The sequence below is a fragment of the Theobroma cacao genome, chromosome 7 (genome assembly GCF_053813885.1).
Source record: "Theobroma cacao isolate CCN51 chromosome 7, ASM5381388v1, whole genome shotgun sequence".
NCBI classification, from domain to species: Eukaryota; Viridiplantae; Streptophyta; class Magnoliopsida; order Malvales; family Malvaceae; genus Theobroma; species Theobroma cacao.
Genome location: NC_142645.1, coordinates 10,252,664 through 10,324,752, shown reverse-complemented (window position 1 = coordinate 10,324,752; position 72,089 = coordinate 10,252,664). Strand labels below are relative to the sequence as shown.

General features: G+C 34.1%; 1 protein-coding gene and 3 pseudogenes across 3 annotated transcripts; 1 reads left to right on the top strand and 3 right to left on the bottom strand.

Moving 5' to 3' along the window:
• Positions 1–19,494: 19,494 nt before the first annotated feature.
• On the bottom strand, positions 19,495–34,130 carry LOC18594498 (rust resistance kinase Lr10-like). The gene is made up of 4 exons (XM_018124855.2): positions 33,314–34,130; positions 32,970–33,073; positions 32,842–32,871; positions 19,495–20,735 (listed from the first exon to the last, which is right to left on the bottom strand). The coding sequence occupies exons 1-4, from the start codon at positions 34,108–34,110 to the stop codon at positions 19,612–19,614; spliced, it is 2,055 nt and encodes a 684-aa protein (XP_017980344.2). The 5' UTR covers positions 34,111–34,130; the 3' UTR covers positions 19,495–19,611.
• Positions 34,131–38,542: 4,412 nt separating this feature from the next.
• On the top strand, positions 38,543–51,874 carry LOC148761654 (uncharacterized; annotated as a pseudogene).
• A 2,934-nt stretch (positions 51,875–54,808) lies between these two features.
• LOC18594493 (LEAF RUST 10 DISEASE-RESISTANCE LOCUS RECEPTOR-LIKE PROTEIN KINASE-like 2.5) lies at positions 54,809–59,793 on the bottom strand (annotated as a pseudogene). The gene is made up of 4 exons (XR_016027643.1): positions 58,983–59,793; positions 57,383–57,486; positions 57,235–57,264; positions 54,809–55,993 (listed from the first exon to the last, which is right to left on the bottom strand). The product of XR_016027643.1 is annotated as an LEAF RUST 10 DISEASE-RESISTANCE LOCUS RECEPTOR-LIKE PROTEIN KINASE-like 2.5 (transcript).
• Positions 59,794–62,935: 3,142 nt separating this feature from the next.
• LOC18594494 (uncharacterized) lies at positions 62,936–64,776 on the bottom strand (annotated as a pseudogene). Its single transcript, XR_016027362.1, has 2 exons — positions 63,405–64,776; positions 62,936–63,286 (listed from the first exon to the last, which is right to left on the bottom strand). The product of XR_016027362.1 is annotated as an uncharacterized LOC18594494 (transcript).
• Between the last annotated feature and the right edge of the window lie 7,313 nt (positions 64,777–72,089).

The window sequence follows — 72,089 nt, the reverse complement described above, 5'->3', positions numbered from 1 at the left end:
ATCTAACACAATTGCTCTTAATATATCTTCCAATATTTAGATCGTGTGTTCTAACTGACTGTCTGTCTAAGGGTGGTACGCTGTACTAAAGTTCAGTCGGGTTCCTAATTCATCTTGCAACCTCCTCCAAAATTGACTAGTAAACTGTTGTCCCCTATCGGACACAATGGTCACCAGTACGCCATGGAGTCTAACAATTTCATTAATATAAATTTGAGCGTATTGTGCCGTCCCAAACTTTGTCTTGATCGGGAGAAAATGTGCTGACTTAGTCAACCGATCTATAATTACCCATATGGAATCATATCCTCCTTTGACTCGAGGTAAGCCTGTTATGAAGTCCATGGCGGTATGTTCCCATTTCCATTCAAGTATCGGTAAAGGTTGTAATAATCCTGAAGGTCTTTGATGCTCTACCTTCACTTGTTGGCACACCAAACATCTCGAAACATATTCCCCTACATCTTTCTTCAATCCTTGCCACCAATATACGGATCTTAAATCGTGATACATCTTGGTGGCTCTTGGATGTATTGCATAAGCAGCAACATGTGCTTCCTCTAAAATTTCTTCTCTTCATCCATCTAAGTTTGGCACATAGATTCGAGATCCGTGTCTCAACAATCCATCAGACTCAAAATCAAACTCAAAAACTTGCTCACCTATACTCCCCAAAATCGTCATTACAAATGTGTCTCTAGCTTGGGCATCTTGAATTCGATCTATTAGTATTGGTCGGACCCTAAAATGTGCCAATAGTGCATCTAACCCACTGACCTCAAATTTAACTCCCTTTTGAGTTAACCTCGTTAGCAGAAAGGCTATCTTAGGGAAATCTTTCACAAATCCTTGATAATACCCAGCCAATCCTAGAAAACTCCTGATTTTCGTAACTATCGTGGGTCTAGCTTAATTCTCAATTGCCTCCACCTTATTAGGATCTACTTGTACTCCATCCTTAGATACAATATGTCCCAGAAAACTAACACTACTCAACCAAAATGCACACTTAGGAAATTTCACGTACAATCTATGCTCCCATAAGGTCTGTAGCACAATCCTTAAATGTTGTGCGTGTTTTTCCCAACTTCTCGAGTATACTAGAATGTCATCAATAAAGACGACCACAAATCTATCCAAGTATGCTCAAAACACCCTATTCATCAAGTCCATGAAAGTAGCAGGGGCATTCATCAATCCAAAAGACATCACCAAAAATTCATAATGTCCATACCTCGTACGGAATGCGATTTTGGGTATATCTTCTTTCCTGATCCTTAATTGATGATTTGTTTGATCAGCTGCAAGAGGCTAAATGCTTTTTGAAGATTGATTTAAGGTCTGGATATTAAACCCTCTAATTCCTCTTGTGACGACTCGCATCCTAGGTGGCATCTTGACACCTAAACAACAACAAACACACTTCAAATAACTATTAAAAATTATTAATAAAGGTGGCTTACTAAGATTAGGGAGTTCGTGTAGCCTTCTATCCATAATTCATGCTATAGTCATGAACCATGGATAAGACTCTACACTATCCCTGACACTCCACTGACAACACAAGAAATCTTAAGACTTTTCTAAACCTAGGGCTCTGATACCAATATTGTAACGACCCCCTCTTGGGTCGCTACTAGAGTCCGAGACTTCCAAGAAATTTTCGTTAAGTCCCGAACAAGCCTTATTTAAAACTTTCGCTAAATTCATTAAATACATATAATCACGTGCGTAAGCAAATATATAAAAATTAAATTATTAACTACTCCATTCAAAATAATAATAATTCACGTTTAAAAGTTAACAACATTTTTCAACATCTAGCAAATTTCGTTCTAACACAACCCTAAATAGCGGAGCGACTCAAAGTGAGGTTAGGAGATGCCTTTACCTACTCTGCGGTGATCCGTATGCAACGATGGTTACACGTTAGACTGATCCCTATCGGCAAAAAGGGAAAATAAGAGGGGTGTGAGTCTCATAGACTCAGTGATCATCATCGACCCCGTGAGCAGGTGAGGAGGGGAAACAAACATAAAGGTTGAATGTTTATAAATTCAGGAGTAAGCGTAGAAAATACATTCCATAAAACTGATATTTTGTTTTTATACCTTGCAGTTCTTAAGAATAATAATTCACAAATAAACATATGTGAGAATAGTTGTATTTAGGGTATTAGAAAATTTTTCAACCCCGACATCCAATCATCATTAAATTCAATGACAAGTGAAAAATAAAAATTTTCAAATATAAAAAGGCGAATTAATTGATCACTAATGAATAGGTACATTTCACTTGCCATTAAATAAAAATTTTCAAGTATTAATGCCATGCATAGTGAAGTAAAAATCTACCAGTAAGCATCATCTTGGGGTAGGTTTAGTATAGCCCTTAGGCTTACTATCTCAACATCATGACCTACTTGTGGGAACTGTTCACGCCACCATATGAATTGGGGCTTCAGGTCCCCCTTTACCTTATCGTGGGAATTACCCACGTCACCAAATATAAATCGAGGCTTGGGGTCCCCCTTTACTTGCTCGTGGGAACTACCCACGTCACTAATATAAATCGAGGCTTCAGGTCCTCTTTTGCCTACTCGTGGGAACTACCGACGTCACCAAATATAAATCGGGGCTTCAGGTCTCCCTTTTTACAATCAAATATCGATAATCAACAATTCTTACTTTGTGCACAAAGACCACAATTGACCTGGTGTGGTAACAGTCCTACCCAGAGTATCTTAATTACGTTAAAATAAAATCATTGCAATTTAATTCATTTGCATAACATGACAGATTAAAAGCCATATAATCATAAAATAAATGTTGTGCATAATTTATTTCAAAGCATGGCATATTTACCAAATCGACATGCTAAATGAAATAAATAACTTATCATCAACTTCTATGAATCAAAACAAAGGTCATTGGCCTAAACATCACACAAACTTGCAAGGTATGATTTTGAAGTGAAAGCTAGTTAAAGTTTTGTTTCCTCGTATTTAAAAGCATGTAGATATATATATATATATATATATATATATATATATATATTTTATATTATGAAGAAAAATGAATTTAAAATCTTTGTCACAAACACAAACAACCTAAGGCTTTCTACCAACTCATGCTGTCCACAATTTTGTCAACTATCAAATATGATATATATATTATATTATAGGGACATAGTTTTGAAATTTAGCACTCACTCACCTCGCAATAGCGGGACGCTACTTCGCTATTATTTCGTACGTGTATTTAGCTATTTTTTTTCCTTCATATTTATTTTCTCCCCTTGCTGCCAGTTTTCCTTCTAGTCGGTGCTTTTTTTTCTCTTTTTCTTTCTCTTCTTCCTTCTTCTTTTCTCTTTTTCCTCTTTATCCTCTAGCACCGTCCCTGCTTCCTCTCTCTTTCTTCTTCTTTTTCTTTTTTCTCCCCTATCGCTGCTCTTTCTCTCCTTATTCTCCTCTGTCACTCCTCATTCTCTCCTTTTTCTTTTTCTTTCTTTTCTTTTTTCCCTCTCATTCTTCTCCTCGTCGCCGTGTTCCCTCTCTCTTTCTTCTTCTCTTTCTCCTTCTTTTTCTTCTCCTTGATATGCTACTCCCCTTCTCTCTTTTTTCTTTTTTTTTTCCCTCTCTCCTCTCTCTCCTTCGGGCCCCTCACTTTCTTCCTTCTCTTTCCTCTTTTCTTTCTTCTTCTCTTTCTTTCTTGTCTTTTCTCCCTTTTTGGCAGCTTAACTTTCCTTTTTTTCTCTCTTTTGTCCTTTTTTGTCCCTTTTCTCTTCTCTTGTCGGCCCCCACTTACTTATTCTTCTTCTTCTTTTTTATGAGTGAGGCTTCACACTCACCTTGACACTTCCAGCCAACTTGCAAGTCTTGGGTATTGATCATTTTATCACATGGATGATTGCGTATTGGGTATTGATCATTTTACCACATGGATGATTGCAAGCATTAATTTATATTTTCCATCTTGAGGTGCATAATGCTTGATTCCCATAATGTGTAAGGTACGATAGAACAAAAGTTCTTAATAGGCTTATAACATGAATATGTTGAAGTAATATAATTACGGGGTACTTTTAATGGGGACTGCCTATGTGAGCGAAAGTGTGGCTGCTTCTAAAAGCTAAAAGCTTGATTCTGACATCACTCATGAATGGATGAAAAACACAAGGTCATTAAAACATGTTGGCAAAACAAGATACAAAGTGAACAAGGAAACTTGTGCATGTTCAGTGGCTTGACTAGTCAAATGAAGAATCGATGGGTCAATGCTTAGTCAACCACTCAATTCAGACTAGAACCAACCATACTCACTAAGTGAAGGTTCAAATCTATGGGATACCTTCATTTATGCACAAGATTTCCAAAGTTTTTGGTATTTGAAATTTTTGAAAATGGTGGGGGACTGTTGGTGTATTTTCAAAATAAAAAGATATGTCACATAGTATGACTATTGGATTGTAGGGGGATTGTTGGTGTATTTTCAAAATAAAAGAATATGTCACATAGTGTGACTATTGGATTGTAGGTGAGTTTTTCATATGAATAGTTATATCTCTTGAAAAAGTGACATATTAGAAAAACACCTATAAATCGAAGGGTCATGAGACAATTGAAAAACACCATAGCTCAAGAGTTTGGATATGAAAGGTTTTCTTTTCATATTGTAGCTCAAAAGTTTTTTGGTAAAATACTAGCACCCCTATAAGTTTTAACCAAAATTACACATGGGTCCATTATTATGGACAATGGATAGTCCATCCAAAAAATTATCTTTCCCTAGACACATAAGTCCAACTGTTAGGGTTCCATTGATATTTTCGTTAATTTGCTGATGTGGTAATTTTTTGGGACAAGTTTACCATTTATTAATTTCAAAAATTACACTATATATATTATAATTTTTATTTTAAAATTTTTTCCTATTCAACAAATCTTTTCTCCTTTATTTTTTTCTTTTTAACAGCCGGCTGGCAACATTCCCATCTCTGGTTGGCTACCTCTCGATTGGATCTAGTCATGCATGGCCAGATCCGACCAAATCTTTGGCCACGTTCCTCTGGCCTGAGGAGCACTTGGCACTACTCCCAAGCTAGGGAAGTACTCGATGGTGCTCTCTTGGGGAGCCAAGAAGCACTCAACGGTGCTTCCTTGGTGAGACATCGAGGGAGCATGATTTAATGCTCCTTTGGAAGATCCAACCAATTCTGACATTTCACGGTCAGATCCAACGGTGGAGTGGTCGGTTGGTGTCCACTAATCGACTTGAGAGAAAAGGAAAGAGTGAAAAAAGAAAAAAGACATTTTAGGCATTTCACATTTAAGAATTAACGTCGTTTAAACATTTGGGATGAAATGTCTATTTTGAAAATTAATGGATTTGCATGTAATTATGGTTAAAGTTAGAGGTGTCTTAGTATTTTACCCAAAGTTTTTTTTTTTAAAAAAAGAAATTTCATTGTTATAAATAGGGAAAAAGCATCCTTTAAGAAACAATTCAAAAGTTATGTCTTATGGAATGAATGGTTGTCCTTTCATAAGGTGATCATTAAAATAATACCATTATCTAGGGATTGTATCTTACAAAATGTAAAGGTATTTTTAAGATAAAAAGGTGCCTTGATGAAAGGGTTGTGCCCTTGATAAAAGACAATCGTAAGCTTATATAAAGGATTTTCTACCAACCATTTTGACACATCCAAAACAAATAAGACAAGAGCAGAAAAATCAAGAGAGATAGAAGTGTTATGTTCTGAAAATAAACATAAACACTTGAGTTCCGATCATCCATTAAAAGAATTCAAATTATGTATAATTTACTTGCTGCATAAAGTAGGCTCTAAAGCTGAACAAATTTACAAATGCTTGACTGTATCTAGTGATTTACTCTTGTAAAGTGCAAAGATGAAGTTAGATATTAGCTTCATCGTATCCCTAAGGTTATTAGCATAATTCCCTTTTTGCATACTGAATGGTGGGGGCGAAATAAGTCTTAGAGATAGCATTTATTGAAAAGCTCACCTTGAAGTCAATTTTGCCACTTCCTTGAATTCTATCTAAACCCTATTTGCACCAACAAAATTTTTTTTCATTTACCTTCTTGATAAATTTCAACAATCTATTTTTTTAATACTTGATTCAAGCATTTTATCGTATGTTTTTCTTTTTCTTTTCTTTATTAAAAAAATTATGTACTGACAAAGAGATATATGATGTGAAAGTTTAATAAAAATTTGCTTGTAAAACTGATAAGTTTTTATTTGCAAACAAACAAGAGACAAATAATTATCAGCTCCAAAAGTGATTTGTTTGTCCAGATAAATCAGCAAAAAATTTCAAATTGTACTAAATGATGAAAAGCAATAGGAATTTGAGATAATTAAGCACAATTTTATTCATTTATACTTGGAACACAACAAATTTGCTGTTTAATTACACACATGCAAATGCTACATATTTTTTTCTCAGTCAAAGAAAAGATAATATATTAATAAACATTGGGCTTTTAAATCCGCTCAAAGCATACAACTTAAGAATCTTGACTAAAATAAAAAAGGGAATTTTCTTTTTTAGCCCTTGAAAACAAAGTGTTTTTAGAAATAACCTTTTAGATAAATTTAACTATTTTTAGCCAACAGAAGAGATTTTGGAACAAAAATACTCTTAATGAGACATCTTCGGTGACGCGCACTCTTAAACAAGAAAAAAATGGAAAAATAAATATGCGAAGAATTTGCTAACATCTAATTTTGTGCAAAACATCCATTTTTTTCCCCAGAAGCTTGTGCAAAACAAAATAATGTTGCATGAGATGATTTTTCAGATATTTCGGACATGGCATTCAGATAATACGAGAAGGGTGATATTAAACTGAATCAGAAACCGAGCATGATGAATCGAAAGCTTCGAGAATGATGTGAAATTAGAAATCTCTGATGCAGTGCTGAATCGAAAAGAGAAAAATGTGAATTTAAAGCAGGAAATGGTCATGCTACAGCAGGCCATATGTGACACGTCTGTGTGACAGCAGGGTTTAGAGTTTGTTAAATGGCATGGTGATAATATGTGACACGATAGGGTTTTAGAGTGTGTGACACGCCATAGAGGGAATATTTGACACGATAGGGTGAGAATATGTGAGACCACTCGGAGGGAATATGTGACACGCCATGGTGAGAATATGTGACACGCTAGTGTGAGAATATGGCACGCCATGGTGTGCATATGTGACACGGTTGTGGCACGGCAGGGTTGAGGGTGTGTGACATGCCATGGAGGGAATCTATGACACGCCATGTAGGGAATCTGTGACACAGATTGATAATGTGTTAGACAGCATAGTGAGAATATGTGACAGGGGTGTGACACGGCAGGGTTTAGAGTGTATGACACAGCAGGGTTATAATGTGTAAAACAACATGGTGATAATGCGTGACACGACAGGGTTTAGAGTGTGTGACATGCCATGGAGGGAATCTATGACACGGCAGGGTGATAATGTGTGAGACGGCACGATGATAATATATGACATGGGTGTGACACGACATGGTTTAGAGTGTGTGACAGGCCATGGTCAAAACGTGTGACACAGTATGGCTTGAACATGTGACACGCCATGGGTTGAATATGTGACACGCCATGGTTTGAAATAAGGTGTGCAAATAACAAGGAAACCGTTTGGACTTCCACTGAATGAATGGAATGAATATAAAAGGCCATTTGATTTTAATTAAAAATTTTTCTGAAATCACAAACATCTATGTGAAAGAAGTAAAAGAGTTTCATTCATTCCTCATTTCGAAAGGTAGCAGAGAGTTCGACTTCATTCTTTGCAAGCTTAACTACATCACAGCAACAATGTCGATTATCAGTGAAGAGGTCAATCAGTCTGAAATTAAAACTTTCTTCTGTTCATTGATTTTTTTTTTGGGTTGGTTTGATATGTTGGTGTTTTTTGCAATTGTTATGCTTTGCTTAAACTATTTTCTTCTTGGTTTTATGGTCGTACCAAAGTGTTAAGGGGGCTTGCGTCTGCATATGGCGTGTTGTGGGTTAACTAGTTTTTTGAGTTTTTAATGTGTCACGGCTGTTTGTGGCATGTTGTAGGTTAATTGGTTTTTTGGGTTTGTAGCATGTCACAACTGATCGTGGCGTGTTGTGGGTTCACTGGTTTTTTGATTTTTTTGCGTATCACTGCTGTTCATGGCATGTTGTGGGTTCACTGGTTTTTTGGGTTATTAGTGTGTCACGGCTATTTGTGGCGTGTTTTGGGTTCATTGGTTTTTGGGTTTTTAGCGTGTCACGACTGTTCGTGTAACGAGTCAATAATTACAGTGATTGGCATGTCAACAGATGTCATGGTTGGCGTGTCACAACATTGATATGCATGGCGTGTTACGACATTTGACTTGATATGCATGGCGTGTAACAACATTTTAATTTATATGCATGGCGCGTAACAACATTTATTACTTTCTTCAGTATACCTTGTTGCACATTAAGGGTTAACTCACTCCTGCATGTGTGCCATGTTTTGCAAATGCAGTCCAGATAGTATGAAGATCTTGATAGTTTGCTTCTTGTGTCGAAAGATAAGTGGGCATTCAATGTCGCTATCAACACCCATTGTAAGTGGTCGCTACTGCATTACATCAACAAGACTCTCAAAGAGAAAAAAGGAGTATGATGCAGTCAAACGTACGTGTTTTAAAATGCTACTGGACATATATCCACAAGGCTACTTCTGTGCTAGTCTCCTGCATAACATCATGATTCGTCGAATCAATAAAAGAGAGTCAATGAAGCATGAGCTATGGTTTGCCATTAGCAAGAGCAAGCTGCAGATATCAAAGTAAGAGTTCTGCCTTATCACCGAACTGAAGTTTGGTCTATTGCCTAATGTGTGCACACAACCATACGAGGTTGTTGCGGATGAAATTCATGCGAGATACTGGAACGGGCAGCAGAGTGTTAAGCTACAGGAGTTGCTTGATACATTCCATGGAGGCAACTTTCAGCGAGTAGGTGACGCGACCAAGATGGCAGTTGTCTTGATCTCGAATAACATTTTATTTGGTCAAGACTATCGTAGACAGGTGTCGCTTTGGCTATTGTCATTGGTGGAGGATATTAACGCTTGGAATGCCTTCCCATGGGGTCACTATGTTTAGAGGCTGACCAAGGACTACTTTTTGAAGGGGTTTGAAGTGCCTGCCTTAAACTTGCAGAAGGCTACTTGTTTATGCTATAACATTTACGGATTCACGTGGGTGATACAGGTACTGTCACGTAACATTTATCAATTTCCTTTTGACATAAAAATTTATGGTTGCACTCGTTTATCATTTACGGTCTGATAATGTTACATTTGACTTGTAGTTCTAGGCAATGGAGGCAATTTCAACCTTCTGAAAAATAGTTACCCCTTTTGCTTCGAAGGATAACGTCTACCCACGTATATGCAAATGGCAATGCAATTAGAAGCCGAAAGACTTATACAAAGCAGTTGAGAAGTTGGAGTCATCTTAGCAGGTGAGTGAATAGCTACCAATTTCTACTATGCATTTGTATAATAATTTTCCCTAAAATTTAATTACAATCCCTATTTTGTAGTTGTGGGTAGTTGAGACCTTAGAGCTTACCCTGGATGAGATCAGCCTAGAGTAATTTGTGAACATTGATGTCTCATTATCTGAAAACCACCAATACGTGCCAATAGGGCACATGGAGGATCGGATAAACTAGGGCTTAGGTCCGAGGGAAAAGAGGAGCAACTTAAAGGAGAAAAGAGCCACTGGTGACATGAAATGGAGGCGTACCACTGCTACTTTAGTGGATGAGCTGTCAAACCCTGAGTTGATGGAGGAAAGGGATGAACATGGCAATGGTAGTGAACAGCCAATTAGGACGGTTCTAACAGTTTGTGTTCAACATTTCCATATGTGATTATCGAATAACATATCTGTGTTTACATTGGACCATGCGACCATAGCTCTTCAACCACCGAAAGGTCCTCCTCAGACGCACAGTGATAACGAGTTGTGATTAAGATTGGTTGTAACGGTTTGTGTTCAACATTTTTGCATATGTTTATCGAGTAACAAAATAATTTCTATCATTGCAGTTTAGGGAAGAGACGACAACTCCTCAACCACTAATCGGTCCTGCTCAAGTGCACAATGGTAACGAGCTGTCGGTAAGGATATTAAAGTTCTAACGGTTAATGTTCAATAATTCCATATATGATTATTGAATAACACAAAAATATATGTTATTGCAGTTGACCCATTCAACAAGAGTCAATGATAGAGTAGTCACAAAACGTCAGCTGCGACGGATCATGCACCAGCATAAAAAAGACATGTCGAAGCTGAAGGCTTCAATTCAGTCATTGACTCTGGCAATGTAGACGTTTGAGGATTGTGTCGTTGCTCGAATTCTAGAGGGCCTAAAATCACAAGTACACTATTCTGTCTTCACTCATATATTGGTCGTTTGCGTTTAGTAGGTGTAGTTCTATTTTTTGTTCTCGGTTTATGGTTTGTGGTATTTTATGAGCTAGCAAATTTTCCCATTTGTCTCGTTCTGTAGGGTGATCCTTCATCTCACGATGTTGGTGAGGACCACGATGATGCAAATGATAGGCAGCATGATGAACCTAATATTTTCATTCATGATGACGTTGTTGGTGCTAACAGAGATGATGGTATCGCAAGGGATGTGACCCTTCAATCAGATGCTTCTAAAGGACATCATGTTCCTGAGGCCGATGCATTAGTCGAGGTAGTAGTAGGAGGGGATGGGAACCTTGCATCACTTCAGGCTAAAGGGGACCATCTTCCTCATAGCACTCATGAAGCCAGCGAGTCACGATTGCCGTCTCCAAAGTCATCTGATGTCCATTATCATGCAGCATAAATTTTAGACCCAATTGAGCAAGCACGGGTCAAAATGGTAAGCAAATACATTGTAAGCCCTTACATCGACCCCTTATTGAGCCATTGGGATCTAAAGAGCTCAATGGTGGAAACGTACGAAACTTTCAAGAAAGACGAGTGTGCAAGGTAAGCTCATAAATAACATTGTAAATATTTTTTTAATGAAACATTAATCCACCAAGGCTTTTCAATAAACTCAGGAAAACCAGAGAGAGGAAAAGCCTTGAGAAGTCGATGAAGCAAGTAAGTGAATTATGAACTGAATTTTTCATTAACCAACTCAGTCATTACAAGGTTTATATACAGAACCTCTCAGCTAATAGAAAGATTGATTTCTCAACTAACTATTCAACTAACAACTAACTTGACAAAATTATTTACAGCAAAGTAAAGTTATTAGTAAACTGTAATTCCTAAAATTACAATATCTAACATAAATACTACACGTGTTATTTTCCTACTTCACCTCTACTAAACATAAGAACTCTGTCACAGCTAAATCTTCAATACTCATAACTTTATACTATCAATCTGGACTTGAATAACATCTTCATGTTTAATAATAATGAAAGTTAAAAACAATCCCAATCCTAAAAACATTCAATTTGAAGAGATTGGAGGTCTATTCCCAACTAGACTTCACAAAACCGAAGTTACAACTTGCCTCGGGTACATAAAAATCCAAGAAAGAGCCCATCAAATTATTATTTCAGTTAGACCCCACGGTTAGGTGTTTAAGACAATGAATATCCTAACCCAAACAATGCTAACAGAGAGCCTCATTTAATGTGAAACCAAGTCAATCTTTTACACAAACTCCTTTAAAGCTGTCCAAATGCTTTTATCCAGCATAACGTGTCCACCAAATGTGATAAAATTGTCTACTGCTGCCCAAAAGCCGTCCGAGGCACAATCTAAATGCGTGGAGCCTATTGACCAAACTAGGACAGTCAATATGTCCAAGCTTGGACATCAAAATCTGCTCTTAAATGCTGTCCGTGGGAAACTCCAACATTTGCTCTACAATGCAGTCCGTGGGAATCGATGATTTCCGTGTATTTTCTCACCCAAAAATTTGAATTCAAATGGTACATTTCTCTGAAGCTTGGGAGACCCTACTTTGGCTGAAGTGGAAGGAGGAATCCATGATTCTGTTAAGGAGTTCTGCTTTACGGGGGTGACAGAGGATTTTTGGTGCTAAGCTCCCCATTTTTATGTTTTGTATGGGGTGTCTTGGGAAAAAGGTTGAGATTTATTTGATGTTGGTTAAAATATTCATTAAATTTCTTTATTTACATATTTTATTTAATTTAATTTTTATATTCAAAATTAAAACAATTAAGCCAGTTAGTCAAACATTTGGCTAAGATTTTCATAACTTTCTTTAATTAGTCAAGCACCGCACATCTTAGCCCAGCATACACGTCGCGCTGAGTAGAGTCAATGGCTACAGGAAGCTACGTCTGGTCTTTTGGCAGTAGATGAAAGCAAGTCTTATCTTTGACAAATCAAAGTCTCTGTGGAAAATGCCATAATTGAATTTTTGTGGGCCCCATGTCCAGTGGATTGAAGACTCCAAATCAAGTTAAAATAATATTATTGATCACATCCATGTATTCGAATTAATTATTTCACTTAATTTAAATGCCGAATGCAATTATTATTTTAATTTTTATTTTATAAAAATTTACAAAAACTCCAACCTTTTTCTTTTTTTAATGAGAACGTTTCTTTGAGAAAGATAGATTTAAACTCGACTTTTTAAATTAAACTAAAATTACATGAAATTTTTCAATGGATAAAATATTAAAACTCCAACTTAGATCTTTATTTATTTATTTTACATGAGTGCTGGACTTGAAAATTTCCTAATAATAGTATGAGTGGCTGAGTTGGTACAAAACTAAAAAGGAGTGGAGGGAGTATTTATGGTTTTGATTTAGTAGTTGCCCATAAGTGATTTAATAGTGAATTGTCATAATTTTAATAATAAAAATAAGTTTGTGGATTATGATTTTGATCAATCTCTAATTACTTAACATTTAAAGTTTAAGGGCATGAGATATACGCAAGTAAAATAAGATAATTTCATAAAAACAATAAAATTAAATGAATATTTTATACTAAAATAATAGTTTCCTTTAAAAGATAATAAAATATAACCAATTAAAATTTAATCAATAAATTTTGAGATCATAAAAATAAAAAAGGAGAAAACAAGTTTTTTTTATATAAATCTTTTCATCAACCAATAATTGTTCACCTAAAAACATATTTAATAAATAATATAAGTTAAAATTTAATCATTCATCAAGATACAAAATCAAATAATTATATAAAAGTATAAAGTTTTTTTTATGAATATTCAAATTTTATTTGCTAATTGTCAATGACAAATCGACTTGAACTTTATGATTATATGAAAATAAAAATAAAATCATCTATAACATAAGTAAAAGGAAGCCCCTTTGGGGCATCCTCCTTTAGCCACGTGGAGGGTTAAGAAAAAAGAAAAAACAAAAAAGAAGAAGAGAAGTAGAAAGAGAAAAAAAAACAACTAGAAAGAGGCCCGTGTGCAATGCACGGGCCATAATCTAGTGAAAGTTAAAAACAATCCCAATCCTAAAAACATCCAATTTGAAGAGATTGGAGGTCTGTTCCCAACTAGACTTCACAACACTGAAGTTACAACTGGCCTCGGGTACATAAAAATCCAATAAACGGCCCATCAAATTATTATTTCAGTTAGACCCCACGGTTAGGTGTTTAAGACAATGAATATCCTAACCCAAACAATGCTACCAGAGAGCTTTATTTCATGTGAAACTGTAGACACCTAAAAAATAAATAAAAAATTAAATTATAATAAAATAAAATATAAAGTAAAATAAATAAATAAATAAATAAATGGAGAGGGAATGGCTGGGCGTACGCCCAGCCATCCTTTCTCCAACCACCACGCATGATGGGGTTCTGGCCACCAACTCCTTAGTGCCAGAACCCCATTGCCGGGTTGTCCAAATTTTTGGACAACCCAACTGTTAAAAAAAAACCTGCAAAACCAATTCAAGGGGGAACAAAAAAAAAAACCACAGATCAAAAAAATCCTAAATCTACCAAAAGCTACCTAGCCACAAGCAAAAAGAAATACCAAAAACAACGATCAAAAAACATAAGAAAAAAAAACAGATATACAAAAAAGAAGAAAGGGCAGGGGGCGAGGGTTTGGATTCGGTTTGGTTTAAGTGAGGGAGATTGGTGAGCTTTGAGGGGAGGTTAGATCTTTGGAGTACCGACCACCGATAGGGGAAAGAGTTAACCCGGTTGGGTCACCACCGACCGAGGCAGGGAGTGCCAGATCCGTCGATCGGAAAGGAAGAAGGCTTCGAGGGAGAAAGGGAGGAACGTCTGGACCGCCGGTTAGAGAGAAGAAAAAGGGAGTAGTACGCCGACACCGGCGGGGAGAGGGAAGGTTTTTTAAAGAGAAGGCAGAAAGTGGCCGGCTAGAGAGAGAAAATAAAATTTGAAAATGAGAAGAAAGGCCAAAAATGGGGTTTATATACCCAAGTTTAGGGTCTAAACGGCGCCGTTTCAGTGGAGTGAGGAATTAAAAGGATCAATGCCTAAACGATGTCGTTTGAGGGAGTCCCCGGAGCCCCAAAACGGTGCGTTTAGGGGAAAGCCAGATGGACCAAGGAAGCAGGCTTGGGACGCCTCCGTGTAGCCCAGACAACTTGGGCCATCATTCTAGCCCAAGCAAGGTGAGGCCTTACCCATTTATTGTGGATTTGGGCTTGTTATTTTGGGCTTATCCAGTTTATTTAATTATTTGCTTAGCTTAGATAAAAATTAAAAAAAAAACTATAGAATGTTTTTTTAAAATATATAATAGATTTAGTTTACCTCTTTTTAAAAAAAATATATAAAAAATAAAAATATATAAATAATAACAATAACAATAATAAGTGAATAAAAAAATATTTATATTATAAATATATTTAGAGGCTTGCAAATAATAAAATAATAATAATAATAATAATTCATGATACAAATATATATATTTTTTTAAAATATATATATATATATATATATATATATATATATATATATAATTGGAACAATTATTTGAGTATTACCTCCTAAAAGGGGCAAATAGTTGCCTCTTTCGGGTGGATGTTTTTCGGGTGCAAAGTTCGAGACGAATTTTCACCGAAGCGTCGGGATAAATCTGAACTCTAAACTTCAAAACCCGTTAAGTCAAATAGTCGTTGTTAAAAAATAATATATGTAAGAAAATTTGTTGCATTTGAATTAATGTAATTAGTTAATGAGCTTAAATAAATATTACTAAATAAAGTTAATTTAATCGTTTAAAAATTAATTATTTATTTATTTGATAAGCTTTGAAATCAAGTAAAAAAGTAATCAACAACGTTAAATAAAGGATATGTATTTAAATAGAAAACCAAAAAATATAAAAAATATAAAAAATAATAAATAATCCATAAAAAAATTAAATTATTATTAAATACATAATTGGGTGAATTATAAATCACCTAAATCAATAAACGCGTGCATGTAGATATCATCATTTTATCTTGTCATAGCATGCCGCATTTATCTTGCAAATGGTGCGGGAGCCCCGATGATGAGATTTCCCCGAGGAGCTTGTAGAGACGAGTTCTTCCGGGGATATCTCTAAAAGAGGAGAATTTCGAGACTTCACCAAAGCGTTGGGATGGTCTTCGAATAATTTTCCAATAAAAGATTACCGACTCCATCATTTAAAATAAACAAGTCATGACATCATTTTACGCTTGCATCATGTACATACGTAAAACCAAAAAAGGAACTCAGTCAGTCAATTTAATAAAAATTTAATTAATAAGTAGGGATTAAATTAAAAGTAGGCTATATTAAGATAACTTAAGATTATATGGTACCGTTCGTGGAACGGGCGCCACAGAGGTACTAACCCTTCTCCGTGCGTAACCGCACTTCCGAACCCATCTCTAAAAACGTGGACCAGTTCTCGTTCTTTCGACGGACCTAAATTAATTTAAGACTTCGTCGATTAGAATCGGGTTAATAGATGATCAATCACACCTAGATAAAAAAAGATTGATGGCGACTCCTAAACCGATTTAATTTTCGCCTGCATCTGACGGTCGAATCCCCGGACCCGTACGTTACGACAGAAACCAAGACAATCTTTTACACAAACTCCTTTAAAGCTGTCCAAATGCTTTTATCCAGCATAAGGTGTCCACCAAATGTGATAAAATTGTCTACTGCCGCCCAAAAGCTGTCCGAGGCATAATCTAAACGCGTGGAGCCTATTGACCAAACTAGGACAGTCAATATGTCCAAGCTTGGACATCAAAATCTGCTCTTAAATGCTGTCCGTGGGAAACTCCAACATTTGCTCTACAATGCAGTCCGTGGGAATTGATGATTTCCGTTTATTATCTCACCCAAAAATTTGAATTTCAAATGGTACATTTGTCTGGAGCTTGGGCGACCCTACTATGGCTGAAGTGGAAGGAGGACTTGATGCTTTGGCACTGCGGGAGGTCTAAAAGGAGGAAGCCATGATTCTGTTAAAGAGTTTTGCTTCACGGGGGTGATAGAGGATTTTTTTGTGCTAAGCTCCCCCTTCTTATGTTTTGTATGAGGTGTCTTGGGAAAAAGGTAGAGATTTATTTTATGTTGGTTAAAATACTCATTAAATATTTGCATTTACATATTTTATTTAATTTAATTTTTATATTCAAAATTAAAACAATTTAAGCAGTTAGTCAAACATTTGGATAAGATTTTCATAACTTCCTTTTTTCTGAAGACCAATAATTAGTCAAGCAAGGCACATCTCATCCCTGCATACACGTCGCGCTGACTAGAGTCAATGGCTACGGGAAGCTACGTCTGGCGCTTTAGCTTCGAGGCTGATCATGCTTGCACTATACGACTTGTTTACCCGTCGGATTTGAAGATCACAGCATGCAGATTTAGTTGGCTCATCAATTGGATTGTCACCACCATGATCCTCAATTGATGCTTCAAAAGAAAGTTGGAAAAGTCTGAGAGGCATTTCAAGGAGCCCAACATCAGTTCAAGCATCTCCAACACTTTGATCATTGAAGGACGAGCAGCAGGCTTCATTGGTATACACCAAAAAGTGTTGTTACTAACATCTTCCTCGGAATTATCTTCTTCTTCATCTACAATATCTCCCAACTCTATGTCCTCTCCTTAATCAAATCGGTCATATATCTATGATGGAAAGTATATCTGACTTGATTGTTCAATGAATGTATTAAAAATTTTTCACCTTCTTACCATTTCCATTAATAACTTCCCAAAACTATAAACAGCAACCTAGAATGAGATATCGTAAATGATTTTGTACCAACTCAAGAGCAATATATCTTTGTGTATCTCATACCGTAATGAGAGACACAATGTTATTCTCTATTGAATATAATTTTGCAAGATCAAAATCTGAAATTTACATGCCACTCCCTCAAAGTAAATATTTAATTGGTCGAGTCACTTCAAACGCAATATCAAGTATTTTTTGCCAATTTAAAGTGATCTTATTTCTCCTGCAAATAGGATTTAATCTAGAGATCGATTTGGCATGAAGTCATGTACAAGAGTTTATTTTAATTTCTCTGCACAAAATCTAATAATTTTTTGCGAAATTAATGTGATGAATCCTCTAAATTTTTACAACTTCATTAATGAAATCGTTCCCATTAACTTTTGAGTTGCCCAACAACTTTACTGCCACATATGGTTGCTACAGAATTTTCATAAACATTGAACCATAATCCCCTTCACTTAATTTATTTCTAAAGCCATTAGTTATTCTTTTTATTTCAAAATAAGAATACCTAGTAGGTACTAAGTTATTCTGACACAGAAGGAACTCTTCAATTGTATCATCTGCAGATAATTATCTCTTTCATAATCTGTATCTAACAAGTGCAATCAAGCAAGAGATACCCACCAAAGTTCCCGATATAACAAAACCTCCTTTCCAAGAAAATTATTGGAACATATATTAGCATATTTGAATGACCATGGTTTATAATGACAAATGATTATTGGATCCTCAAAAAGTAATATTCGTGTAACATTTTAATGCTCCCCTAGTTGTAAATAAGCGAGAACACTGATATTTCTCCATTCCCTGTATATAGAATTGCAAAGCTAAAATTACTTGTAATTCCAAGACGATAATATACGTTCCTGTAGAAAGATACCATGACAAACGAAATATGGTTTGTCAAGGCATACTTTTCACCGATGTCAATCTACAATATCCAACACATCAAGTAACTTATTTCCAAGGCAGATAATATACCATGCAAAAGCAAAGAACATTATGTTGGCACATCTAATATTATTTAAAAGTGAGAGATAATAAGGCTGAATTTAATTTGATATTAACTGTCGTTTGAATCAGCAAACTTACAATGACAAGAATTCAAAATTTTCATTATCTAAATTGGAGGAAAAAAAAGAAACTTTTCATTATAAAATAATTATTAGACTACAATTTTTCAAATTAGAATGTTAAGTCCCAACCTAAGAAAAGAGAATTGAAATGTTCGAAATGCTTACATCGTACGAAATATTGAAGGTTTGTCCTCCCAGAAACTCCAACCATGGTCTTCCCATGAGTAATCAAAGCCAATTAATTACTTTCGTACATATCCAAACTAGACAGGCCTGTGACATTCTGAATCATAACTGGAAGGTGCTCGGATATGAGAATGCAAAACTGATTGTAATCGCTTGGCGGTGTTTTTCGATCTACGAAGTAAATGTAGGAAGGTGGATGGAAAGAGAGGCATCAACGTGGAGAGAATAATGCGGTGGTCTTGTGCAATTGACAAGATACATTTTGCTATCAGGTAAATAAAATATTTCATTAGGATGGTTTGGATGTAAAAAAACACATGGCCTCACACGGAGAATCATAATCAAAAGCATTGAAGTACGAGGAAGAGAGCAATTATCAGCATCCAGACTACCATCAACCAATCGGATCGTTAAATTAGAATAAAGATTTCCTTGACATAGAATTTCCCATATTTCCTGACCCAAATGCTGCGATTATCATTCTCACGCTCCAATTCAACCCTATAATCTGTGTCATTGCACTTAGGTTGACGTTTTAATCGGAAAGGGTAAATGATGGCAAGGTTTCCACACAAAGAAGAGCCACTGAAGTCCTTTTTTTCACATCTAGCGAGGCAAGCATTAGGGAATAGAAATAAAGGAAAGGGTCATGAGGCTAAACAGCGGTAGTTCTGTTATTGACTTCGACATGCTAAAATTTGGATGAGAAAGAGCGAGAATCAGCTATAACAAGTTTTAACGATTAAGTCAAGGAAACAAAGAAGCATGGGATCGTTTTTATCTTCAATATTCCAACAACTATTTTGATGAAAGCAAGTACTTTAGAAATCGAAGTCCTTGATGCATTAGTCAAAAAGAAAGGAGAAAAAAAAGTCAACTGATGCCAAAGTGCGAGAAGAATTTAACGAATTAGCCAACTCACGGATAAGAATCTTTTAACTTTTCTTCCTTTTTCTGGCTACAAACAACATAGGTAACATATATAATAATAAAAACGTTCACTAGCTTACACTATATTTAAGCTATACTTAAATTTGCAACATGAAGTGATGCAGTAGATTCATCTATTGGATTCTCAGTAACATCACCTTCACTTGATGTGTCAAGAAGATATTGAAAAGGTTTGGGAGGCATTTCGAGTGACTCAATATCAGTTTCAAGCATCTCCAATACTCTACTCATTGAAGGACGATCGATAGGCTTCAATTGTATACACCAAAAGGCTGTTATCACCATCTTCTTTACTATTATCTTTTCATCATCTGTTACCTCTCTGAACTCTATATTATCTCTTTGATCAAATTGGTCATAAATCCACGATGGAAAGTAAATCTGACTTGATTGTTCAACAAATGTATCCAAATTCTTCCTCTTTCCTACTATTTCCAATAATAACATTCCAAAACTATAAACATCAGCTTTATATGAGATACCTCCGATGTTTTGGTAGACCAATTCAGGAGCCATATATCCTACTGTACCTCGAGCTGCAGTGAGAGATACAACACTATCAGCTACTGAATATAATTTTGCAAGACCAAAGTCTGAAACTTTTGGGATAAAGTTTTTATCCAGAAGAATATTGTGTGGTTTGATATCAAAATGTAGAATTTGCATGTCACATCCTTGATGCAAGTATTCAATCCCTCGAGCCACTCCAAGAGCAATATCAAACATTTTTTGCCAACTTAAAGTGATCTTATTGTCTTTTGCAAATATTATTCTATCAAGAGATCCATTTGGCATGAATTCGTATACAAGAGCTTGTTTCGATCCCTCCACGCAGAAGCCAATAAGTTTTGCCACATTAACATGATGAATTCTACCAATAGATGCAACTTCATTAATGAAGTCCTGCCCATTTGCCTTTGAACTCAATAATTTTATTGCCACAAAATGACCACTGCGAAGCTTTCCTTTGAAGACTGAGCCATAACCTCCCTCACCTAATTTATCTCTAAAGTCTCTTGTCATTCTTTTTATTTCACGGAAAGAGTACCTAATAGGCATAAAGTTATGTTGACTTTGAATGAACTCTTCAATAGTATCATCCATGGATAAATGTCTTCTTCGCAATTTGTACGTAACAAGTGCAACCAAGCAAGATATCCCCAGCAAAATTCTTGGTAAGATAATTCCTCCTTGTCAAGAAAAGTATTGAAACACATTAGTACTTTTGAATAAAGGCATTATTGCCCCTTAAAAAAAAGTGATTTAGATATTTTGGTGCAACACTATATGTTCTTATATTTCTTTGGAATTTCTAGTCCAAAGGAATTTATCTTCTCTATATCAAAAGTGAACTCCAAAAGTGATAGACCTAAATACTCATAATAAAATATTTTCACTTATTTTTATTTTCATTATCAATTTCAATTAAATTAAAATCTTCCCCAATTATTTTTATTATTTTTACTTTATCAATTAAATTAACTTTCTTTATTAGAGTCCCATGGACTTTAGTATCCCTTTTACTTTACCAATTAAAGTATCTTTCTTTGATTTTATATATGACACTGATTTCGTTGATTTGACAATGAATGCGACCATAAAAGGACAGATCACTTTATTTGGAAAGTATCCTGAGGGAATAGAGCTCCTAACCTGGTGCGTTAGAGTATTTTCCATTAGACTATATTCCCTTTCATCACAGCTAAAAGAAAGTGGAGCCCTATTTTTATCTACAATCAGACCAAATATAGAACTTTTTTGAATTTCAACCATTAAATTTTCTACCATTATTTGTATGTCATCTCATTTACAAGCTTATCACCAGTCAAACAAATTGTTAATAAATTGTTTTAGACGTAAGCTTCTGATCACCAGTCAAACAATCTTGAATGAGTTTTTATTTTATCCATTTATCTTACTCCCTACGCCATTTTGCCATTTATGTCTTCCAAGGTGAGGCGATTACATGCATGGTGGTAAGGTTGTGTTTTCCTCCGCAATAATTGGTTGCCTTGTTTTCATGTCTTTTCTACTGCAGTTTCAGATCTAGGCCATTTGTGTGCTTGATGTTGTGCTTTGTTGCTGGAATTTACGAATATCTTATTGGTGCCCCTCTTTGGGTTGTATGATTTTTTGTTATATTTGATCCGTTTAGGTGATATTCCCCTGTCATCAAAATACTTCTCATTATAATCCATGGTTCAATATTTTTGTAGGACCATGGAGTTGTGTTGTCTCTTTCTTTTAATGAAACTCTTGATGATTTAGCAAAAAAAAAAAAAAAACATGTAGTTTGTTTCTTTATTTGGTTGTTGTAAGAGCAATGCCATGTTTCATTTACGTTGGCGAAATCATTAAAATATAATCATAAGTCATTGAAGCAAGTTTGTTTATTTTTTGGCAACGTCACTCAAAGAAGGTTCCTATGCGTAAGGCAGCAAAAGAGAGAAAAATGCACCTGGTCGATTGGGGTACAATATGCAATTATAATGATTGTGGAGGACTATGCATGGTGGAGCTCAAGCTAAAAAACAGAGTATTTGCTGAGTTTGTGGGGAATGGTCATTTCTGAGAAAGGGATGGAATTTGAATGCAATGGTTTAGAAGAGGGATCTCAACTACATGGGCTAACATCGTAAGGTCCATTTGCCCCTCTAACAGCTTATTTCCTTAAGACACTCTGGTTTTGGGTTTGTTGTTAGGGATGGAAATAAAATCCTATTTTGGAACGATGAGTGGATCCAAGGGATAATCCTTAAATCTGTTTTCCTAAGATCTTTGCACTAGTCGTAAAGATACCAGGGATGATCGAAGATTTTGGAGATAGGGTGAATAACACATTGCAGTGGAATATAGAATTAAGATGTAGATTGTTTGATTAGGAGGTGAAACAATGGGAACCGATGTAAAAAATTCTCAAAGAGTGTTCCTACCAAAGGAATTACAAGACCACATGATATGGAAATAATCCCAAAGTGGTAAATATTTTGACAAATCATTTTGCAAGAACGTTCTACGGTCTAGGTAGAAATTGACCTAATGCTGACAGGTAGAAGCGAGTGTGGGAGGGATTGGCCCTTTCGAAAGTTGAGATATATGCGTGGAAAGTCTTGAGCGGCAAAATAGCAGGCTATGAAAGAGGAACTTGTAAAATGAGGATTGCTTGATAATAGTGTAGTATGCTTGCTTTGCAATGAAGTGAATGAATCCGTGGCCCATTTATTATTCACATGCCATGAAGCATGGAAGATATGGTCCATGCGGTGTAATAAATGGGGTTCAAGTTGGATGTTCCCATGTAAGGCTTCTCAGTTCCTTATGGCTTGGAATTCTATCGGCTCGAATCTAGATGGCACCTTGCTATGGCGAATGGCATTCTTTGGGATTATTTGATCCACAAGGCTATGTATGAACGACTTGTTATTTAATGGAAAAACATAAGACTTGATGCAATTATTCAAGGTGATTAAATTGAGAGTTGCACGGTGTTAGAAGTAAAGCGGACGAAGGATAAAAATTCAGCTTCAAATTTCTTCTTCTTTCCCAATGTCACAATGGTGATGAGAAAAACAAAATGTCGAAAGATTGATACTGTCTGGAAATGTCTTCTTAGTGGTTCTCTTATGTTTAATGTTTAATGTTGATGGTTCAGCGGGAGGTAATTCAGAAGAGGTTGGTATTGGGGGGTCTTGAGGGATGAGGTAGGGATGGTAATACTTTTATTCTTTAAAGCAATTGGCATTAGGGGCTTAAATTTGTAGAACTCATGGCCATCAAAGAAGCTTTTGTGGTCTTTGTCACATCCACATGGGCCGAGTCTCAAAATCTTATAATCAAGAGCAAATCCACAAACACGGTAAACTGGGTGAAGATCCCTAATCCTCATCGTGGAGAGTGAGAAATGTCAAATTGTCCATTGAAAGTATAAAAGCAAAGATGGATAGATGACAAATCTGACATATATCACAAGAGCAAATGATATGCAAGATAGGTTCACTAAGGTTGGTTTATATAGACAATGACATACGTTGGTGGTGATTAGCTATCATTGAAGTAGCTTAAAGTCAGTGATTAGATGTATGCAGGCTATGGTGAATAGTTTAAGATTGCTGTTATGAATCAACTACAAAGCAACATAACGCATAAGGAACTTGTTGTTGATAATGCACTTAAATCCTAAATGTCACTCATAGTAGACTTTAGTTGCATGCTTCAAGTAATTATAATGAACATGTTTTAACGCGCGTTGCCCTTAAATCTTCATTGTTGCTTGATGGTATGTGATGTTGTTTTGTGATTTGCTATTGATTGCTATAAGATTCCTTCAGCCAAGGGGTGCGGTTATGGTTGGAATATTGCAGCTATGTGTTGTTTATGATTTCTCTAGATATAGTGTTATGATAGTCTTGAATTGTAATTTGACTAGCATAGTTTAATTCTAGTTAAACTAATATACCTTGTTGAGCAAGTTTTTAATTCTAACTAGACTAAGATAACATATCCTAATTAGACTACTAAAAGATTATTGTACTTGACCCTATAAAATGATTTCAGCCCATGGCATGTTAAGATGTGCGCATTATTAGTGTAACAAAGACTATTAAAGGCATTAAAAGGAAAACACATTTTTCTCTCAAACCTATTTGATGGTGAGAAAGATAACTTTATGGAGAAAACACATAGTGCTATTCTCCTAGCTTTATCTAATGAAGTGCCAAGAGAAGTCACATATGACGAATCTATTGGTGTAGTGTAGCTTAAACTCAAGAATATTTATATGACCAAATTATTGAAGAAATGACTTTATATGAAGTAATGATTGTATACTCTCAAAATGTTTATAGATAAGTCCATTGACACCATCATTGATGAATTTAGCAAAGTAATTCGGCTATTGATGGGCACTAAACCTTTGGTGGTTTTTTTTACTTGTTTTCATGCTACACATCATTAATCACTTAAAAACACTAACATACCTAAAAATCAAACCAATCCAAGATCATTCTCTCTTCATACCCATTTTGACCAGCCATAAATTCACCATGAAAGCATGCTTTTCAACCATGAAAATTAAGGGAAAATGCATAGAAAAAATAGTTCATAAACTAAAATCAAGAAATTTCACTTTTTTTCACTTGATTCTCTTGAAAATCCACACTTTTCTCTTGAATTTCTTTTCACCTAGGGTTTGTTCTTCTTTTCCCCTTTAGTTTCTTGCCAAAGCCGACCCTTATGAGAGAGAAATGGTGGTGTGGGCTGATTTTTATAGTTAAATAATATAACAATTTAAACTTGCCACATGACATTCCATGATTGGTCCATTTTTTTAAATTCTTATCTTTTAGGCTTTAAATCTCCACCACACATTATTCAAGGGTCAAAATGATGATGGGTGAAGACTTTGTGCTAGAAAAATACTCTGGAGGTCCAAAATTACCATTTTGCCCCCGAGATGGTAAAATTACCATTTCCCCTTATACTCCAAATTATACCGAAATTAAAATTTTTCACTTTTAAACCTCAAATCATACTCAAATACTTAAATCATACTCCAACAAGTCAATGGGGCCAAAAAAATCTTTTCTAAAAATTTTCATTTTGTCCCCAAGTGGCAAATGACCATTTTGTCCCTAGATAGTGAAAATTCCGATTTGACTCCAAATTGATCCTCGAACTCTGAATTACCATTTTGAGTCATCCCTGGACTGTGAAACTCTTAATTTCACCTTAAAATTTCTATTTGAATTAGTTCGAGGCTTAATCGACTTAATGATACCATTAGGGGCAATATCGTCTTTTAATGATTTCTCGAACTTCCTAAATATGCAAACATTCTATTGAGTATGTAAATAATGTCGTGATTATTTTATAGAACAGGGTTTGACAACATTACCCCCCTTAAAATAAAATTTTGTCCTCAAAATTTCACTTATCGAACTTAAGGAGAATATGGAGGTATTATCTTCAATTATTTCCACATACTTCCTGTTTATCTCACATGTATGAAATATCAATCTTCTTAATCATATTAATCCATCTCGTACAGCTTAACCATGATATGATCATATTTCCTTGATATTATCTCCTCGACTATTTCCTAGAGTCTCTTATGTTCATATAGTTCAATTTATGATAAAATTTCTTATCATTGCATTACCTGCATCACTTATCATATATTAAGTTTGAATCTTAATTCACTAAAAATCATTCTTCGTTTTAGTTGATCACAATATCAACCCTACATATGTGTATATGCCTTATAATCCCATTTATGCTTCCAAGATCTACCTTGATTTGATCATTAAATACGATGCAGTATCACAATTCCTCAGAGTCATCCCTTTGTTCTCAATTATCTTTCATGCCTCTATATTGCTTTGTATCCTTCTTGTACTTCGACATTAATTTGTTACTTAAGATTTAAATTCATTTGAACTTTGTATACCTCAAGTATTTTTGAGTTCTATTTTCCATAATATAATAAGAAATTCTTACAGCAATATTCCATATGAACTCATTTACTATATTATTCTTGAAACCTTCATTTACTTTCTCCTTGTTTGATATTGACATCCCTTGTCACTATCTCACATCTTCATCTATAAGTATCTCCAAAACTCCTCATGTCCTATGTCCCACCTTAAGACATTCTTCTTATACTATGTCCATCTAAGGTTACAGTATTATAAGCTTCAACAAAACACTAAACATCTTTAGGATCATCATCATCCTGATCCTTTTTCGAGTCCGTTTCAAGTTTTTCCTTTTTCTTCTCTTGTCATTCCCTTACATTGCTCCCACAGCCTGGGGGAGAATGTCTAATGACCGATGCAGATGCTTTCCCACTATAATACTCTTCTTCTGTTATCCTCATTTTCTTCCTCCCTTTAGCATGTTCCTTAACTCTTTTTAAGATGAAATTTCTCATGCCTTGATTTACATCATTACTATCAACACTTTCATCAGTCTCATTATTACTAGGACTTTCCCCTATCTTAACCTTCGCTCCCAAATCTGATGGAGCCCAATTAGTAGAAACTCTAAATGGATCTCCATCAGATTTGGGAGTATGATTTGAGTATTGGAGTATGATTTAAGGTTTAGAAGTGAAAAATTTTAATTCTGGTATAATTTGGAGTATAGGGACGAAATGATAATTTTACCACTCTAAGGGTAAAATGGTAATTTTACACCCTCAAAGCATTTTTCCAGTACAAGGTCTTCACGTATCATCATTTTTGACCCTTGAATAATGTATGGTCGAGATTTAAAGCTTAAAAGATAAGAATTTTAAAAAATGGACCAATCATGGAATGCCATGTGGCAAGTTTAAATTATTATATTATTTAAATATAAAAATCAGCCCACACCACCATTTTTCTCTCATAAGGGTTGGCTTTGGCAAGAAAATAAAGGGGATAAGAAGAACAAACCCTAGGTGGAAAGAAATTCAAGAGAAAAGTGTGGATTTTCAAGAAAATCAAGTGAAAAAAGGTTAAATTTCTTGATTTTAGTTTATGAACTATTTTTTCTATGCATTTTCTCTTAATTTTCATGGTTGAAAAGCATACTTTCATGGTGAATTCATGGTTGGTCAAAATGGGTATGGAGAGAGAATGATCTTGGATTGATTTGATTTTTAGGTATATTAGTGTTTTTAGGTGATTAATGATGTGTAGCATGAAAACAAGTGAAGAAAACCATCAAAGATTTGGTGCCCATCAATAGCCGAATTCTCTAAGTGAATAATGAGGAAGAATGGGATGTTATTCTAGGTTATTTGATTAAGAAATAATAGTTTTTGGTTAATTGAGGAATTGGAAAAGAAATGGAGCAAGTTGGAGTGAAATTGGACGCATGGGCCAATTTATCGAATGAAAAAAATCGACTTAGGCCAATCCGGGTCTATATGGCTACTCGTACATTTTTCATTTCATATCACGCATATATATCGAGCCTGAAATAGCTTTTGACTGTTAGACACAATTTAATTGAAATATGTGTCATGGATTATGGCTAGGTGGTGAGCCATTGGATACAGGTAAAGGACTGTACCTTCGGACTGAAAATAGGAGTATTTCTACTCCTAATACTATGAGTGAACAATTTATCGTCTTAAATATTTAGAGTAATTATACTTGTTTGATGCTTTTATTGAATGGTGAGTTTAAATTATAAAATATTATGTTTTTCAATTAAAATATTTTTTAATAAAAATGAGATTTATACTGGTTTTGAAATCAAATATTGTTTTGAGAAAATTGAGTATATGGAGACTGTGTTGAATTTATGATTTTATATGTTAGTGAAATTATGGCTTATGACACTATGATAGCATGATGGCTAAATTTTTGGGATTGGCATGAAATATATGAACAGTTTTGGATTGGTCTCGGTAGACTGGATTAAATTTTATTCACCATATTATGCTACTGAAAATTTTATGGGTCTGGTGGTATATTAAACGGTCACTACAGTGGTGGGGGTTTTCGTGGACTGCCTATGAGAGGGACACGGTAACTCAATTATATACTTACCTCCAGGGGGAGATGTTGGATAAAGTATCTCCTGAGGTAAGATTTGAGTGCACCTCACGTTCGACACACCACGTGAGAGTGAGACTCAGCCAACGCCAAAGAATTGCTGTGTGTCAGATGCAAAAACATTTTTATGGGTATAGGGCATTTAATAGCCTTGGCGGTCTCAGTGGGATACCTTGACAAAGGTACCCGCGAGAATGATTCTAGCAAGGGCCAAGTTTAAGAAACTCATAAGCCGAGGAAATTTTGATGAAAAGAAATTGTTTGGTATAGATTGAAACAAATTTTGCGTTATGAACATTATTGAGATATAACGTTTTTATATTGTCTTCGTTTACTCGACTTTAGATGCTTTTGATGGTAATTGTTTACTCACTAGGATTATATAATCTCACTTCCTATCCATTTTTCAAGCTCAGACAGTTTGTTGATAGTTGATTAAAACGAGAATTAATCTCGGAGTTGCATCCTAGAACGTAAGTTGGGGGCCCACGTATCACTATAAACAAAATTTCATACTTTAGTTATCTTTATTACTATATGAATAAATTTATTTTACTCTTACGCTACAAAAGTTATTTTAGGAAGACTTTGAAAATATTGTGTTTTAAGAAAATAAAATATTTTATTTAATGTTTTTATTATATTCAAATAGCTATAATTTTACTTTAAACAAATATTTTAGACTTAAAAATTTAATTTAAATCATGAAATATGTGTTTCCACTTACATATTACATTTTTACAAATTCCAAAATTTTTGAAAAAGAAAAGAAAAAAATGACTAAGATACCCCTGTGAGACAGAAATAAATTGTCATTGTTTTTGGATGGAAAAATGGTCCATATCGTTTCAAAACACGATTTTAGTTACTGTCGATCACAGGGGAGGTAAGAAAACCGATACGAAAGCCTTGCAAGGTTTCAGACAGCATTCGGGGTAAAGAATGTCTGACGAGACTTCGCGACGATTGTCACGGGCTCGATAGGAGTTCCGGGTCGTGACATGATGGATATGTGGATCTTGGATTTGGGTTGTTACTTCCACATATGTCCTAAGTGTAGTTAGTTTACAATTTATTATTTTGTTGATATAAGCATTGTACAATAAAAGATGATTTCTTTCTCTTAATTTTTGGGATTGGCACCATTTAGATCAAGATGTTTGATAGTATGATAAGAACACTTAAGGTGAAACATGTCCTTAACATGAAAAAAGTGTGATATCCTTGAGTTTGTTGATAAGAAAGGCTATAAATATAATGGCCAAGATAGTGTCTTTAAGGTATCTAAAGGAGCTTTACCTATCATGAAAGGCAAGTTATGCAGTGGCCATTTATCATCTAGTGGGAAGCACGATTAGTGGAATTAATTCCATTGTCTCATCTAATGATCCTAACGATGATGTTACACATTTATGACATATGAGATTGAGTCATATGAGCAAGAAAGGAATAATAGAATTGAGTAAGTGTGGTTTATTGTGTAATCAAAAAATTGGGAAGCTAGATTTTTGTGAGCATTGTGTCTATAGCAAACAATGTCGAGTGAAATTTAGCATTACAATTCATCAACCGAAAGAGTTTAGTAGACTACTTCCATTCAAATTTGTGAGGTCTTTCTCCAATGGCATAAAAAGAGGGATAATTATACATGTGACTTTCATTGATGATTTCTCAGGGAAAGTTTGAACATATTTTCTAACGACAAAAATTGAAGTTTTTACCACCTTTTTCCAATGGAAGGCATTGATTAAGAAGTAGATTGGGAAAAAGCACAAGTGCTTTTGAATAGACGATGATTTGGCATTTTGCAAAAATGAGTTTGATCTGTACTATAAGAATTACAGAATCATTAGACATCGCACTATCATCAAAACACCATAACAAAATGGTGTTGTAGAGCGAATGAATGGAACACTTTTGGAAAAAGCATGAAGCATGCTCTTTAATATTGGTTTATCTAAAGTATTCTAGGAAAAAGCTACCAACATAGCTTGCTACTTGGTAAATTTGTCTCCATTAACTACAATTGAATCTAAAATTCCTAAGGAACTTGGGTTAGGTAAACGCATTAATTACTCTATATCAAGAGTGTTTGGTTATCTTGCTTATGCTTGTGCAAATGATGGTAAGCTTGACTCGAGGGAAAAAAGTACATATTCCTATGTTATGCATTTAGGGTGAAGGGATATTGATTGTGGTGTATTAATCTGACGTCTCCCAAGTTTATGGTGAGTTGAGTTGTTACTTTTAATGAGTTTGCATTACCTCATAGGATAAAGTCTTGAATGAAAATCATATAAGACCAAGAAGTTGGTGACCATGTGGAGCTTTAAACTAATGCTCTTGGGATAGTGCAAGGTAGTAGTGAAATCTAGATTGAATCACAAGAGGTAAATGAATCGGTATCTCATATACAACAACAAAGCATTTCTATACACAAACCAAGAATATAAAGAATTCAAGAACACTTCCAAAGTATGATGATTTCATTACTTGTGTCATTGGTGATTTTGATTTTTATGTTTTATTTATGGTTGAAGAAGTAGAGACTAATGAGCCTTACTTTCATTGTGAAGCAATTACATGTACCAAGTCTTCTTGGTGGCTTATTGCCATGAATGAGGAGATTGAGTCTCTACACCAGAATCAAACATGGGAGCTTGTTTAACCACCTAAAGGCATTATAGATTTTCATTTAGTGTATGAAGGAGATTCAAACACTAGTTATAATGTGGTTGGCTTCTCCAATTCAGATTTTGCTGGTGATCTAAATAGTAGAAGGTCTCAAACGAGATATGTGTTCACTCTCTTAAGATTTACGATTGGTTGGAAAGTAGTTCTTCAAGCTACAGTTGCTTTGTCTACAACTAAAGTTCAATATATGGCAGTGATCGAGACAATGAAGGAGGCTTTATGGCTTTAAGGCTTAGTTAGTGATCTTGGTTTTGATCAAACACATACAATTGTGTTTTGAGATAGTCAAAGTATCATACACTTGGCCAAAAATCAGATGTTTCAAGAAAAGATTAAACATATCCAAGCCAAGTGTAACTTCATTCGAGAGATTTTTTCCAGACGTGAGATTGTAGTGAAGAAAGTAAATACAATTAAAAATATGACAAATCTGTTGACTAAGTCAATTTATGGGTAAAGTCCATGCATTGCTTGGACTTGATTGGTGTTCATAGCGTTTGAGGCCCTTTGGGGCATTGGTGGTGACGAGAGAGATTGGTTTGTAAGTGGAGCTTGGTGAATTCAAGCCTAAGGTGGAGATTTGTTATGAAAGTCTTGAATTGTAGTTTGATAAGGATAGATTAATTCTAGTTAAACTAATATATCTTATTGAGCAAGTCTTTAATTATAGCTAAACTAAGGTAATATATCCTAATAAGACTAGGATAAGATTATTGTACTTGGTCCTATAAATGATCATATGGAGTTAAAGCATATTATAAGCCTAGATCTAGAGAAAGTGATTTAGTTATATGAGGGATAAAAGTTGTGAGTTTAAAATTGTTCTTATAATATCTTGATTTTTCTTATTGGATCTTTCTCTATTGTTGTGCCTATAGATGTAAATAATCTAAAGACCGAATCACGTAAATTTTTGTGTTCTTGTAGGTGTGCTCGATTTTTTTTTTTTATTTATTTTATTGATTGTGTAAGATCTTGAACAACTTTTTAGAGATTATTCTCTTTAAATATTAATAAAATATCATATGCTTTCAAAAAAAAGAGTCATTGAAGCATGTTTATATTTTTCTTGAGTTTAATTTATGTTAGAAAAATCATTAAAATATAATCATAAATCATTGAAGCATATTTATAATTTTCTTTCTTTTCTTTTTTCCTATTAATATTTACCTACCTATGATTCATATTTCTTTTTCCATTTTCGTTCAACCTTTTATTTTAATTGATTAATTTGCTAGGTATGGTTGTTAGTGATTCTATTCGTATATGTGTTGATTACAAAATTAAATATTCATAATATGTCATAATTTATGATTTTATTATAAAGGATTGAATTTATTCTCCTACAAAAGTAGCAAAGAAGGTAATTGGGTGGCTTAAGAGTATTGTCAGTTTTAGGTTGATAAATTATTGTGTTTAAAGAATAGGAATAAGTCATTGAAATATATATATATATATAGAGAGAGAGAGAGAGAGAGAGAGAGTTACTGGCTATGTTTTTATCTTTTCAGTATTTTTTTTCTTTAAAAATTTATTTGTTAGCTATGAATGTTAAGTATTCTATCGTTTATATGTTTTTTTCTATGGTTTAGTTTGATGAAATTACGTTTGCTTTTATAGCTTAGTTTGTAGAAACTGTCAATCATGTGATTTGTATGATCTTTCTCTTTTATATATCTTATTTAAATTTTAAAAAGGGCTAATTATGAACATCGTGTCAACACCATCTTCACGAGTTGCCTAAATTAATTGAGTGTTTAGTTATCAACTTCTTTTTAAGATTCTTATCCGCTTACTCAAACTTAAATGTAGTTAATCAAGCCTCAACAATATTATTTCTTCTAAACATATATAATGGAAGAGTTTCTAAACTTTTATATGCTTAACTATATGTTTGTTTATAGATAAAATTCTTAATAAGAAATTTTGGAATATACATGTGGATATTTTTCTAATTTCTAGCATATAGTTTCTAATGTATAAGCATTAGTAATTCTTTCCATAAGACAAGAAAAGGTCATAGTCTGGTGTATAATGCAATTACAAAGTTAAAACTCACCTGTTGCTTCAAGGCAGATGATATATGTACCTGAGAAAAGATACCGAGATTAAACCAAAAATAATTATTCCTACAAATGAAGAAAGGCGATAACAATAATTGTAACTAATGAATTTCGGAAAGCATACTTGTAGGTGGATCCATAGAATTGTAGGATACGTGGGGGCCATTGAAAAGATAATATACAAAGCTGTCCACATAGGTTCTCAAAGCATATCCCAACCCCGCCAATCTAGAATATTCAACACATCAAGTCAAAATAAACGGCTATATAAAAGAAACTTTGACGATTAATGTTGAGAAAGAGTGCTATATATAATATAAAATGTAAAATAAGCTCAAAATTTTTTTATATTAACAGAAATTAAGTAAAAAGAAGAATTTAATTACTAAAAGTTTTCCAAATCATGATTTAACAACCCAAACCAAACTCAACATGATAAGAGATCTCATAATGCTCGAAAATACTTACATATCGTGAAATGAAACTTTGTAGCAGGTGTTATTGTAGTCTTTCCATGACATCTCGAAGCCCAGTAAAAGCTTTCGGTAGATATCCGAAGTAGACAAGCCTCTGATATTCTTAAGCATAATTGGAACCTGAGCTATGACTGTGCAAGATTCATTGAAATCTGGTGATTTGGTTTCTTGATCTAAAAAATAAAAGTAGGAAGGTGGATGGGAAGAGCTATTAATTGGGGAGCAACGGGACGCATCAACGTAGATGGAAGATTTAATCGGTCTTGTGCAATTTACAAGAAACATAGTGCTAAATTCAGAAACATAAAATCCAGGTCGATACGATGTCGCCCCACACTCGGAAAATCGAACAGACACAGAACTAAGAGGAAGGGAGCAATTATCCCAGCCCAAACTCGCATCGACAACTCGTATTTGATAATTTTCATAAGAGATGTCTTGCACAAAGAATTTCCCCTTCTCCAGGACCAAAGTGGTCAGGTTATTATTCTCACACTGCAGTTCAAGCTTTTGGTCACCACACCTGCGAGGTTGGCTTTTTAATCGGAAAGGGTATCTGATGGGAACGTTTCCACATAGAGAAGTTCCGCAATCCTTGTTTCTACTTCTGGCACTGCAAGTTTCAGGGAGTAGAAATAAAGCAAGGGCGATTAGGCCTAACAGCGGAAGTTGTGCTTTTGGCTTTGGCATGCTAAAGAATTTGGGTGGGGAAGAAGCAGAACGAGGATGGAGGCACGATGCTAGCAAGTTCCCATGTCTAATCAAGGAAATATAGAAGCACTGAAACATATTTCTTTTTTATGGCAGTTAATTAATCCAAGTCATCCTTTGAAAAGTCAAAGTCAATTTTTCAAGCTATCCTGGAACTCATATTCAAAGTAGAGGTGGCAAACAGCTAGTGCTAGGCATACGCGGCACTGTATCCAAACTCATACCGTAATTTTTTTTTGGGAAGGCATCACTTCATTGATTAAAAGGAACCTGTACAGTTAAGACAAGGAGGATAAAAGGCCTTGTTAAGAGACAAAAATACCACCATAGCAACTGTACAAAAACAACACCCTTAACAGATAAGTGCAGGGGGAAGAGATCCCACTAAGCCAAAAAACAGGGACAAAAGCTATACAGAAGTATATCCAGAATCAGGGCAGATACAGCTATCAAAGATCAAAATATTGAGCAGGTTCACAAATCACAGGGTGCCTTTAAGCAAGAGGGACAGCATTACAGATTTATGAAATCAACCAGCAGCATTTAAGGGAAGAGAGAGAGAGCAAACTGGCTTGAGGCTTCACCGATCATCCAGAAAAAGTCATAAGGTCTAAGCACTCCCTCCTTAGCCAACGTGTCAGCCATTGGTTGGCAGAACGTGCTATGTGAGTACTACTCCATCTATCAACTTTTGCAAGTAGGGACCAGATTTGAATAACCATTGCTCGCAATCTCCATGACATCTCATTAGGATCGGTAAGCCACTTGACAACATTGCGATAATCAATCTCCATGGCAACTCATGCCATAATTGACTGTTTTTGTTAAGTCACGTTAAAATTATTGATGAAACATAAAGCTACAGGAAGGGGAAGAAGAGATGTCTCAAGAAGTAAAAGTCAATTCATGATAAGGTAGAAACATGATGAGAAGACACTAGAAAAGAAGAATTGACTTCTCAGATATCCCATGATCAACCTACAAAGAGGAAACAGTAGAAACTTGTTGAAGAAGTAAAAATGGAGAATAGGACAAGAAAGGAATGGAAAAAATTGAATTTGACATTTCAATTTGACACTCACCAGATAAAAAGAATTGACTTCTAGAGAAGATAGTTATCGATTATCATAAAACAAAATGCTCAAGACTTGAAGTGAGACAAGAAAATTTGACTACTTGCAAACACACTAATCGATTCTCGCCAAATAGAAAGCATCGTACTCAAATCAAAGGGAGAAGAATTGATATCTTAAGAATAGGAAGATCAATTCTCAAAAAGCAAAAAGTCTCAAGTTACAAAAGAATCGACTTCTCACATGTCCATCAATTGATTCTTGAAGGTTAACTGACGCAAGTCAAGTGGCCCTTACTATTAAAAAATGAACAAAACTTCTCTTTAATGGGAAAAAATTTAAAAGACCTATAAATACCTTTGTGAATGACCTTTTCAAGTGAAAAGAACAACTAGAAAGAAAAAAGAGCAAGAAAATTACTCAAAGAAGAAAAAGAAGCAAAAATTTCTCAAAGTTCATTCCTTTCTCTCTCTACAACAAAACTCTCAAAGCATAACATTCCTCGATTCATTTTCATTCTCTTGTACTAAAACTCAACTCATCAACCTTGTTAGAGGTTCAAAGCTTTGTAATCTACCGTTGTAAGGTTATACCTCCATAGCAAAAGGTAGAGAAGTTATGCTTGATCTTAATAAGGCAATGATTTGTATAGACTGTGCTTGATTTTAAAAAGGCAATGACTTGTTGAAAGGTTATTCTTGATCCTTAAAAGGTAGTTACTTGTAAAGGTTATGCTTGAACCTAGTTGAAAAAGGTAGTTGATGGTGGATTCAAACTCTTTTTGATATCAAGGGAGAGGATGTAGGCTTCAAAGGTCGAACCTCTATAAAAATCTTGATTGAGTATTTTTCTTCTACTTTATACTTTTTACTTGCTTTGTTCTTCATTTTATAAGTTCTCATACTTTGGTTTTTAAGTTGTACTTTCAAAGTCTTCATCTTTACCTCTGTTTTTCAAGAAAAATCAAGTTTTTGCTTTAAACAACCAATTCACCCCTCCTCTTGGTTACTTTATCTCAAGCTTCTCGATCTTTAGAGTGCTTCCCACACTCTAATTTCCCAAGAAAGAGAAGAAAAAGAAGTACAACTAAGTGCCTTTACAAGTCTGGACAGATTACAATCAACTCAAGCACTTTTTATAGAATTGGAATGAAAAACAAGTGTTTTTGGTGAAGAATATTTGACTTTTTGCTCAAAGTAGATCTTTTTTCTTCAAATCTTCCAAAAACTCTTTTTTCTTTTACCGTGGGAACTTCCTTTTATACTTGGGAGTCAGATTTTTCTATTGAAGATAATTTTTAGATGTTGGGAACAACTCTAATACACTTTTAGCCATTATTTTATCCTTTAGCATTTAAATTCAAAAAGAGAGACAGACTTCAGCTAATCGATTACAGATAGCTCTAATCGATTATAGACTTTCTGTCTTGCACTATCCTGTTGTTGTTTTCTCTACTCTGATCAATTACAAGAGGCTCTAACCGATTAAGAGTTTTCTGTCTTCAGACTTATCTTCTTCAACAGACTTTCTCTAACTGATTATGGCAGGCTCTAACTGATTACAAACTTTCTGTTTTCACTTCTCTACACAACAGTCTTCCTCTAATTGGTCAGCACTTCCCTTGACTGATTGAAGCTTCACTTTTTTCAACCACAACCAATTAAAATCACCTTTAATCAACTAGAAGTTTTTTGAATTTTAAACTTCTCCATTTTGGCTCCCTTCAATGATCAATAATATTTTTAAACTTGTTTTTGACGCTTGAAGATATTAAGACCTTGTGCTTTAACCGATTAACCAGACCTTTTAACCGATTAATATTTTTCTGTTTTGCTTCAACTTGTCACACAACCATTCCTTAATTGATTAAGGTTCTTTTATAATCAGTTACTAATGTTCTGTCTTTGTTCATTACTTGTTCTTTCCTTTTTCAACCGATTAACTTGTTCTTTTAATTCAACAAGCTTCTTGACTTGCTTTTAATTAATAGCTTTGTTAAGGGTACAAAATTAAATCCTACACACTTAAATAGTGAAGTTAGATATTAATGAATGAGGTATGTTTTGTTATAATAAAAAACATATGAAGTCAACAAAATGTTAATATATTTAATTAAAATTTAACTTTAACAAAAAGAAGTTATTTAAGTGAAGCTAATTTAAGAAATTACAGTGTTTAGTTGTTAGTGGGGAGTGTAAATAGATAATGGGGAGTGCCAATAGCCTCTCCCTTTAATTTAATGTGTGTTATTTTAAAATTTTTTATATAATGATGTTCAATATTTAATGACATTTTATGTCAAATATGAAAAAATATTAAATGAAAAAGAGTAAGATTATTAAGAGCATTTATGAACCTAAAAATGGTAATCCATTAAAGTCTTTTTTTTTTTGTCAAAAAGTCAGAACAAGATCCAAAATTTCAGAGCAACCAACCTTCCAAACAAAGAGAGAAACAATCCCATTGAAATAGTATTATAAAGTAATAATCCTCTGGTGAAGATATTAACTTATGGCAAAACTGGCTCCTAACAAAGATTTTTTCTTTTTTTTGCTTGTTTTGGATTAAGTAAATGAGAGCGATCATTGTTTGAAAAATCATAAGTCAATGTGGAAAACAGTTTAACCATTTAGTCAAGCTCTGGAAAAATATCTTTAGGAACTTTCTTCTTATTTTTCGAAAACCAGTAGTGGGTATAGGACCTTTCAATAATAGCACCAAAATATATATATATTTTTAATTAGAAGAAAGGGATTCGAACTCTGCTCTTTAGCTAAGGGATCATACATCAACCAATAAGCCAAATGTTAAAATGTAGCATTAAAATAATTCAAATGTTAAAATTTATTAGTCAATGATGTAAATATTAGAATGAATTCGAAAATCGTTGGCCTTACTTTTTATTTTAATAATAAATTTATATATATTATAAACATTTTATTTGCAAAAGAATTTTATATAATTTTATCTAGAATATTATTTTGATAATTGCACATATTACACAAAGATAAAACAAAAGAGTAAGTCGCTGGCATATAAGTCGAAATTTTTCCTAACATGTATGGTGGGTTAATTAGTTTATATATGTTTCAGAGTTATTTAATCGGTATTATGATTTGTAGTTTTAAATGTATTCTCATTTAAAGAGAAACGTCCATTCTAAAATATTGTAAAGCTCATATTTGTATTAGATTTGGTCATTTTAATAACTAAAATAAAATTTTCAAACAAAAAAACATTATAATGAGACGTTCAATTTGAAATTTGAAATTTGAAATTTTGAAAAAAGTTACGTGATAGAATATTGTATAAATTAATGAAATTCAGCACCATATTGACCTGATTCTTGGTGCTAGTTTGCCAAAGTTGCCTCATTACAGGATAAGCCCAAAGAAGAGCAAGATTCTCAAAGAGAAAATGGAGGAATTATTGCGCAAATGACATATCTAGGAGAGCATGAGTCCATGTGTAGTTCCTGCCTTACTAACCCCAAAGAAAGATGGGAGTTGAAGGATGTGTGTAGTCGCCGAGCCATCAACAAGATTACTGTTGGATACAAGTTTCCAATTCCTAGGCTAGATGACATCCTTGATAGGTTACATGGAGCTAAGGTGTTCACAAAGATTGATCTTCGTATTGGATACTACCAGATTCGAATTAGACTTGAGGATCAATGGAAAACAGCTTTTAAAATGAAGGAATGGTTGTATGAGTTACTTGTGATGCCATTCGGGTTAACCAACGCGCCTAGTAACTTTATGCGATTGATGAATCAGGTATTGAAACCTTTTATTGAAAAATTTGTTGTGGTTTATTTTGATGATAACCTAATTTATAGTTCATCAAAAGATGAACATCTTTTGCATTTGTGCAAAGTACTAATAGTCTTACAGGAAAATAAGTTGTATGTGAACTTGAAGAAGTGCAACTTTATGACAAATAAGCTATTATTCCTGAGCTATGTAGTTAGTGTAGATGGAATTCGAGTGGATGAAAAGAATATTCGATCTATTAGAAAAAGGCCTACCCAAAAAACAGTAACGAAAGTCAGAAGTTTTCATGGGTTGGCAACATTCTACAGGTGTTTTATCAAAAATTTTAGTAGTATTGCAGCGCCTATTACAGAGTGCTTGAATAAAGGGAAGTTGCAATAGAGTGAAAAAGCAGAAAATAGTTTTGCCGTGCTAAAAGGGAAGCTATCTACCGTTCTTGTTTTAGTATTGCCAAATTTTGATGCATTATTTGAAGCTGAATGTGACCCTGGTGGTGTGGGGATAAGAGTTGTTCTTTCACAAAAGAAAAAACCAGTAGCTTATTTCAGTGAAAGGCTTAGTGATGCAAGGCATAAGTGGACCACGTATGATAAAGAATTTTATTTTGTTGAGTGTGCTTTAAAGAATTAGGAGCATTACTTGGTCAAGTGAGAATTTGTTCTATTCTCATATCATAAAGCACTGAAGTAGTTGAATTGTCAGAAACAGATCAATAAAGAAATACATGTTAAGCTGAGGCACAAGGTTGGAGTTCATAATAAAATAGCAGATGCATTGAGTAAATGTGCAAATGTGTTGGTGACAATGAGACAAGAAGTTGTGGGCTTCGATACAGTCAGGGAATTGTATCCTACAGATGAGGATTTTCATGATACCTGGAAAAAGTGTATCACACATTAACTTGTTGAGGATTTTTACATTCATGATGGTTTTCTAATGTGGGGTAACCAGCTTTGCATTCCTAAATGTTCATTGAGAGAAAAGTTGATTAGAGACTTGCATGGTGGAGGTCTTGCAGTTCATTTAGGTCGTGACAAGACGATCACTGCTATTGGAGAAAGATATTATTGGTCACATTTGAGAAGGGATGTAACAAGATTTGTGCAATGATGTTACATATGCCATACCACAAAGCGATAGTCCCAAATTATTGGTTTGTACATGCCTTCACTTGTTCCAAAAAATATTTGGAAAGATTTATCTATGGATTTTGTGCTTGGACTACCTCAAACAAAAAAGTCCATAGATTCTGTTTTTGTTGTCGTTGATAGGTTTTCAAAAATGGTGCACTTTATCCCTTACAAGAAGACTTTAGATTCAAGCGGAATAGCCAAATTGCAAATTGTTTTTCAAGGAGGTTGTTTGTCTGCATGGTGTACCTAAAACCATCACTTCAGATCAAGACGACACATTTCTTGGCCATTTTTGGAGGACTTTATGGAAGATGTTTGATTCATTCTTGAATTACAGCAGCATAGCTTATCCACAAACTGGTGGCCAAACTAAATCAGTGAACAGAACCCTTGGTAATATGATTCGTAGTATTTGCGGAGATAGTCTGAAGTAATGGGACTTTGCATTGGCATAAACAGAGTTTGCTTATAATAGTACTGTTCATAGTGCCATAGGAAAATCTCCATTTTCTATTGTGTATACAAAGTCGCCACAACATGCTCTTGACTTGATCAAGTTGCCTAAAGTTCCTGGATTTAGTGTAGCTACTTACAATATGACTAATCAGATGCAAGATGTTTTAAGCAAATAGTTTAACCCATTAGTGAAGCTCTTGGAAAATATCTTTAGGAATTTTCTTTTATTTTCTGAAGAAAATAAAAAATGAGATACAAAAGTACAAATTTTTTGGATTAAGTAAAAATCAAAGTCAAGCTCTTGGAAAATATCTTTAGGAATTTTCTTCTCATTTTCCGAAAACCAACAGTGGGTATAAGTAGGACTCTCAATAATAGCACCAAAGTAATTCAAATGTTAAAACTTATTAATCAATGATGTAAATATCAAAATGAATTTGGAAATAGTTTGTCTTACTTTTTATTTTAATAATAAATTTATATATATTATATACATTTTATTTGCAAAAGAATTTTATATAATTTAATCTAGAATATTATTTTGATAATTGCACGTGTTACACTAAGATAAAACAAAAGAGTTAGTATGACTAGCATAAATGTCGATGGTTTAATTAGTTCATATATGTTTCAGAGTTATTTAATTGGTATTATGATTTGTACTTTTAAATGTATTCTCATTTAAAAAGAAAATTCCATTCTAAAATATTGTAAAGTTCAAATTTGTATTAGATTTGGTCATTTTAATAATTAAAATAAAATTTTCAAACAAAAAACCATTACAATGAGAGGTTCAATTTGAAATTTCAAATTTCAAATTTTGAAAAAGTTCGTGATAGAATTTTGTGATTGATGTTTTTTTTTTAGATAGCTATAACTATCATACCTGAAAAAGATGCCACATTTTCATGAAAAAGAATACTTGTAAAACATTTCTAAGATCTTTTTTTAAATGAATGATGGCAATCAAATGAAAGTTTTCATTAAAATTTTATAAAAAAGTATTTTTTATATAAAATAATATAAAAATTAAACTCCTTGAAAATCAAAAAGAACAATAAAATGAGATACAAGGAGTCCAAATTGGACCAGAAAACCGTTGACCTATCAAACTTAGAGGGTACACCCAAAGGAATATCATTAATTTTGAGGAAGACTATTTTGGAGAAACTAGCAAGCAATTTTTTTTGGCTAAAATCCACCATTTCAATCTAGCTCGAGTTAAATCACAAATCCCTTGTAGAGAAGTTATTTTCATTCCTTGCCACTTGCCAACCAACTAAACACCTTAATATTAAAATAAGGTGGGCCAAAATGATCACCCAATATTAATTACTCCACTAAATACAAGGAGCTGATGATGTCCTTAGATAAAGAACAAAGGTGAAAAAAAATAGATAAAGAACAATGATGAAAAAAAAATGATGAATAGATTCACATTTTAAGGGAAAAAATTGAGAAAAACAACCATAGAAACATAAATTTTATCCACATGCATCTAGGTTGCAATTTCTTGAATGGAGACCTTTCTCGAGCGAAAAACAATCTTCGAGGGCTTTAAAACAAAATGGTTTAACCGCTCACTAAATGGAAATAGACCAATCGGATTTCTTTTATCTGAAAGATTTTATACATATATTGTTTCCCACAAGTATCTTACATAAAACTTGTATGATTAATTATGAGTCGCTAGGCATAAAATTACAAAACGACGTAGGTGACATAATGAAATACATGTTCACCAGTTTACACTACATTTAACATGAAGTTGATGCTTCAGAAGGAAGTTGAAAAGGTCTGGGAGGCATTTTGAGGAGCTCAATATCAGTTTCGAGCATCTCCAAGACTTTGTTCATTGAAAGACGATCATTAGGCTTCATTTGTATACACCTAAAAGCTATTATTGACATCTTCCTCACGATTATCTTTTCCACATCTGCAAGATCTCCCAACTCTATGTCCTCTCCTAGGTCAAATCGATCATAAATCCATGATGGAAAGTATATCTGACTTGATTGTTCAACGAATGCATTCAAAATTTTCCTCCTTCCCACCATTTCCATCAACAACATACCAAAACTATAAACATAAGCTTTGTATGAGATGCCTCTAATATTTTTGTAGACCAACTCAATATTTCACTCTGATATGTTTAGTGCGACCATGCTGCATAGGATTTTTGGCAATTGAAATGGCTGACCTGTTATCAATTAACAGAGTAGTGCCCTCTGTTTGTACGAAACCCAAGTCTCCAAGCATTTTTTTAAGCCAAAAAAGCAACACAGATATATTCGGCCTCTACTGATGATTGGGCAACCACTTTCTGCTTTCAAGAATTCCAAGAAAAAACAGCATTGTCGAATGAAAAACAAAATCCACTTGTACTCTTGGAATCATTCAAGCATTCAGCTTAATTGCTATCACAATATCCCATTAGCTCCTTGCTTTCTTGTTTTTCAAACTTCAATCCATAGTCCACGGTTCCCTTGATATATCACAGAACTATTTTCATAGCTAAAAAATGAATCTCTAATGGAGCTTGCATGTATCTAGATAATAAGCTTGTTGTGAACATTAAATCAGGCCATGAGGCTGTTAAGTATAGTAAAGAACCAATTAAACTTCTATAAGTTGAACCAACAACTGTTGGAGCTCCATCATCTTTATTGAACTTTGCACCAGTAACCAATCGAGTTTCCGCCATTTTACAAGCTTCCATGCGAAATCTTTTCAGCATTTCACAAGCATATTTCTGTTGATATACTAATATAAAATCAGAAGCTTGATGAAATTGCAAACTCAGAAAATATGTTGTTTCCCCCAAGTCTGACATCTCAAATTCTTATTTCATGCTTCTTTTGAAATCATCAAAAACTGACCCACTAGGACCAGTGATCAACAGGTCATCCACATAAAGAGAAATAATGAGCTTATCAAAAATAGATGAAGCACTTACATATAATGTAGGCTTGTTAGCACTTTTGATAAAGCCTTAAGACTTTAAATATGTGCTAATTCTATCATACCATTCTCGGGGAGCATATTTGAGCCCATATAATGCCTTTACAAGCTTGCAAACTTTTCCTTCATTGCCAAGTTCTACAAAGCCTTCCGATTGCTTAATCAAGATGTCTTTAGATAATGTGCCATTCGAAAAAGCTGACCTGACATCCATATGCCAGATTTTCCACCCTACTCTTGCTGCTATAGCAATGAGTAATCTTATTGGATCGTGTCTGACCACTAGAACAAATGTTTCCCAGTAATCCACCCCATAAACTTGGGAATACCCTTTAACAACTAACTTGGCTTTGTATTTATTGATTGCTCCATCATAATTCAACTTTGTTTTAAATATCCATTTTACTCCAATGATATTTTAATCTGATGGTCGATCAACAAGGACCCAAGTGTGATTTTTTCTGATCATTTCTATTTCAGTCTCCGTGGCTTGTCTCTAATTGTTTTCTATTGATGTTTCTTCGAAATTGGAGGGCACAACTATAACAATATTGCATTTAATATATATGTCTTGTAATGTTCTTGTTCTTTTGACTGCTAAACTCTTATCTTTAATATCTTCTTCATGATTCTGTTCATTCAAAACTACATCATCAAGGAAGTTCAAATTCTCTGAAATTCCAACAGCATTCTTTTCCCAATGCCATATGCTTTTCTCATCGAACCAAACATCTCTATTGACAAATATTTTCTTGCTTTGAACAATGTAAACCCGATATCCTTTGGAGACACTGCTATGACCAAGGTGAATACAAATCTTTGTCTTGTAATCTAATTTGGTTCTCTTCTTATTAGGAATTTTCACATAACAAATGCACCTGAAAATTCTCAAGTAAGTCACAAAGGGTTTTTCTCAAAACCAGATTTCATGGGCATTCCAATTTTTTAGACTGCTTGAAGGCACGATATTAAGCAAAATTATTGTGTTACTTGCAGCCTTTGCCCAAAACAACTTGGGCAATCCTTTCTCATGTACTAAACAGCATGTCATCTCTAATATGGTCCTATTTTTTCTCTCACAAATCCCATTTTGTTGAGGAGTGTATATGATTGTTAACTGATGCTTAATTCCCTTTTCCACAAGGTAACTCTTGAAAGTATTTGAATAGAACTCTGAACCATTATCAGTTCTAAAAACTTCCAAACGATTTTTAGACTCATTTTCCACCAACGCCTTAAAGCCCTTAAACTTTTCAAATACCTCTGATTTATTTTTTAGAAAATAAATCGAACAATATTGAAAAAAGTCATCAATAAAAATGGCATAATAGATGCTACCAGTCAGTGAAGCAGTACTAACTGGACCACCAACATTAGAATGGACTAGTTGTAATTTGTCATTTGCTCTCCGGGAACTTGAAAAGGGAAATGGCATACGACTCTGTTTGCCATGCATAAAAGGGCTGCAAGTTTACTTAGGAATGGACATACCAAGAAGTCCTTCAATAGTGTTAGAATTAATCATGTAACTCAAAGATTTAAAGTTTACATGACCTAACATTTTTTTCCACAATTTAGCATCAATTTTTTTACTAACACAGGCAGTATGCTCAATTTTCATTTAGTCAATAGAAAAGCTTTTGATTTCTCATTTTGACTGTCATTAACTCATTGCCAGATGGATCAAAAATTGAACAAAATTGTTCTTTAAACAAAAAAGCATAATGATTTTCAACTAGTTGACCCACACTTAAATGATTTTGTGTCACTTCAAGCACATAATGGACCTTTGAGATGTATTTAATGTAGTTCATTGTTTCCACAACTACTCTTCCTATTCCCATAATCTTTAAATAAAGCCCATTCCCAATTATAACTCTTGCCTGGAAGTTTCTGTTAAACTTGGTAAGGGTTGGTCATTCCCTGTCATGTGATTGGAGTGCCCACTATCTATAAGCCATGTGTTCCTTTCCTTATCATCAGCAATCTGAGCCGTAAAGAGTTGTTCTTCTGTTGCATCTACCTATTTTGCAATTGCTGCCTTTTCATCTGTGTGACCATGCTTGGCTTTACATACCTTTTTGAGATGATCTAATTAGTTACAAGACCTACACTTAATGTTAAGCTTGTACCAACAATATGTAGGAGTATGGTTCCTTTTTTTACAGTGCTAACATAGAGGAAATTTATTTCCTTATTTGATTAGCTTGCCATCACCATTCTTTTTTTCTGTATCTCGCCTGGTGTTATGTTTCTTAGCACTATAGTTGCTAAACAAATCTGAGAAAGTTTATCCTTGTTGTAAGAGCACTCTCAACACTCTCCTATTGACAAATGGCTTTCCTTCGTTCTTGCGCTTGTAATGCATTTACCAGTTCAATCACTAAAAGTTTAGACATATCCTTTGAGTCTTCCAAGGAGGAGATTTTTGCTTCAAATTTTTTTGGTAAGCTAACCAGAAATTTATGCACAATCCTTCTGTCAAAGAGCTCCTCACCCAATAACCTCAGTTGATTGACAATCTTCAATACTTTTTCAAAACAGTCTTTTATTGTCTCATCTTCTCTCATCTTTAATACCTCAAACTCCCTCAGTAAATTAAGTACTTGAATTTGTCCTGTTTTATCACTACCATGAAATTTCTCTTCAAGCTTGTCCCAAGCTTCTTTTGGAGATTCACAAGCCATAATTTTTGTGAAGATTGAGTTAGTCACGATGCAGTGAATAGAAGAGATAGCCTTATAACGCTTAGCCACCTCTTTACTGTGCTACTTTATTTGAGTGATGGTAGGATTGGCATGCCTCATAAACGGGGGTTCTCCCCCAACTTCTACAACCTCCCACAAATCAAAGGCTCGGAGATAAGCCTTCATCTTAATAGCCCATATAAGGTAATTATCTCCAGAAAAAACAAATGGAGCGGAGGCATTGTAACTTGCCAAAGCCATTGAAACACAATGAGATGTAAGCAAAAGAGAATACTAAGATGATATTGGCTTTCACACTTGAAGAAAAAAAAATTAGGTCCCTTAAGATCCTTCTTACTACTTTGATACTACGTTAAGAAACATATTTGGTTGATGATTATGAAAGAACTCACAAAGGAAGTAAAGAAAGTTTTAAGGAGAAAAACCAGAGATATCGAAAACCAATTACTAGACACTAGAGAAGATGATCAAAATAACCTTACACACTTGTCTTACAATAGATTACTTAAAAACTGCAACTACCAAACAAAAAGTCAAGGAAAATAATCTAGTTTAGTTAACAAAGAAAATCCAGAAAGTTAGTGCTACGATGGGTGCATTCTAAGTCTGGTACCTAGTATGGGATAACCACGTAGTACATGAAACGTGGCCAAGCATCACAACCAACTTCTAACACTAACAGTAAAGTAGCCACTTAACAATAAGCAAAGCTCCACTATTGATGTTGTGAACGACTTCAAAGCTAAGGCAGGAACCACTCTTAACAACTATACCAAGTACGTGGTTTTTGTTTTAAGCCATATAATGCCTTGTGGAGCTTATAAACCTTATCTCTTCTAGATTCAATCTTAAATCCTATTGGTTGTTTCACATAGATTTTTTCTGCAAGTTTACCATTTAGAAAGGCAGACTTGACATCCAAATGATAAATTCTCCAATTCTTTGCTGCTGAGAGAGCAATCGATGACCTGATTGTGTCAAGCCTTGCTACAAGAGTAAAAGTCTCCTGATAATTGACACCAGTTAATTGTGCATATCCCTTGGCTACTAGTCTCACCTTGCATCTATTCAATGAGCCATCTGCTTTGAATTTTCTTTTAAAAATCCACTTCACACCAATCACTTGGTGGTGCCGAGGTCTGTCTACCAAGGACCAAATGTTATTCTACTCAATCATCTTAATTTCTTCTCTCATGGTAGCATTCCATTCAACATGCTTCGAAGCTTCATCAAATGAGGTAGGTTCCGACAAGGCAACATAACATTTGTCATAAATATCTTGAATAAATTGTCTCTTTTATAAGAGCTTCATTTGTGGTTTGATTTACATCAAGTTTATCATCATCAATATTCTGACTTTCAATGCGATACATTAGAGGTGTAATGCTCACTATCTATTGTTGTTCCCAATTCCACTCATCATTCTTAGCAAATTCCACATTTTCACTAATAGCAACCTTTCTTGAGTCAAGCTGATAAATTCTATAAGCTTTCAACTGTTGACTATACCCAATAAAAATGCCTTTCAATGCCTTTGATTGCAATTTATCTTTATGCCCTTTCGGTATGTGTTGGTAACAAATGCAACCAAACACTTTTAATTGATTCACAGAAGGTTTTTTTTCCAAACCAATGCTCATAGGGAGTTGAGATTTTCATGGTTCGTGGAGGAAGAATATTATGTAGATAAACTACTGTGCTTGCTACCTCAGCCCAAAATCTAGCTAAATAAGCTAGAGACTTCTAATGGCATGATGGTTCTTGGAGCTAATAAAATCTCACTTTTCAATAAAAATATAGAAGAGGCTCTCAAACTCTTGTTTTTAGAAAATCATGATATTATCAGCAACCAACAACTGATAGATCCAAGTCCGTTGGTGCCAGTGGGAATCCCTTGACGTAATCTCATAGCCTCCCCTTTCTCCATAATGTAGTTAAAAGCTTCCGCTACAATATTAAAAAAGAAACAATGCCAATTGACACCCCTGTCTAAGACCACATCTCATCGAGAAAAGTTCTGTTGACACACAATCCTTCAAAAAAAGAACAAAGAGAAATAAGGTGTTGGTTTTTCTTTTTCATATACCATGCATATATGAAAATCTTGCTTTTCCAATAATTCTCATTCGTAGTGAAATTATAATCGAAGACAACATAGCGACATTCATTAGCATGGAAGGTATCTTATGAACAACATAACTTAGTTGTTGTATTTTTTTTAAAAGTTCAAGTGTGTATTAATAAGTTAGCTGTTAAAATATTTTATTTTTCAAAAACAATTAATCCCATGATCTTTTTTAGTTAAAATTATTATTGTTTTTGGATATGGCAATGAATTTTATGTCTCAACCCTAATAAAAAATTGCCATATATCATCCTTGTACTAGATTCCCTGCATTTGATTAGTCTTTGTATTTTAATCTACCAATAGATCAATAGAATAGTTCTAAACAATAAATTAAAATTAATAATTTAGGAAAAGCAGCCAAGTCAAAAACTTAAAAAATCTCTCTCCAAACGAAACTGTGTACATAATTCCAAATATAATTTAGTTAATATCTCATCTTCTAAAATTTTGATAGCATATTTATGGTATATGACTACAACTGCGAACGCGTTTCCTGCATCTTACCATATATAAATTAAACATCAAAGGCAATTGGCTCAAGGAAAGCCCACATACCACACATGGACTGATTTCCATATTATCTTCAAATCCATATCCTACATTCTTTATTTTGCCTCATGTTTTTTGTTTATATATTGGGCCACCCAAACATTGGCTTTTGAATCAAAGTTGTGAATCTTAGCACTACCAAGAGTAATTTAAATCTTCAAGCATTGAGCCTTTGACCTTGTCATCCGCATCTTTCCATGGGAAGATTTTTTTCAAGTCTCTGGTTGCTTTTCCAAGGTTGGTCTTGGACGGGTCAAGAGACTAGTTTTCACAGCTAATTGCATATTCATCTTCCTCTTCCTCCTTAGTGCTACCTTGGTTCATTTTATGTATGTGGTAAGTTTCTCCTAAATTCTGCTTCCTCCACCGTTATTTTCCCTCACTATCCATCAACTTATGCTAATTTTTTTTATTAGGTAAAATTTGAGAATGTTGAGATGAGTAAATGTATCTAAGAGTGAATAAAATGAAAAATGTGTGTATTTATTATTAAAACAAATTATCAGATATAACTAATACTGTTTTTTTTTTTTGTGTATCATAAACTAATACTGTTACTTAGATGTAACTAATACCAGCAATACTGGTATTTAGATATTATTAAACTATGTTTAGAATACAAAAACACCATTTAGATCCTTAATTGTCACTTTGAAATGAATTCTCTCCATCAGCATGTGAATTGAATGCACCATAGGGTCACGGATTTTTTTTAATCAAATTTGCAAAGGGCAACTGCTAATATGTCTGGCAAACAAGAAAGGGAAAATATGGATACCCCTAGACATTCTTTGTATAATGCATCCAGAAACTGACTCAATTGAGAGTCCATGCTGGCACTATTATCTTATTGTTTAGACAATAAACCCTAAAAGAATGAAAGTGGTACTGGTATATATACATCAAAGGCATTAGATTTCCATATATCAAGTTCTGTTACTAGAAGATTACTGCAACTGCTTAACTTTTTTTTTATCTACTTTTTTCTCAGCTTGTTATACGAGGCAATCTATTTCGCCTGATGATTTCTTGCTCATGAAGTAGCACTACAAAGCTCTGGCCAAGAATTCAATATGCTCTAAATTGCTCTAATTCAGGATTGCAAAAGAAATGCCCTGATAATTACCCATCGGTATTTTAGCCTGATGAATTGTCAATCGAAACTTGTCCAAACTACTTCCAGTGGATCCACCATGATTTACAGCATTGGAAAAGTTCAGGAATTATAGAAGAGATGATTGAAAGAGGGAAATCGAGTGCAGAGCTTAGACTTGTAATTGTCAAGGGTGAGGTTTGCATGGAAATGTTTGGCGAGCCTTATGAAACCAAGGATTTATTTACTCTATAGGGCACTTTGCAGCTTCTAAGATTTTACCCTGGAAAGCTACCAAACTTGGAGCATTTTGTCCTTACTGGAGACAAGAAAATGATCAAGAAAACGGATTACTAAGGACCTAATGCTACATCACCACCGCCGTTGTTTCATTACTGTGGTGAGGAGGAAGCACTCGACATTGTGTTCCCTAATTGGACCTTCTAGGGATGATAAATTCTTGTACATATTACCACAACACATTGGCATTGTGAAAAAAAAAGTAAAAAGAAAACTACCAAATTTTAATTGCAATTAACTAGCTAGTCTTGTTTACTTTGTTTGCTCTGGCAAGGCTTAGGTTAATATAATGCCGTGGGGGCAGATGTTGAGTGCAATAAAAAATGGCAACAAAAGGATCAATTGGGAAGATAGGAAACCTTACGCCTATTGGGAGGGTAACCCATATACTTCTTTAGAAAGGAAATACCTTCAGAAATGTAACCTCTCAGATAAATATGATTGGAACGTTTGCCTTTATACCCTGGTAACTATTTAAGATTGTGTTTCTTTTGCCACTTTGAGTCTTGGATGGGCTTCTATATATTGATTGAAGTCATGAAAAAATTAGCTAATGCCCAAGTTAGAAAATTACAAAATCCATACATAATTAACAATTTATTCTTTAAAAAAAAAATATTCAGAATTGGACCAAGGCAAATGAAGAAGGGTTCAAGCATTCTAAATTGGAAGATCAATGCACCCATAGGTCACTACAACCAATTTAACCTAAGACAGCACATTTGTAAAATGTGCTACTAAAAATATTTTTAATAACACTTTTTTATGTTTTTTAGAACATTTTTGTAGATCTAACCTCACTATATAAATTTTTATATGCATTATAAATAAAATATAACGATAGGAATTGCACACACTAGCAAAGGTTGCACTTTTTTATATTATTACTAAATGTGAAAAAAGTGAAGCGAAAAGTTTAAATAGCTACACTTTTTAAAATTTTATCATACAAAAAAATATATCACCGAAAGAAGTGTGATTAAAACTCAATTTTTTAGTAGTGGGTATATATGGAACCTTTCTTATATCATTCTTATTGAAGGTTATTTCTTCGTTTCTGTTATCATAAATTTCAATTTTAAAATACTCATTACTCTTTTTCTTTGATACTAACAAAGATTTTGATTTTTGGTATGGTACCATTTGTACAAAGATATAAAATTTATGTAGAAGGAGTGACAAGGTCTGTCAGTGAGAAATACATACTAGCATGCAATAGCATGACCTTGATGATAACGCCCCGATACTATGATTTCTTCTTGAGAAGCATTGTGCCAATGCAGCACTACTGGCCCATCCGCAAACACAAGCGAATGCAGAGATCTAAAGTTTGCAATTGAATGGGGCAATAATCACCCTTACAAGGTGTATATATACATATATTCTTAGCAAATGGAATATGGATTGGATTGGATTGCATCTCAAATCTTTTTTTGTTTGAAACTTGTCTGCTTCTTTATATGTCATTCACAGCCTTTTTATCTCATAAGACAATACGCTTTACTCTTTCAGGCACAGGCTATTGGGAAGGAAGAAAGCAAACTAATTGAAGAGTTTCTGACAATGCGAAACATATATGATTATATGTTTCATTTGTTGAACGAATATGCCAAGCTCTTGAAATTTAAGCCAACAATACCTTTGAAATCCCAAAGGGTCTGCTCTTGAACTTGTCCTCGGAGCTTGCATAAAGCATCTTAGTCCTCACCCTTGATGTGTCAGGTGACCTAAACCACAAACAACATTGCAGCCGTTTTAATTGTAACGATCCTTCAAAAATTGAGCAAAGAGAAACAAGGTGTTGGGTTTTTCTTTTTCGCTTTCGTATACCATGCAAAGAAGAAAATCTTACTTTTCAGACAATTCTCATTCGTAGTGAAATTATAATCAAAGACAGAATAGTGGCATTCATTAGAAAACAAGAAGTTGGTGAAATCATCATAAGTTGCTCCCAAACTCCCGAGCTTCTCTACAACCACCTATTGCGTCTTCTCATCAATCTTCAAGACAACATATCGATGATTCCTCTTTTGTTTTTAGTTCCAAGAACTTCTGCTTGCACTCATCATTCACAGCCATTCCAGATGATGAATTTGCCTATTGCACCATATATATATATATATATATATATATATATATATATATATATATATATATATATATATATACACACACACATTGTGATTCCAAATCAAAACAATTGTTTTTCCATTAAACTATGATTCTACAAATTCGATTAAGATAAAAGCAAAAGTACGACTTCTCCTCCCGCTGGTTTAACTAAACTTTGAAAAGCATATTTAAATTTTTAATATTATAAAACTCGATATGTACATAGATAACATGCATGCATGCGTGCATGTGTGCATGTTTTAGTCAAGTTAAAGACTAATATACATATACAACCATAATTTATAAAGATAAAGAAAAAAATTTTCATAATGAAAAATTTAATTAATTTATTTTCAATGAAAGATTAAATATTTAAAAAAGTTATTAGTTAATTCTGAATAAAAAAATAAAAAACAAATATTAATACCAATGGAATTTTCCTATTAAATATTCTGTTGTAAAACCTTTTTTCAACAAACAGGTCCGTTGTAAAATTGGCGGGAATGAATTTCTTTTGGCACCTAATATTTTTGATGGATTACCAACTGAATTTTATCCGTTATAAAATTTCGATGAGAATCTGTAGGAAATTCTGTCAAAAAATTTGGTAGAAGTGAAAATTTTTAAAATTTTTCAACAGATTTTCAACAAAATTTTCCGTAGAAAAAAATAAAAATTCTATTTCGTTGGAAATCCATTGAAAATGGACAAAGCTGTTTATATAGTTTCTCAAGCCATATCGCAACCCTGCCAACCCTGAATATTCAGTATATCATATTAAAATAAATGCAATACATCAGCTGCCTTGATCAATAAAATATAGTTTTGAGTCAAACTTAATTACAATGAAAGATGAAATCAAAATGTTTTAATTTAAACAAAAATGGACTAAAATGAAGATCCTAATTATTTACAATATGGTTTTGATGTTTTGTATTAGTGTAACAAGTTTTAATTAAAATATGGTTTGAATCAAAATAATTACATTAATGACAAATGGATTCAAAATGCTTTAATTTAAGCAAAAAATTTGAGTAAAATGTGGATTTTAATTAATTTTACTTTTCCAATCGTAACTTTAACAAAACCAAGAAAACCCAGAAAAAGAAATAGAATTGATCAAATGCTTGCAAAATTCTTTCATCTTATGAAATGGATATATGTGGAGGACAGCGCAGCTCATATCATAGAATTGCCATGACATTTCGAAGTCCATTGATAGCGTTTCGTAGATATCAAAGTAATACAGTCCTATAATATTGTCAAGGATATTTAGAATCTCAGTTATAATTGTATAAAATGTTAGAATTTTTCAAATAATAAAGTGTATATTTACATTATTTAATTTGTTTTTCTTTTTTATAAAAAATGGATTAAACTTATTTGGTTTTAATTATAATTCATAATATGATTTAATAAAGTAAATAGAATCTAAATCCTATGATTAATTTCACTAAACTACCCAATTCCAGCAAAGCTGATCAATTTTACCAAAACACCAATCTTTTTTTCTAAAAAAAAAAATTATCCACATTTGACGTTAAGAATTATGAATTGATGCCAAGAATTGTGAATAGTATTACATATCATAGCAATAAATGTCATAACAGTCTGAACGAGGGACAGATTCTTATGAGTGGCCTCGCTGTGTTTTGGCAGGATTGGATGTTCCGGAAATGGGACTTTCAGCAGGGCTCCATCATGGTTGGGAGCTATTTTTGCGTTGATGCTCCGGTTCAATAGTTTTTTTGGTTGTTCTTCTTGTGAACTGTACATAGAGGAGGGCTGAATCTGTTTTTTTGAATAAGTTGAAAGTTTGATAAATATGCTGAACTTTGAACACTCAAATAGAAATTAGCTACTGATCGACCCTTAGCTTTTGTTTAGGTTTTGAAAAGGAATTAGGCTGCCAGTGAAAACTTTTGTAATTGTACAGTTGATCTTGCCCATATAAACTTAAGACTTGTCATGACATTACTGATAATGCGATTTCAGAGATGTGCCATTCAATGATTTTTCAGGGAGCTTTCCTTCTTGGGTCAGTGAAGAAAATTTACAACTGCATGTTTAATCTCTTTCTTCTTTATCCTATGTAATATTTTCCTAACAAACTTTCTTAGCCTTATATTAAGCGATGCTTTTTATTCTTTCTTAATTCTTGCTTGCACAATAATTTATCACATTCCATTTCTACGTATAATTAAACTTAAATCGAGATAAACCAAACTCTCGGATGACCTTTTTGAGGGCCCCTATTTTGTTTCTTATTGAGTTCTTGCTTCCATTACCATTTTTAATTCTTCCAAGCCGTCTTTTCAAAGAGGGGGAAGGTTAAGCTGAACAAAGGCAATAACAAACAGAGGTCAAATGAGCCAAATGAAAGATATTATGAAAAAAAGTACAAAAAGGGTACGAAAGAAGAAAACCCATAGAAACACAGCTCAAAGTACAGAAACAAGTTTGGAAATTACAATACAAATTTCTAGGTTTTAAAGGGACATGATATTTTCTTATGATCAAAGTACAAAGATAACGTAATAAAATGAAAAGTTTCATAACTTAAGCTATATTTAAGCTAATTTCATTTGAAGAAAGAAGTGATGAAGTTGGATCCTCACTTGGATTCTCATCAGCATGATCCTCAATTGATACTTCAAAAGGAAGTTGAAAAGGTTTGGGGGGCATTTGAAGGAGCTCAACATCAGTTTCAAGCATCTCCAAGACTTTGCTCATTGAAGGACGGTCGTTGGGTGGCAGTTGTATACACCAACAAGCTGTTATTATCATCTTCCTCACAATTATCTTTTCACCATCTGTAACCTCTCCCAACTCAATGTCCTCTCCTTGATGAAATTGGCCATAAATCCATGAAAGAAAGTATATTTGACTCAAGTGATCAGCAAACGCATTCAAATTCTTCCTTTTTCCCACCATTTCCATTAATAGCATTCCAAAACTATAAACATCAGCCTTATTTGAGATGCCTCCAATGTTTTTGTAGACCAATTCAGGAGCAATGTATCCTATCGTACCCCGTGCTGCAGTGAGAGATACGATGCTATCATCTACTGAATAAAGTTTCGCAAGACCAAAATCTGAAACTTTTGGGACAAAGTTCTCATCTAGAAGAATATTGTGTGGCTTGATATCAAAATGTAGAATTTGCATGTCACATCCTTGATGTAAATATTCAACTCCTCGAGCCACCCCAAGAGCAATATCAAACATTTTTTGCCAACTTAAGGTGATTTTATTCTCTTCTGCAAATATGATCCTATCTAGAGATCCATTTGACATACAGTCATATACAAGAGCTTGTTTTGATCCCTCCACACAAAATCCAATGAGTTTTGCCACATTAACATGATGAATTCTCCCAATTGTAGCAACTTCGTTAATAAAATATTGCCCATTGGCTTTTGACTTGCCCAATAACTTTATTGCTACAAGATGGCCGCTACGAAGCTTTCCTTTAAACACTGAACCATAACCACCTTCACCTAATTTATCTCGAAACTTTCTAATCATTTTTTTTTATTTCACGATAAGAATATCTTATCGGCATTAAATTATTTTGACTTTGAAGAAACTCTTCAATCGTGTCATCCATAGATAAATGTCTTCTTCGCCATTTGTATGTAACAAGTGCAATCAAGCAACATATTCTCGGCAAAGTTCATAATAAGATAACTCCTCCTTTTCAACAAAAGTACATTGGAACTCATTAATATATTTAAATGACAGTATTTTCAAAAGAAAAGTGATCATATCTTAAATCGGGTAACCTAAGTGCCGCTATCTTTCCCCCTAACAAACTTTATAACATGATGAAAGAGTAGGATGCTTACTTTCAAAAGGACAAAAAAAAAAAAAGAAAAAAAAACAAGTGCGTGATTCTCACAAAATCTATTATCAAATAATTAGAAGTGTAGCATGTACTTGTCACAGTATGAATTAAATAGTATAGTTTGAATATCATATAAGAAATTAAATAGTATAGCTTGAAAGACAAATTCTACTCAGTAGTGCATTCGGTAATTTCTTAATTACTAAAATCACCATATACATTACAAAAAAAATTTACTACTAATTTTTACCATTCATATGTTCAATTAATAAGTACTTAGTTTAATTGGTCATATTATTCAAGTCCACAGCTTTTTTTTTATTTACTATTATTTTTTTTCATCTATAAGAAAGAATATTTTATGAAACATTGCACAATTTTACTACATTTAAGGTAGTTATAGTCACAACCTGCAGTAATGTAGTTGGCTTGTCTTGTCTTCCATTTTTTAACACCTAATATCATACCATTTTTCATTTCAAAATTATTTTTCATGAATTTCTATTTTTTGATATTAAAAATTATGGAATATTAATTTTATAAAAAACATTTTTACTATAAAATAAAAAATAAAAAATTAAACTCCCTGAAAGTCAAACAAGGACAATAAAATGAGATAGATTAAGTACAAATTTATTGGACCTGAAAACCATTGATCCTGTCAATCTTAGAGAGTGGATTCACAGAAATATCATTAATGTTGGAGAAAGCAATAATAATTCCTACAAACTAACCTATCCATATATGCCTTGACTACCGAGATTATTATAGAAAATTTTTTCAATTTATTTCAAATAAGTAATTTAGTTGATCGTATTATTATATATCATGTGTTTCTTTTCCTACGTATTTGTATCTGTACTTGTATAATGAAAGAAAATCTAGAATTTTATTCTAGAACCCTCCAAAATCCTTTAAGTGCTGTGCTAATTTGAGTTTTACCATAAAACTAAATATAAGCTTGCACGATCTAATAGGCTGTTTTAATATTCTTTTCTTAAATTTGAGTACATTGATATTGCTCAACGTTTATGTATATGCAAATGCAAAGCTAAAACTTATTAAGTACCTGTAGCTTCAAGACATATAATATACGTTCCTGCAAAAAAAAAAAAAACCAAGAAAAAACAAAATTATGCAATTACTAATTTCAACAAAGGAACACAAATTAAGGCAAATTCAAGAAGAAAAATATTAATGCACTTAGGAAAGCATACTTTTTGGTGGATTGTAACTATTGTAGGATACATGGGGGCCTTGAAAAAGGAAATGGACAAAGCTATCTATATAGTTTCTCAAGCCATACAGCAAATCTGCCAACCTGAAATATTCAAATGCATCAGATTAAAATAATTGGAAATATTAATGATTATTTGACCACAAGGAAATGGGAAAAACAGTTGTAGGGAAAAAAGGAAACTTTTCATTCAAAGATAATTATTTGACCACAATTTTCCAAATTAGAATTTTAAGTCCCAACCAAACCCAATCTACTAAATAGAATTTAACTTGAATGCCTTGATGTGGCGGTAGTGGGGAAGATAGGAGCTCTGCTTCCCTCTTGTGTGGCATATGTGCATGAATTAGGGAGGGAGGGAGGGAGGGAGCGGGGGGGGGGAGGGGAGGGGAGTAAATATGGTAGGTGATTGGAGAGGAGAATAAGAGTTTGGAGGCAAGAGGATTAGTCCAGCTTGGCTCAAACAAAGAATTACAAAAGGTAGTTGAAGTACTGTATGGTATTTTGGCAGCGAGGATAGTTTGAGAGCAAATGAATCTGGTCAACAGAAAAAAAAAATACAAACAGATTAGCAACTTTTTGTTTGCTTAGATCCAACTTGTGCTTGTGTGTGTTGGAATTATGGTTGGGTAATTTTGTTGGGATCACAGATCAACAAAAGGGGTTAAAACGAAGGGGAGGCGGGCTTTAAGGCTAAACAATGAGTGAACTGTGGATGGAGAGAGGGAGGAGAAGGATCTCTGGAGGGAACGAGGGAGACGGGGGGAGGTGAACGGAGGTTTTGGGAGGGAGCTGTTGTCTCACAGGAGAGAGAAAGGGGAATGAGGAGGGAGAAAGAGCAGGGTGGAAAGGAATGAATGAGGGAGAGGACAGGAGGTTGATGGAGGCATCGGAAGAGGTTGGAGGAGAGATCTCTACATTGTAAGGAAGGGAGAAATAGGAAGGGGAGAGTGTAGGGAGAAAGATGGGCTGCTACATATGTTTGCCATGAGGTTGCAGCACCCATTTTGTGAAATTTGGGTTATATAGGTAGTTGGGGAAGTGATAGGCTGCTGCACTTGATGAGACTGAAAGCATAATGGGTGGATAAAACATGAAACTGCGAAGGGAACCCAGATAAAGAAGAGACTCAGGAACCACTGTAAGCTGAAGGGTGTTCCTACTAGCAGGTCATGTCACTCCGACGATGAATTTGAAGATGTATTAAGCTGCCAAACCGAAGAGGTTATTTTATTTAGGATCACTGCTTAGATGTAATGACCCGAGGCATAAAAAATAGAACTTGTAAACCCTGCTGATATAAAAGGGGTCTGTTTGTTTTTTTTTTGGTTGTGTGAATGCTGAATTTCACAGGCAACCAAGTGTCATCTGTAGGCTGCCTAGCATGGTGATAAAGAAGAACTAATTTGATAGGTAATACTTGTAAATTTTTTAGGGAATGCCAAAGTATGTCTCTTAGGGCCTCTGGGAGACTGACTTTGGCATTTTTTTGTATCTCCTTTCATTACAGAATGAAAGATTTAATTTTTATTTCTAGAAAAAAAAAAGAAAATAGAATTTAAATGCTTGAGAATTCTTACATCGTATGAAAATTTTGAGATATTGAAGGTTTGTCCTCCTGGTAACAATGATATTCTTCCCATGAGAAATCAGAGCCAATTAATAGCTTTTCGTAGATATCAAAACTAGACAGACCTGTGATATTCTCAATCATAATTGGAATCTGCTCGTTTATGACTGTGCAAAACGGATTGAAATCGTACAGCCATGTTTTTTGATCTAAAAAGTAAAAGTAGGAAGGTGGATGGGGAGTGCTGTTGGTGCAAAGAGAGGCATCAACGTAAAGAGAAGAATTCATTGGTCTTGAGCAATTGACAAGATACATTGTGTTCGGAATTGTACCAGAAAACCAAACTCCCTCACACGGAAAATCATAATGAAAAACAAAGGAAGTACAAGGCAGTGAGCAATTATCTGCATCCAGGCTCCCATCGACCAATCGGATCGTCAAATTAGAATAAAAGATTTCCTGGACGTAGAATTTTCCATTTTTCATGACCCAAATGGTGCGATTATCATTCTCACACTCCAATTCAACCCTATGATCAGTGTCGTTACACTTAGGTTGATTTTTTAATCGGAAAGGGTGACTGATGGTAAGGTTGCCGCACAAAGAAGAGCCGCCGCAGTCCTTATTTTCACTTGTAGCGAGGCAAGCACCAGGGAATAGCAATAAAGCAAGGGTCATGAGGCTAAGCAATGGCAGTTCTGTTTTTGGTTTCGACATTGTAAAATTTGGATGTGGTAGAGCGAGAATGAGGCTGTAACAAGTTTTAACTCTTAAGTCAAGGATATATAGAAGCATTGGGTCGTTTTTGTCTTCAATATTCCAACAACCATTCCGATGAAAGCAAGTATAATCCCACGGTGAAGATATTAACTTATGGCAAGACTGGCTCCAAACAAAAATCAAAGACAATGTGGAAAACAGTTCAACCAATTAGTCAAGTTCTTGGAAAATATCTTGGGGAATTTTCTTCTCATTTTCCGAAGAAAATAAAAAATAAGATACAAATTTATTAGACCAGAAAACCATTGATCCTGTCAATTTCAGAGAGTGGATCCAAAGAAATATCATTAATGTTGGAGAAAGCACCGAGCCATTTTCTTTGACTATAACTCGACTTAACTAGTGGAACTTGTACTTTTGGTTTTGACACGCTACAAATAACGGAAGAAGAAGCGAAGGAGGCTAAACATGCTTTTAAGTCAAGGAAACATAGGACCACTGAAACATTTTTCTTTCTTTTTTCTGGATTTAAATAAATGGGAGCAAGTCATCGTTTGAAAAACCAAAGTCAAGCTCTTGGAAAAAATATCTTTAGGAATTTCCTTTTCATTTTCCGAAAACCAGCAGTGGATATAAGTAGGACCTCTCTATAATAGCACCAAAATAATTCAAATGTTAAAATTTATTAATCAATGATGTAAATATCAGACTGAATTCGAAAATAGTTTGCCTTACTTTTTATTTTAATAATAAATTTATATTATATATATACATTTTATTTGCAAAAGAATTTTATATAATTTAATCTAGAATATTATTTTGACAATCCATGGACCTGAAAACCATTGACCTGTAGAACTTAGAGGGTGGATCCACAGGAATATCATTAATTTTTAGGAAGACTTTTTTGGAGAAAGCTGCAAGCACTTTCTTTGGCTATAATCCACCATTTCAGTCCAGCTCGAATTAAATCACAAATCACTTGCAGAGAAGTTATTTTCATTCCTTGCCACTTGCCAGCCACAATGATCACCCATTATTAATTACTCCACCAGACACAAGGAGCTGATGATCTCCCCAAATAAAGAACAAAGATGAAAAAAACAAATGATGAATAGATTCACATTTTGGGGAAGGGAAAAAATTGAGAAAAACAACAATAAAAACATAGATTTTATCCACATGCATCTAAGTTGCAATTTCTTGAAAGGAGACGTTTCTTGAGCGGCAAACAACCTTCAAGCCTCCAGGGCTTTAGAAGTTTAACCTTGACTGGGGCATAAACTTAATTATACCGCTCACTGAATGGAAAATTGACCAATAAGATTTCTTTTATCATAAAGTTTTTTTGCAGATATTGTTTTCCACAAGTATCTTACATAAAGATTGTATGATAAATTATGAATCGCTAGGCATAAAATTACAAATTTATGTAGGTGACATGATGAAATACACGTTGAGTAGTTTACACTACATTTAACATGAAGTTGGTGCTTTCGAAGGAAGTTGAAAAGGTCTGGGAGGCATTTCGAGGAGTTCAACATCAGTTTCGAACATCTTCAAAACCTTGTTCATTGAAGGACGATCGGTAGGCTTCATTTGTATACACCAAAAAGCTATTATTATGGTTGAAGGATTTCAAGGAAAGATTTTTTGTTGTAAAGAGAGTTTTAAAATTTTAAAGTCAAATTAATTTTTTGATAAAATAAAAACTGAAATTATCAAAATTCTTGGAATTTGGATGAGAGATTTTGGTGGGTTCAAATTTTCATTTCAAATTTCAACTCTTAAAGTGAAATTTGCGAAATTTCTTGATTTTCTAAGAAGATATTAACATTTATTATATTACCCCTTTTGTGCAACCTTTATTTTTTTAACTCTAACTATAAAAACTCATATTTTAAATATATGTTTTGACTTTTTTTATATTATTATTTGTCACGTCTATAGATTTGTTTTTTTAATGGACGATGGGAATAAAATGGAAATTTTAATGAAATTAGAAAAATGAACAAAAAATAAGAGGTGAAATGAAAAGAATGATACGCACAAATTTTTTTATCATATTTATAAAAAAACTAAAATCCAGAAAATAGGAAGGACATATATAAAAGGAAGATAAAATATTGTTTGGAATAATTTAATGAATTAGTGAAGATCTTGGACAAGATTTTCTGAACTTTTGCGTCACGAATAATTAGGAGTTAGGACCCCGTTGAGCAAGGCACATGATCCCAGCCCAGCATACACGTCGGGAGCTGAGATTTAGGCTCATCATGCTGCTACTTTACGCCTTGTTGACCCCTCGGCTGCTTGACTTGAAAATCTTAACCAACCTTTTTGAATTTCTTTTTAATATTGAAATTACAGATCACATCCTTCGCTCTGCAGCGGGTTGTAAAATTTTGTGAATATTTTATCACAAATTTTAAGTATTTTTATTATTAAATATTTGATACATGTCGGTAGTGGCACAAAATCATACAATTTATAACGTGAAACATAAAGAAATAAATTGTATCCATTTACAGTTCAACAGGATTACAATCTTTGTATCAGAGTTTTCCAATTCGCATGTATTCAAGAGTGCAATATTACAATTATGATATACAGATATGATGAGAGAACAAGCAAAAATTTCTTTTGTTAACTATTGATTATAATACTGTTGCCCTAAAAACAGTGCAAACTAATTATCTACAATAGAAATTTAAAAATATACTTTGTCATTTTTTGGGATAACATGTATGATGTCATATGCTACATATGAACAAATCAAAATAACTATGATTGGTTCACTTTTAGAGTTCTATAATTACAAAGTTGCATATTGTTGTAGCTATTTGTAGATAACAATCTAAAGAACATAATGCGGCACAGTTTTGAACAAAAAACTCAACTGGCAGCAGTGGGTTGATATGTTCATCACTATTTTGTCTGTACGTAGTCAAGTTTGCAACGTGATGTATATATGGTAATCAATAAAACCGGAGAACTCAAACAATAACTAAAAAAGAGGATAATAAATGTAACAACTATTCAAAGCTAAATGACATGTGCAATCATAATTTATAAAGATAAAGAAAAAAAATTTAATAATAAAAAGATTAATTAATATATTTTCAATGAAAGATTAAAATATTTTAAAAAATTATTAGTATATTCTGAATAAAAAATTACAAAAATATTTTTTTTCTGGAAAGAGCAACGACCTCAATTTCATTAGAGCAAGCCATAGGCAGGGGTTGCTCATTTTTTTTTTATAGCAATGATGAAGGGTACAAAGGAAACTCTAGCCAGTAGTAGTTATACATAAGGTGAAGCCTAGATCAGAAGCTAATACTGTTATTAGAGTGATTTTATATGCTATCCTGGGTTATCTAACTAGGAATCATATATGTTTATATATTTAGTTAATAACAGTCCATAAAAATTAACTAGAACTAAGCCAAGAGCCAGAAATTCTTCTGCCACCTAGTGTTAATAAGGTATCCACCGACGCCTTAGCTCTGCCTCCTAGCCCCTATGGTTAAACAATCTGCACCCTTGATTCATTGCTCCACAACTTCCTCAGAGCTGCTGGTCCCGCAGAGACTGCAAAAGCAACCACGAAACAGTTCGCAAGATAATAAAGGGTGAGATAGGTTCTGAGATCTGAATGAATGATGGAAAATGTGTACTTGTGGGAAAGGGTGAGGGCCAAAGGACCCACCAGTTTAAGAACGGAGATGGCCTTTTCTGACCCAGTACCAACACGGAAATCTCTAGCTTCGTCACTTGGCTCGTCACTGTCGCCAGCTTAAGCCCTTGGATAACCAGTGCTTCCACTTCAACCTCGGGTTTACAACCCTTGCAGAGTGACCCAAGAGAGTTAGCAAGGTAAGGAGAACAAGATGAAGACTCTTTTGGCTAGGAGAAATAACATGCAGTAAAGTAAGCAAATCACACTTGTTAGCTACATGAGTAAGTGCCCACATCATTGCATGCTTACAATGTGAGCTTTGATCCACTACAACCATCACTCTCTTCCTTATCACCAAGCCATTATCGACACCATTGCCATACATGTTAAGCCCTTCCATCTGAGTTCAGCTTGACTCAAACCCAGCAGAACTATTCCCACCGACGTTGTTATATTCTGCTCTTCCCTCCCCGCCTGACGTGGATTTCCAAGCTTCTTTTCCACTAAGTGTAGACACCCATTTTTACTTAATTTCATAAATAAATGAAGAAGAAAAATCATGATTTGCTGCCATGCTTGGCATGGCAGTCGAGGCAGCTGCTGTGGTAGCCAGCCAAGGCTGGACTGCCATCGGAGTCTACCTTCTCCTTTCCCAAGATTGAATCAGCGCCTCTTTCTCCCAAAGCATATCAATTTTGGTTAAGCCGATTTACCCCACTTTTCCCCTTTCCTTCACATTGTGAAAAGAAAAAATCGCCCAAAGCATGTCAACTTTGGCTAAGCTTCCTTCCTTCTGACGATTTACGCCACTTTTCCCCTTCCCTCAAATTGTGGCAAGAAAAAGTCGATTTCAAAAAGTCAAGGGTTTGGCCACTGCCATTGGCAGCATGTAAGCCCTGAGACGCTACCATTGGCAGCAAACAGGGAGGAAGGATTTTGAAAATCCATCCCCCGTTTATAAAAGGAGGGGCCGGATTTAAAAAAAAAAAAAAAAAACGAGAGAAGCTAGCTTTCAAAAAATATATGAAAAACCCTAAAAATTTTCTATTTCGAAAACCCTAGAAGTCTTTGCTAAAAACCTAAAGCCCTGTAAAAGAAAAAATACCCTAACCTCTACCAACTGGTGAGATACCACAACCACCAAAAAAATAAAAAAACAATACTAAAAATCAAAAAGCAAATGGGAGGCAGCGCGTGGTGGGGTAAGTGGGTTTTGAAGCTTTTGGGGAAATCGTTTTAGGAAGAGAAGCACCATTAGGTTTCGGGAAGGAAAGAAAAAAAGGATTTTTTCTTGGGTAGGAAGAGTCTCGGCGAAGGTGAACGGCGGTGAAAAAAAGGGGAGAGCGAACGGTGGTGAGAGAGTGAAGAGAGGGGCCGTGGTTTTCGACTAGAGAGACAGGAAGGGGTGCCGCCAAGTAGGGAGAGACAATAAAAGAGGAAAATGGAAGGAAGAGGTGAAAAACTTTTTTTACCTAAGGTTGGAGAGGTAAAACGGACTCGTTTTAGAGGTACCTAGGGGGAGCTATTGGGTTCATTGGACTTTGGGCTTTAACAGTCCAAACTTGGTATGGATTTTTTTTTTGACTTGGTTAGTTGGGTTATTTCATTGAGTTGGCTTACATTGTTTTTTATGTTTGTTAGGCCATTTTACTTGTTAGTTTAATTTTAATTAGGCTTTATTATTTAAAAGGTTTGTTTTTAGTTTTATTTGAAGTTAGTGGTATGTACACAAAGATGAATAATGAAAAATGAAGTTTGAAAGAAATAACAAAAGAGTTGTTAGAAGGTTAAAAAATAAATATTGCAATTTATAGGTATATTACACATCATCACTGCATCGCTAAATGTCATGGCATGTAGACGTATTTTGTGTACGAGTCAAGGCTTCGATAATAAAACTTTTCGAGGGAGCTTGTAAAGGTGAGTTCTTTCGGTAAATTCTCAAGGTGAAAGGACACCTTTGAGTCCCACTAGTACGATGGGAGGGCTCAAAGAATGTCTTAAATAAAAGGCTTTTGCTTGTATTATGGTTTGCATCCACGAAAATATTATTTTTAAATACGAATGATTACTCTGATGATGAGATTTACCCAATAAACTTGTGAAGGTAAGTTTTCTCGAGTGATTCCCTAGGTGAGAGACTATCCTTGAGTCTTGCCAATTTGATAGGTAGATTCGGGGAATAATCTCAATAATAGGTTTTCATTTGACATTTTACCAATGTTTATGACATGTATTTTATGATTGCATCAGGTGCACGACACAACAATAGGTTGTAACATGATTTACTAGAATAAACAAATAAAGATTAAGGAAACACAATGAAATAATTTTAAAAATTAAGGCTTCTATAGGATAGCATAGGATTATATGGTACCATTCGTGGAATGGGCGTTACGGAAGTGCTAATCCTTCCCCATGCATAATCGTACTCCCGAACCCAACTTTAAAAATTCACAGACCAAACTATTGTTTCTTCGATGAACCTAAAACCAGTTTAGGACTTCATTGAATGGAACAAATTTAGTAGGTGATCAATAGCACCTAGATAAAAAAGATCGGTGGCGACTCCCAGTTTTTTCACATCTAGCGATCAGGGTTCCTAGACCCGCACATTACAATAGCTTGGAGACTCCACTTAGGACTTCGAGAGTCAAGCTAGTAATTAATTATGTGTTATCTCAAGCCTTAATTAATTATGATTCAATATCCAACTTTATTTCCCTTAATTTTAAAAATAAAAATAACATTTGTTTTATTTACTTGGTTTGTTTATCTTTATTATTTTATCTTATTTAATTTTCCTTCTACATTTCAATAATTGTAGGGCATTTAGGATAGGAGCATGAGATTAATGGTCAAGGGTTGGAATATTTCTTTACACACATGGCAAAAGCTTAAAATAGAACAATGTCAAATCCTCCCACTAACCAAGCACATCAAAAGAGTCTAAAACGCCCATGTTAAAAACATATTTCTTAAAGGTGATAGTGCGTAGCACTTGGGTCAGAGGATTAACAATCATACCATTAGTTCCAATATGTTCTACTACAATGTCACCATTTTTCACAAGTTCTTTAACTTTCAAATACTTTATCTCTATATGCTTAGCCATTGTGATATTCCTATTATTATTAGTAAACATAATTGCTGCAGCATTATCATAGTACAATTGTATGGTTCTAGCAATAGAGTTAACCACAAATAATTCTTTAATAAGATTTCTTAACCAAACTTCATCTATAGCTGCACCATTGCATAGTGGATGAGGTCATAAGTGTTTGTTTTACACTTTTCCAAGATATTGCACCAGTTGTTAACATAAAGATGTATGCTGATTTGGATTTCTTATCATCTGAACAACTGGTAAAGTCTGAATCCATATAACCCACTAGCTTAAGGTATTCAACATTTTAATGAATTAGCATATAGTCCTTGGTTTTCTTCAAGTATCTCATCACCTTCTTTGCAGCTTCACAATGATCTTTAATCGAATTAGACAAGTATCTTCCTAAAAGACCCATTGCAAAGGCAATGTTTGACATTGTGCACACTTAGGCATACATTAAACTTCCTACTGCACAAGCATATAGTATTGCTTTCATTGACTCCCTCTCAACATCGTTTTTTAGACATTGTGCCAAGTTTAATTTATCACCTTTAACAACTGACACATCTCCATTTTTACAATCAAGCTTGGAAAATCCATTTAACACTCGATCAATGTATGCACTCTGAGTGAGTCCCAATAAGTGACAAAATCGATCCCTATAGATTGCAATTCCAAGAACATAAGATGCTTCCCCAATATCTTTCATGTCAAATTGGCTAGACAATAATTTTTTAGTCTCTTTTAGCATCCTTAAATCACTATTTGCACGTAAGATATCATCAACATACAAAATAAGAAAGACAAACTTACTCCCACTGATTTTGTGATATATACATCTGTCTACCTTGCTCTCAACAAAACCAAAGGAGGTGATGTCTTCATCAAATTTAAGATACCATTGGCGAGAAGCTTGTTTAAGCTTATAAATAGACTTTTTAAGTCTTCACAAAAAATGATTTTTGCCATCTTCCTTAAATCCCTCAAGCTGCAACATATAGACACTTTTCAACAAGATTTCCATTTAGAAAGGTAGTCCTAACATCCATCTGGTGTAGCTTTAAATCTTAATGAGACACTAGTGCCATGATAATCTTAAAAACATTTTTAAACGATATAGAACAAAATGTTTCATTATAATCAATTTTTTCTCTGTGTGTAAAACCTTTGACAACCAATCTAGCTTTAAACCTCTCAATCTTTCCTTTGGAATCTTTCTTGGTCTTGTATACCCATTTTACAACCAATGGGTTTGCAATGGTAGCTCAACAAGTTCCCATACATTATTATATGACATAGATTGTATCTCATTGCACATTGCATCCCGCCACAAATCTAATTAAGGACTAGAAATAGTTTTTGAAAAAGTTACTAGATCAACTACATGACCAATATCATAATCACCCTTTCCAAGATAGAATTCCTATATGTCAAGAGAAAGAGCAAGCTTCCTTATCCTAGTGGATCTTCTTTGTGGTTCATCTACAATATTTTGATTTTGAAGGACTTCATCAAGAATTGGTTGTACTTGTTCTTGTTCCCCAACTTCTATATGCACAACAATATCTTTCTGAATGGATATAGGAATTCTTACTATTTCAATATGTTCTTTTACATCTTTAACTTTATAGCAACTAGTATCAGCCATATCTAATTCTATAAACTTAATTATTTTTGCCTTAATAATTTTACCATTTCTATTTGAGCAATAAAATCTATAATCCATGGACCAATTTGGGTACCCAATAAAATAACAATGAGCGGATCGATATTGTATCTTAGTCTCATTAGGATCATAAAGACACATGTAAATGATTAAGACTAGGATTTCGTCTTGTCCATAATTCATAAAGGGTTTTATGCACCAACTTGGTGCAAACTCTATTTAAGATGTACAATGTTGTTTTAATTGTTTCTCCCCGTAAGAATTCAAGTAAATCAGCTCCACTCATCATACTCCTCATCATATCCTTTAAGTGCAATTTCGTCTTTCAACCACATCATTTTATTCATGACTACCAAGCATAGTATAATGGGGCACTATTCCATAACTCTCTAAATATTTGGAAAATGGACCTTTTTGTTGTCTAGTTGTGTCATGTCTATCATAATATGGGCCACCTCTATTAGATTTGACAACCTTAATGATATTTCCCAATTGTTTCAACTTCAGTTTTAAAATTTTCAAATTTATCAAAAGCTTCTAATTTTTTTTTAATTAGGAACATATAACCATAATGAGAAAAATCATCAATGAAGGTTACAAAATATCTATGATTGCAAATGGTAGGAGTATATGGTCCACTTATGTCAGTATGAATAAGTTCGAAGAGATTGAAACTTCTATGTGACCTTTTTCCTTTTATTTTTGTCATCTTGTCCCTATAACAATCAAAAGATGTCTCCAAGTCTTTAAAAATAAGAGTAGGAAAGATGTTATGCTTTATCATCTTTTCCACTGTTTCTTTGGAGATGTGCCCAAACCTTTTATGTCATAGCATGGAAGATGTTTCCTTTATGTAGGACCTTTTGGCAACTCTTTTGACATTATATAAGGTGGCATAAATATTAGTACGAGCCAAACACAATCAATATAATCCTTGAGTTAAAGAACACAAACCAAAATCCTTTGAATCAAAAATTATCTTAACAATTGAATCCATAATATCAATAGCATAATCAGGAGTATCTAAAAATGAAACAGGAACTAAATTTTGTTTGAATGACAGTATATGGAAAGTGTTTTGGTCTAAATGTAGGGAGGCGAGTTTCTGACATCTATATTCAGGTGCTTATTTTCATCCTAAAGCTAGCACAATTCATCTACTTATTTAATCATGTGAAGCTTTAAGGTTATAAGTTACTATACATGTTTTCAATTTATCTGCAGGGAGAGCTTGAGTAAAGGGTTTTGACATCCGAAAGGAAGCCAATAAGGCCTTATTCCAAGCAGTTCCAAAACAATTCATGGCCAAGGTATCAAAAAACTACCTCGAAATTCATTTGTTTTAGGCTGGAAAGGGGACTTGTTGCATGCCTGCTCAAGGTACATATGGACCTACTGTATCAGCAATCAGTGCTACTCCAAGTATTTCATGATTCAGTGCAATTAGATGGTTGAAAGTTAAGGACTCCATTAATTATGTGGAGTATATTTGTTGATAGGTAGATTTTTAATTCGTTGCAGATTTTGTTCCCACAATTAACAAGCTCAAGCCTCCAAAACGTGTGAAGACAAGGCTGATAATTCTAAGTACTATTCTTGGCGTTACTATAACCTGTCTATCAGTTTTGGCAGTTGTCTATATTCACCAGAAGAGGGGAAAGATGCTAAATACCGTCAAACATAAGGAACTAATCGATATGGACGCTACACCACAAGCATTTGCTTATGCTGAACTAAAAACTGCCACTGAAGATTTCAGTCCATCAAATAAGCTAGGACAGGGAGGGTTTGGACATGTTTATAAGGTGAGTCATTGCCTTTAAAAAATAAAAAAAAAAAGGTGAGCCATCGTTCTAACCAAAGACCAACCAGGAGAAAACGATGTATTCAACTTTCAGAACTAGATATCCCATTTTGTAATCTTGTCACACTGCTCCTTTTCTTTTGCTATAGGTGAAATGAGACCCTCAATCTCCTTATCTTTACACTAAATATACAGTGCTCACAGTGCCTACTTGTCAAATCACCAAAAAACTCAAAACTAATTTGATAACACGTCTATTACAAAGGTACTTGTTCTCAAATTATATTAAATTTTAGGATAGACATAGAATCTAAAACCATTTGATAATAAGTGCAATGATCCCTTATTACATTTATGTTGCTTATAATAACCCAAATTTAACTTATACGAGATTTCTTTTAATCACCTCTTTAATAAAGAAATCATAAAAGTTAGTGTAATTGGGAAAAAATAGTTGCGAATCACTAGGTGTAGTCCAGTTTGATCGTTCAGCCTCTAACTCAACCAAACATTCACCACAAACCAGTACGAGTAGTGAACTACAAGAACTATTTTTCTCCCCAGTCAGGTGCAGCACCTAATAATGGAATATAACTAATTAATGAACTAAAAGTACTGTTACATCTTTATTATACTTCGTTTTTATCAATAAAAGATGTACTCGATGTACAGGGGATTCTTAGAGATGGGAGAGCTGTTGCTATAAAAAAATTGTTTGAAGTATCCCACAAAGGGAGAGATCAGTTTGCAGTAGAAATTGCAACTATATCTGTTGTTCAACATTGCAATCTTGTGAAGCTGTATGGGTGCTGCATTGAGGGAAATGAAAGACTCCTTGTTTATGAATATCTCTCAAACAACAGCCTTGATCAAACATTATTTGGTACGAAAAATGACTTATCGCACCTGTAAATGTAATCTTATACCTACCTAGATGCATGAGAATTTTCTTTTTAGTTATGTTGAAGTTTATATCTCTATTTCAAGAAGCAGAAAGAATATAATTCTACATGAACATAATGTTAATATATTCTCTGCTATGATGGAAAGTTTTTTGTAATTAAAGGGGTCTGTTGGAAGATGATCACAATTCTAGAAATTCAAGGAGCAAACTTGGTAGGAAGAGTTAGAGGTTGAAGAAGGAAGAGGAAGAAGAGGGATGAGTAGTACGGTGTCGTTTTCTCACTTTAGCAGCCAATACACCAAGCCTTGTGTCGTTTCATTTATGTTTACTTTTTGTTTTTGTAATACGACTTTAGCATATGTCGTTTCTTGTTTTACTGTGTTAAACACAACTTGTGAGTGTCGTTTTTTATGTCTGCTGGTTGTTAAGCCAAGTGTTTTCTTTCTCGTTTGTAGCCATTGCTTGGCACTGAAACCAATACATGGATTTCAGTGCACAGCCAACCGATTTCATTCTCCTTCTTTGAGATTCTCTACGGTTGTTAATTTGTTGGTTATTTCTTGTTAATTAGTCAGTATATAAAGGTGAAAATGAATAGATGAAAGTGTGTGAGAGCCTCTGTTTTTGAGCTCACTAATTGTTTTTTCAGATCCTTCATTCTCTGCTCTTTTTACCTTTATTTGTTTATTGCTAAAACCTATCAAATCGCAACATGGTATCAGAGATGTATTAGTGATCTTAAGGGATTGTGACGTTATCTTCTTCCTCTGTTAGCTGAAGTAATTATTTGTTCTTTTCTGCAAGGTTTAGTAATGGCTTCATCAGGATTTAATGCTGCTTCTTTACCAATGATCAATGGTGAGAACTATGCAATCTGGTCAATGAAGATGAAAGCGTACCTCAAGGCATTGAGTATCTAGGAGGTTGTGGAGACTGGAGAGGACCCGACTTAGAGGCATGCCAATCCCACCTTAGCTCAGATTCGACAGTTTGAAGAAAACAAGGCCAGGAGGCATAAAACTTTATCATATTTACATTCTGCTGTGTCTGATGAAGTCTTCACTAGGATTATGCATTTAGACAATCCTAAGGATGTATAGGAGCACTTGAGAGATGAATGTTTTGGAAGTGATAGGACTAGACAGATTCAAACATTGAATCTGTTTAGACAATTTAAAATGCTGACAATAGAGGAGGATGAATCAATTAGGGAGTTTTTTGGTAAAATGATG

Coding starts and splice junctions, on each gene's coding strand:
- LOC18594498 (XM_018124855.2), bottom strand. CDS start 34,110: ATGTTTCAGTGCTTCTATATTTCCTTGATTAGACATGGGAACTTGCTA. Junction 32,872..32,969: donor TTCTATGGATCCACCTACAA/GTATGCTTTCCG, acceptor ATCTTTTCTCAG/GTACATATATCATCTGCCTT. Junction 20,736..32,841: donor CATCTGCCTTGAAGCAACAG/GTGAGTTTTAAC, acceptor TTTCTTGACAAG/GAGGAATTATCTTACCAAGA.